The sequence below is a fragment of the Ixodes scapularis genome, unplaced genomic scaffold, assembly GCF_016920785.2.
Source record: "Ixodes scapularis isolate PalLabHiFi unplaced genomic scaffold, ASM1692078v2 ptg001458l_1__unscaffolded, whole genome shotgun sequence".
NCBI classification, from domain to species: Eukaryota; Metazoa; Arthropoda; class Arachnida; order Ixodida; family Ixodidae; genus Ixodes; species Ixodes scapularis.
The window spans coordinates 520,604-592,692 of NW_024610152.1; the positions used below are offsets into that span (position 1 = coordinate 520,604).

The 72,089-nt window shown below is 45.5% G+C and overlaps 1 non-coding gene and 3 pseudogenes across 1 annotated transcript; 3 read left to right on the forward strand and 1 right to left on the reverse strand.

Annotated features, from left to right (window-relative positions):
* Positions 1–8,126: 8,126 nt before the first annotated feature.
* Positions 8,127–11,627, reverse strand: LOC120848578. The gene is made up of 3 exons (XR_006077253.1): positions 11,005–11,627; positions 10,262–10,509; positions 8,127–8,690 (listed from the first exon to the last, which is right to left on the reverse strand). It is a non-coding gene; the product is annotated as an uncharacterized LOC120848578 (transcript).
* A 6,310-nt stretch (positions 11,628–17,937) lies between these two features.
* On the forward strand, positions 17,938–20,223 carry LOC120848580 (annotated as a pseudogene).
* An 11,786-nt stretch (positions 20,224–32,009) lies between these two features.
* On the forward strand, positions 32,010–32,564 carry LOC120848581 (annotated as a pseudogene).
* Positions 32,565–32,622: 58 nt separating this feature from the next.
* Positions 32,623–39,092, forward strand: LOC120848582 (annotated as a pseudogene).
* The last annotated feature ends 32,997 nt before the right edge of the window (positions 39,093–72,089 follow it).

Genomic DNA, 72,089 nt, shown 5'->3' on the forward strand with positions numbered 1-72,089 from the left:
TTAAAAAAGAGGACACGTGGTACAAAAGTCATATGTTCCTAAGCTAATAGAAGTTTAGGAAGATCAAGTAAGAAAATGAAGCCATGAAATAACATAGAACCAAGCAAACTCTTGTGCAGTGCTGTACGTACTGGGTGTTTCAAGAAAAGCGTTAAAAACTTCCTAAGAATAAGGTAATGGAAAACAAAGAAACTCTTTTCGAAAACCAAACATGAGTCCCAAGAGACGTTAGGAATCACGAAATATAAAAAAAATTCTCAAAGTAATTGAAATATGCAAATCAACTTTCTAATGAGCGGTTTTCAAGTCCATGTTGCAATTAAAATTTTTAAGGTTACCACCATGGAAGTCGAAGCAATTTACAGAAGGTAAAAAGAAGACACTGACTTGAAGCTATTCGCGGACAGACTTTGCACTGTAATTGGTATGATTTCTGAAATTTGATATCACTGTGTGCAACTGTCTTATCATACCTATTACAGCGCAGAATTTATCGGCACACGTCTCCAAGCCGGTTACTTCTTTATACTTTCCATAAATTGGTTTAGCCTTCAATGGTGACAGTTTTTTAAATTCGAATTGCAACATACCCCGAAACTGCAATTTTTTTATATATATTTGCAATTCCTAACATTTCCCGCGGCTCGGTTTTTGAAAAGAGTTAGTTTGTTTTTCAATTACTCTATTTTTAGGAATTTTTACATGTTACATGGTATACATGTTAATAGGTCTCGAGATCAAGCACCATGTTTGTGATCCTTCGCATACAGGAGAAAGGGTTGTAAGGGTGTAAAAAGTGAACTGTTAGTTCAATTAGCAGTGATGTGACAGGTCCGACTCAGTTCGGAGCAGCTCTTGGAGCAGCAAAAAGAGCTTTGGGAGCATAAACATACACTTCATTTTCATTCATTTAACTGCAAATATTACGTTAAGATTAACGTGTTGGCTTAACAGGCAATGTTTCTTTCCCTTGTCACTTACGTATAACCTTTTTTTAGCATCGATGGCACAGCAGGAGCGATTTCCTTAAACACAGAACTAACTACTTAGTTGCGTGTAGAAGCACCAGACACAGTAAAGGCAAGATAACTGATGAAGGACAGCACATACAGCCGTGAATGGTTATTTTAGGTACAAAATCACAATGAAATAATGTTAGAATATACTAAAACCTTTGCATTAATTGCATTATCATCAAGTGCAGGCCGTTCACCCTTGTTGGCATTAGACTGGTGGCAGCTCATAAAACCCGTTTACTCTACTGACGTCCAACCCCTGGTTAGCTCAGTTGGTACAGCGCTCCACTGAAAACGCAAGAGGTCCGTGGTTCGATACCAGGACCAGGTGGATTTTTCTGGTCGTGCACCAGTCACGTAGATGTGTTTGGAAATTTGCGTTTTTCATTTGTTCCTATTCCCTTAAGGATTATTTTCGTCATGTAATTCTTTTTTTCTTTTCAGCTCTAGAGGATGTAAGAAAACTACAATTCTGAAGGCAGATGAAAAACTAAGCATACAAAATAAACTTACAGAAGAGTTCATATAAATCTTCTTACAATACCGAGTATCCTTGCGAAATCTCAAATTGAAAAAAAAAGGTACTGCCAGGATATCACAGTCTATCATACGAGAGTGTATTCACTGGCGGCCATAGCAGTGTGCACCAGTGCTGAGCACGTGCTGATGGCGGGCATCAGCAGTGTTTTTGCAACGTGCATTACAAAACTATCAAGATTGCCAGTCGTATGTGAGCTCATTCTGAGCATGCGCTATAAACCGCATACTCAAATATGGCGTCCAGTGAATACAAGCCCAAGTTTTATTCCGAAATTCTGCCACATCTCGCTCTGGAGGAGCGCTTTACCCTTAGCATGCGGTGCACTGAGGCGAAGCAAGACATGCAAAATCGCAATAACTACTTTGTCGCTGTACTGCAGTACATCAGTGTGTAATGAGAAGCGCACTGAATGAATTAACCCGACAGAGCAGACCATGAAAATGAGAACTTTCGCAAAACTTCCGAGTACAGTGATGTGATTGGCCTAAGCCATTTTGGAGCAGCTTTTGGAGCAGCCAAAGCAGTGTTCCGGAGCAGGAAATGTGGCCTTTGGAGCAACCAAAACAGTGTTTTGGAGCAGCAAAAGTGGCTTTTGGGGCAGCCAAGCGCGAAACGAGACATGACGGGAAAACCATGCAAAACCGGATGGACGATTGATGCAGAGTACTTTGTGTCGGGCGGCCGCTTGCGCCACATAACACACGCATGCTCAATTACGGTACTCATTTTAGTTTCGGTTTTGAAAGGCGACCAAAACTGTTTTCTTTTGGCGCAGGCTTGGCACAGATTACCAATATTTGGCAAAATGTAGCAAGATGTAGCAGGGTTAGCCCCTTGGCGCAGCAATCACATCACTGCGAGTACATTAAATGTTTGACGCGAGATCAAATGGAGTAGTACATTATTTGAGAAAATTATGGAAAGCTCTGAAAACCTGCACAACCATATTGTAACGATTCGGCAGGGTAGCAAGCTGTGGGCTATTCACTTTCAGTATTATTAAAGTGAAATAAAGTTTTGGCCCAATGTTAGTGCAAATTCCTTACATTTTGGTAAAATATAGCAGGACGTAGCAGGTTTAAGCCCTTCGGCGCAGTTTGGCACAAATGGCATACAGTGATGTGATTGGCCAAAGCCATTTTGGAGCACATTTTGGAGCAGCCAGAACAGTGTTTTGGAGCAGCAAATGTGGCCTTTGAAGCAACCATAACAGTGTTTTGGAGCAGCAAAAGTGTTTTGTTGGAGCAGCCAAGACAGTGTTTCGGAGCAGCAAAAGCTTTTTGGAGCAGCCAAGACAGTGTTTCGGAGCAGCAAAAGTGGCTTTTAGAGCAGATATTGTTTAAAAAAAAAATTGTTTTAAGTGCTGTACAAACGAAGGGCACTTTGTGCTGTGTTTTGACGTGACGTGTTGTGATGGAACTCGCTGCTTTTTTTACTGCTGAGAGATCCCAGAAGTGTACAGTGCTGTAGGCATTGCCGAGGAATTCCGAAAAACCGCTTGCCACCGTTTTACTGGTTCCCAACGTGTCAGATTTTTGTCAAAAGTAAGCACACATAAACAATGGATTGCAAGCGTCCCGGCTGGTGCTTCTTTTGTGCAACCATGTTCGCATGCACGTAAGGGCAACTTCGGCAGGCTTGCAGTTGCGCGTGCTTCGTCGCGCAAGCGGAGATAACAGCTGTTCGATTGAAACCGAAACCATGCCACTCCGCTCCGTTGCCAAATGATTCCCAAAATTGTATGCAAATATAACTATCGAGAATACGAAAAAAAAAACAGTCCATCAGTGCGCTTGCCAGGCCAGCAAACAAGGTACAAGTAAAAAAAACACACACACACACACACACACATGCGCACACACATGCGCACACACATACACACACACACACACACACACACACACACACACAAAAGAACCTGAGCGCATCGATACAAGACAACGCGCCAGGATCAAGAAGTTGGAGCGCTTTGAGCAATGACTGAACCCGGGACAAACAAGCACGCTGTGCAGGTTCAGCGTGCACATATTACCTTCTTTGGTTAAGCTCACTTCTCTTCACCAACTTTCTTCCGAGGCAGATTTTTTCACATAACGGAGTCCCTCCAAAGAAAGCCCACCGAGAGAAACCCAGGTAATCAATACTTCTACACAGCTGTATTTGAGTTGAAGAGGGATTTGTATGATTTAAATAAGAACAGGAATGTTGATGAACATACGGTGGTACTTAGTTTAATTTTAGAAAGCGCCATATCTGCAGCTATGATGGCAACACCCGACGTCGCGGGACCACGGTGACTGGACCAAATACAGTTTTCCCACGCCCGTTCCTTTCAGGAGCCTAGTGCTTCAGCTCACAAAGTGACTCCCGCAGCGAAAAAATGTGGCTTCGTTTCACAGCATGACGGCATGGCTGGTACCCGGCACGATAGCGTCGGAGCGTCCGTCTATCGTCCCAAATATATATATATTTTTTTTTAAATATGCGAGACGAGACCCACGAGACGATGAGAGCGTGAAACGCAAGACGGCGGGAAAACCATGCAAGACTGGATGGACAATTGATGCAGGGTACTTTGTGTCGGGCGGCCGCTTCCGCCACATAACACAGGCATGTTCAATTTTGGTACTCAGTTTAGTTTCGGTTTTGAAAGGCGACCGGTCTTTTGGCGCAGGTTTGGCGCAGATTATCTATATTGTGGAAAAATGTAGCAGGATGTAGCAAGGTTAGCCCCTTGGCGCAGTTTGGCGCAATTGGCGCAGCAATCACATCACTGGGCATAGCAATCAGATCACTGATTTAGGTTGTGACTGACCCTTGGAATATACTCTGTGCAGTGACTCAGTCCCATCGCTCCTCTTGCACAAGGAGAAGAAATACATTGTGTTTCAAAGTTTCCCCCTGCAGCTGTTCCGGCGGTGCATCACATGACATGCAACATGCACACTTCAAACCTGGACCCAAGGCACAATGATCAAGGTGAAGGTTGTGTGCCCCGACAAGCATACCAGGACTTGGCTGAGCCAGCCACTAATCAAAAACAAGGCTGCTTGCAATGTCCTCCTGTTTGTACAGCTATTGTGGCCACTGGTTCCAACCCTTATAAGGTGCTAAGGCTCTGGAACTTATCAACATCCAGGCTATTGAAGAATGGACATACTTTCTTTACCAGACAGCGATCGTGCAGCCTGCAATTCAACAAGTGAGTGCCTCGGCTCACTTACTGTCTGCCAAGGGCCATATATCTCTAAATGTAACTTTGGAGCCGCATACTCCCATTGCTTTTATTAATGTGCAACGTTACCTCTATACTCCACCAGGCGATGGGTACCACCAACATAATAAATATTACAAGTTCATTTCCGTACTTTGCATTCGAGTTGGCGTGTGGTAGCACAACTGGTAGTGCAGAAACTTGTTGCACATTCACTTGCTGAACAAAGCACAAAAAAGGACAGACGGATAGCACCGACCGCTCAAAATGATATCCATATAGTATGTGGCACTGCATGTGAAAGATAAAGGTAATTTTGCTACAAGTGTAGCCGCCCACTTATAATTTTTTAACAACGAAAACTTTATCAGTTTGAACAAATATTAAACAAATGTTTCCTAAAAATATAATTAATATTTTTCTATTTGTTTTTTGCAGGTGTGGAATCGAGAGAAAAGGAGACTTCTTGAAGAGAGGCGGGGAAGGAAAGTGAACTTGGCTGGAGACGGGAGATTCAATCCACCAGGCTTCTCTGCTAAGTACATGACATACACATTCATAGAGATGGACACCACCAAGTCATCCACTTCATACAGGTCTGCATTGGAAAGGCAAGTATTCCATGCTTGCAAAGAGGCCTTTTCGTGCTTCTAGTAAAGCACGGTGCTTTTTGTGCTTTATCGAACTGTTTATCGGACCTTAAAAGAAATTAAAATAAAATATTTAGGGCAGGTTGATCATCTAGCCATTCAGTTTCCTGACTCATGTGAGGCTAATAACTCATATGCCATGCCACTTGCACCTGCATTTCAGTAAAATTGCTCATTAACTCATAATAAGTTGCTGCTTATTCATCTAGTAGCTCAGCATCAATTGTTTTCCACCTGCGTATGTTGTTCTTCACACTGTCTGGGTAGTCCCTGTCTCCATCGTTTTAATATCAGATGGCAATAAGTTTAGCTGTTCTACTTGCAATCATTTTATGCAAGGTAACCACTTTTTTTTTTTACCCTAATCCCATTTGCCATGGTTTGGCTTTGAGAATGTCTAAATAAGGCAATATGAAACATGCTATTTTTGTGCAACCATTCTTTTTACATTTACAGGCTCCTAAGGTCAAGACAAGCAATCTCATTGAGTTGTATGGCTCCATGGGATTGCTTGTCTTGACGTTGTCTTGAGAAGGGCATCACCCAAGGGTGATGCCCTCCTCAAGGGGGAGGGCATCACCATTGAAAACTTAGTGACCAATTGTCACGTCACCATCAAGGGCCACATGAAGACGAAGGAACCTGAGATCCATCACTATACTCCGATCCTTGGCACGTAGCAAAAGGTGCTCAACTTTAATCATTATTCTCTATGTCCTTCGCAGAATCAAACCAGTTTATCATGAAGTCGACATTGTCAGAGCTGTGTACTGACTAGTTCCTTTCTGCACAGGCGTAAGCAAAAAGATGTTGGCTGCAAGCAGGTATGCAGGGTGCGGTGCCTTGATACAATAGACACAACCTGCCTTCAACCAATACCTCCTAGAAACTCCAAGCGTGCACGCGCTTGGAGTTGACATGAGCGATGCCGTAGACTGCGTCAACTTGAAATGCACGAGGGAAACAAGGAGCTGAAGGCCAAAGCAGTCCGAGCACCGAGATTGCCGAGTCTGGGCGTGCACGCAAGAGGCTGTCGGAGTTGCGCCATTGCGTCACTAGTGACGTTGGCCGACATGGTCAAGCAACATCACTGGCCCTTTAAACATGGCAGTCCTCTTTGAACGGGCAGATCTGAGGGTTTCACGCTTAGATCCAATTGATCCACAAAACTAAAACACTTTGCAAAACATTAAAAAAATATAGGCAGCTAATGGGTTCTAGCGAAAGAGGTATCTCAGATATTTTTTTTGTGTGTCCTAACCTCTCAGTCACTTTCGTTACGTGCGTAACCATAACAAGGTAAGGTGGCACAAATTTGTGTGTGAATTTTACATGTCGGTAGACGCTTAGGAGCGCTCTTCTTTTTTAATGTCTCTATCTTCTGCTCTTGAGATGAGAATCTGCGTGTGTGGAATTTTCGTTTGCTAGAATGCTCTGCAACATTTATTTCCAGGTTTCAAGTCTCCCAGGCCACGGTTACCAGAACCTGATGCACCATCAGCTTGGCTTCTTGGTGCGCTGGCCAGAAAGAGAAGAGTTGCGCCAAACTATGCACGCATCATTCCGTGCAGCATTTGGACTAGGGGTTGCTGTGGTACTCGACTGTTTCGAGGTGTTTATAGACCGGCCATCGTCCTTGGTGTCTAGAGCGCTGACGTGGTCGCAATATAAACACCACAACACAGTCAAGTACTTGATAGGCATTGCTCCACAAGGAATCATAACATACATATCCACAGGTTGGGGTGGGCGTACCAGTGATAAGGAATTCACGGAAACGTGTGGGATTTTGGATAACCTGCTTCCTGGGGACTCTGTCCTTGCAGATCGGAGGTTTACCATCACCGGCAGTGTGGGCCTGGTCTGTGACCGGCTGGAGATCCCAGCATTCACGCGTGGCCGGGCACAGCTCTTCACTTACGAAGTTGCAAGGACAAGGACTCTTGCAAACGTCCGTATACATGTGGAGAGGGTTATTGGACTACTTAGAAACAAATACCGAATTCTAAGCACCACAATCCCCATTGAGCTTGTGACAGCGTCCCAGTCCTGGATAAGGTGGTGTTCGTGTGTGCTGCACTTACAAACCTATGCAGGTCTGTTGTTGCCACCAACTGAAACAACTTCAGACAGGCTTGAAGCAACACCGCATGGATACTGATTCTGATAAGTCACGAACTGAGGGCCAGTGCAGGTCACATATAGTAAGAGCACAGCCCAGTGTGCTCTTGCTGATTGAATATGCATTCCAACCCAATGCCGACACAATGTTTGTGTCTAATATGTGACCTACGGTGGCTCTCGGTTGTTGACGTGCAAGATTCAGCTCTACCAATGCCTCACTTGATCACTTTTCCTCGTCTTCCCGAAACTGCTCACTATGCCTTACTACACACCTCCTAGGAAAGTAAACAGGGAGCTAGTACTCTTTCAAATCCATTTTTAAGTAACTAATCCTAATGAGAGCCCTTCCCTGTCCCCTTGTTCTTTCTTTGGCAGTTTAAGTGGGGCCATAAGTATGCTTTTTTTTTCTTGCAGAAATTTGATTGTTTATCAGCTTTGTGTAAGAAACACAAGCTGTTACACATCCAACAAAAAGTCACTACTTCTTAATATACTCCTATTTGAATTAAATCTGTTGAAATACAGCAGCTGCAGTACTTTGTGAGAATGACAAGACTCTCCAGGGTTTATTCCTTGTCACAAAACATGCACTTAACCAGAACAGCTCTTACAAAACCAAGGTATTGTTTTTGAAACGCGCTTCAGTCCAGTGCATTTGAAGTGAAACAAGCGGCCTGTACAGTCTGTGCGCCCTTCCTCAGGGTGACCACAGTGGCAAACAGCATAGCCTCCCAGAGGGGTGCTGGCTGCAGCTTCGGTCCAGTACCTGAACCGCAGCTCCGGCAGCAGTGCTTGCAAGAAAAACGCCTAGCACTTTCCTGTCATTATGTCGCAAAAGTCCTCGCCGAGGTGCACCCTCTCCGTGTGCATGCCACCAGTGGTCCACAAAACGAAATCACAGAACTGCGTCTGGCAGACCATTAGCTGCATCTGCACTTGATAGAAGAAAGTGTGGGTTGTCTTCAGTTCTATTCTCCCAGATACGATTTGCAAGCAGCCGTCCTTCCGTGCCGTCACTTCTTGCAGGCACTTGCAGCTAAATGGGCATTTTATTTTCAGCAGCCCTTCCCCACAGCAGCTACACTTAGTCCATCAGGGGTTGCTGCAAGCTAGGGATGTTCTGGGGAGATATGGAGCCCAGATTTCTCGCACACGAAGTTCATGCAGTGATGTGATTGGCCTAAGCCGTTTTGGAGCACCCTTTGGAGCAGCCAAAACAGTGTTTTGGAGCAGCAAAAGTGTCTTTTGGAGCAGCTAAAACAGTGTTTCGGAGCAGCAAAAGTGACTTTTGGAGCAGATATTCTTAGAAAAATACAAATATCCGTTTGAAGTGCTGGACAAACGAAGGACACTCTGCTTGCCGCAATAAACAATTTATAGTCAAGTTAGACCAGTTAGACCACCTGGGAGTCTTTCAACATGGAACTGAAATGCTAATGACATGACACATTTTGCAATGCTTCAGTAAATGATATGTATATATGTACCCGCTATAAGTAAATAAGAACCAAAGTGCACATATGAAAATTTATTCGAAAATTACCATCTTAGTAGTAAATAGCGCAGCATTAGGTTGACTACTGATAAAATAAATGGAAGCAGTCTCCAACGGATGAAACACGTAACTACTGCAGTGCAATGCGAAATTGTCGCGCGAGCGGAGATGGCTGTTCGATAGAAACCATGCCACTCCGCTCCGTCGCCAAGTGGTTCCCAAAATTGTATACAAAATGTAACTGTCCAACATACGACAAGAAACAGTCCAGCGGCACGCGCTTGCCAGGCCGGCAGGCAAGCTACAAGCTAAACACACAGAAAAAAAAAAAAAACCTGAGCACATTGATGAAAGACATTGCGAGCCAGGGTTAAAAAGTTCTTGGAGCGCTTTGCGGAACGACTGAACTCGATACAAACAAGCGCGCTGTGCGGGTTCAGCGTGCAAACATTGCATTCTTTGCTTTAGCTCACTTTTCTTCACCAACTTTCTTTCGCGGCAGATTTTTCACGTACCAGGGTTCCTCTTTAAAGAAAGCCAACCGAGAGAAACCTAAGTAATCGATACTTTGACAAAGCACTCTTTGAGCTAGAGAATCTGTTGTAGTAGCGTATTAAACAAGAACAAGGATGTTGATGAACATGCGGCGGTCCTTAAATTTCATTTTAGAAAGCGCTATATCTGCAGCAACGTGGGGACGGCAACACCCGACGTCGCGCGACCACGGTGACGGAAAGGCAGGGACCAAATATAGTTTACCCATGGCCGTTGCTCTCAGGAGCGAGTGCTTCTGCTTATGAAGTAACTCCCGCCGCGCAAAAAAAGGTGGTTTCGTTTCCGAACATGACGGCGTGGCTGGTACCCCAGCACGTTAGCGTCGGAGTGTCCGTACAGGCCCGCGTCTATCGTTAAAAAAACAACAAAAAAAAAAGCGAGACAACGAGGGCGCGCAGCGATACATGGCGGGAAAATCCGTGCAAGACCGGATGAACAATTGATGCAGGGTACTTTGTGTCGGGCGGCCGCTTGCGCCACCTAGTTCACGCGTGCTCCATTACGGTGCTAAGTTTAGTTTCGGTTTAGAAAGGCCACCAAAATCGGTCCCTTGGCGCAGGCTTGGCGCAGATTACCCATATTTTGGCAAAATGTAGCAGGATGTAGCAGGGTCCTTGGCGCAGTTTGGCGCAATTGGCGCAGCAATCACATCACTGTTCATGTGACATTGGGGGCGTCTCTGGTGTAGCGTACTCTTGCGATTGGTTCCTTCTCCATTCCCCATCTTGTCGCAGGGGTAGAGAATTTGTGCTCGGTGGGATAGCACATTTTTTTACAAGACTCAGTGACTGCATGCTAATTGGTGTGAAGCAAGCTGACCTAGCGTTTAATGCAGTCACTCTCCCTGCCCGGAAGGCGAACCAGGTCGTTGAAACTGCCTGGTCTTTTGTGTCAGCCTCCACAGATCGCGATACCTGTAACATTGCACAAGACTGTTAGTACTGTGTTCATATTTGTTCTAGAACTGGAAATGGGAAGAATGTGTTTACCCCTTTCGTGCTTAAGGCGATATGCCAACTGTGACGCCCATCTATTTACAACTATCCATAAAACACCGATTTTCATTCCATTTCACCCTGTAGAACAAAACAAACCTGGCTCTTGCAGCACAAGGTAACTCGCTCGCCGCTACTATGAGCTCGCACCTGAAGCCTTTGCCAGTGCATTAAAATGTACAAGCAGGTCAAATGACACTACAAATATTTCTGCTAAAGTTTAGGATTATGTGACACAACACAAGGTTCTCGGCAGACAAGCAACAACTAAACTACCTCTTCTAGAAGCATGCTAATATTCAAGATTAACTTGTTGATAATCATGAAGGCTTGGCATATAATTAACTACATCACACAGATAGCTTGCATGCAGGATGTTGGTTTGAAGTTACGAATTGTGCTACACTTGTTCACCTCAGGATCAATGGAGAGCCTGCTTGCAATGTGGTCACACTCTGCCATCACAGCTTCCCAAGAGGAAGGCTTGTTGTCCTTGTAGAGGTCGCCAAGAAGCGCTGTTGGGTACTTTGCCACAGTCGGGATGTAGTCATGGGCGTATCCCTTAGTGATGGAGAGGATAGCCAATTGCGCACCTGATGCATGTAGTTGTTCGAAGAACTTGTCCACTTCCTCTTTAGTAGGTTTGGGGATATTCTTTCTCGACTTTCTAACTGTTTGCGCTTCACCGGCATCAAGGCGTTGCTTCTTTGCAGTTGCAGACGAAAAGTTAATCTCGGCAATTGGGCAGAAGGCCACATTCTTGACATAAACGGGCCGCCAGCTGTTGGCTACGTCAGTGCAGGCCGTGCCATCTCGCTGCTTTACAACAGCTTCTAGGTAGAACAGCACAGCTGCAATGTGCGAGCAGGACTCACCAAGTCCAGCCATGCATGTACAATGCGCCAGCTCCACTACTCCATCAGCCCGAACAAGGAGCCAGGGCTGGAGGGGATGCGAGTTGAGGCTCTGGGAGTAATTCACCTGTACGAAAATGCACAAAACACTTTTGAGCTAATTTTCATCTACATAGAACCTTGCAAGCATGTTATAAGCCGTCAACATTGCATGCAAGTAATTAGTACTGCATCGCTCCCAGCAATGATTCAGGTTGTTGTCGTCTCCTTCTCCCTTCATGTTTGGAAATTCTGGATAAACCCCTGGCTCCCGGCATTTACAGGCGATCGCAAGACTACGACCGATTTTCAAATGTAGCCGCTACAAAAGCTATCGACTACACAGTGTTCAAGTTCCGCTACGAACAAAGCGATGCAACGGCATTTAACCAGGTTTATTTAGGGAATGCAAACACGCCTTCGACACCTCAACTTTTTATGGGCAATTCTGCCGTGCGCTGAAGAAAACATGTCAATGAACGTGATATAGTTGGCAACAAACGTGCAAAATGATTGTAAAGCACAGGCATTCTGCCTCAAGCACTAGTGAGCAGCAGTCTTGGACAGCAATAACGCGCGTGTGACTGACGCATGCGGGCAGATTGCTGGGGACGCAATGGGCACCGATGTTCAAAAGCTGTGCGATGGGACTTGTGCTTCTGGCAACGCAACAAAAACCCAAGGCATTCACTCGCGGACACTTTCAACCCCAGGAGTCAATAACATAACGCGCAAACTCACCTTGCCGACAACGACGACCATTCCGTCTGGCAGCACCTTTAAGTTTGGGGGCGCGACCCAACCACTCGGGAGGTAATTATGAGCGCCCAGCGCTTTGTAGGCCTTCATCTGGTCACGCGAGATGAAGTTCGTGCTGTGCACCAAATAGTCCTTAATGTCCATCAACTTGACATTCGGGACGTCGGCAAGTACGAAGCCGAGTTCGTTCCCATCCAAGGCGAGCGGATCTGCTCTGCTGCAACGACGAACTTTGTCGATGTACCGGATCTTCGCAGCCCTGTCAAGGGCGTTCGCGTACGCGCTCAAGTGCAAAGACATCTATATCTAATATAAACGGGAACTAAAAAATACAAAGCTGCGTGGGACGCACGGAACGTAAGCCCTGCAGCGATCAACTTGCTGCCGCGCGACTTCACCCACGGATATGGCCGACAGCAGGACCGCACTGAATTGTGACGTCATCTAAATAGGCCTTATACTGTTGAATTCAGCAGCAAACATTCTGTTAAATAATGCATGCAAAAGGAAGAATGACTTACTTTCTGCAGCTTCTGCAGCTTCAAAGGCGAAGAAAAGAAAACTAACCGTTCTTTCCACAAGCTGAGTTGTCTCAACAGTGCTTGCTGTTCTCATGGGTGCAGCAGTGAGCGTCTGAATTTGTATTTAAGAAATCAGTTGAGCGCTCTCTTCCCGAGGTCGATGAATGCAGCTTGTCTTTTAAGAATTGTGCTTGCAGCTTGCCAATCCGATGCGTAATGTATTGTTTCAACTGTGACTCATCGTTCCGTCAGCTTGCATTCTGTTAATCTGCTGAATGTCTTTTGATTTCATGTCTTCGTAATTGCCATATGTGTAGCATGTTGACTGAGGTTTTTTTTTGTCTTGATGTTTTTTTTCTGTTCATATTGGGATAGCTTGCCCTGTGCTAGCTTGCAAGTAATAATATGAGCACTGTTTCATCGGTTTATCTTTTTGTATTCGAGTACTATGCTATTGGCTTGTTAGTTCTGTCTTGTGATATTTAATTTCTCATTTGGTGCCAACATGACTGTCATCTACATAGCTCCCGAATACTCATTTCACCAGTGGTTTTTGTCCTCTAGTGCTGCATTTGTTATCTGACAGTGCTTCCTTATGCTTCTTCAACATCATTTCTTAATAAACTTGCGATCAGAGTGCTCTTCCTTTTGCATACAATTGAATCTGTGCGTCCCAAGGCACATAGCTATATAACACAAATTTTTGAAGCTTGTGAAAAATGCTGGTTTTGCTCTTTATTTCTAAGCTAAATAAAATATTTGGTTGCCTCTACTAGTTATAAGTACCATGCTTTCTTTAGTTCTGGTATGATTACCTACAGGAAAGCTGCAATTGTGGAGATGGACACTGAGTTGACCTAAGTTCTGAAAGTTTCCAATGCTACTGCAGTATTGCATTTGATTTCTCCAGTTTTTCCGTGGCAGTTACTCGCGCCGTACTGTTTGGGTAGGCGTTGCTCGTTCCGATATTCTGGCTGTGAGCTCCAACGTATAATCTGGCGCAGAATTGAAACTATTCAGAGAAATCAGCTAACGCTTGTCCGACAGCAAAATAAAATCATTAAGCTAAAAAAAGGACACCGAAGGCATGTGGAAGAGCTTTCCGCGCTGTATGCCCTCGGAGCGCTCGCGACTGGCCTGTGGGACGACGGCGGGAGCATCCGCCTTCCGGACGTGACGTCACCGATGGCTCGCGCAGGCCTGAAGCTTCTACGAGGTGTTGCTCCAACCACATATACTGGTGCGTGGCCAACAGCAAAGGAGATGGCAAACTTCTGCGGATCTAGTAAAAACTACTAGATCTCAGTCACATGTACTGCGGTGCGGCCCCTTTTTGGGGGCCGATCAAGAAAGGTTTTTCTTCTGGTACTCATATGAATGGCGAGACGTTCGGAAAACTGTGGCGCACCGACCATTACCGAGCACAAGGAAATAGGTAACACTTCATAACAAGAAAGGCTCGGCTGACGACGTTACTCTATTAGTAACACCCAGTCTCTATAACCAAGTGTGGTTCTGCATGGACAAGGTGTCTTTCGCCACCCAAGGTTAGCCCTTGCCACCTAAGAAGGTAAAGAAGCGTGTGGAGGAGCACGTGCTTTGGCCGTGGCACGAACGACCTGCTATCCAAGCTGGAGGAGAAAGCACCACTCTATGCAGCTTAAGGTATGCCACAACTTACCACAGTGCTATGGCCCATTCACGAGTCTTGTCACTTTGCGAAAAGAAATATGTTGTCAATGTATAAGCTTGGGCCCAATTCAGTCCTATTTGAGTGACAAGCAACAACCTACATTGACCAATTTTTTAATCGCCCTGTGCTTGTGAAGTACTAAAAACAAGTGATTGCAACTCTGCCAAAGGTTTTTTAATGTGCTTGATGTTGATCAATGTCAGTTGCTGTTTATCGTTCAAGTGGGACCAAGTCATTAGAGGACAACTCTAACTAACAATCATCTCTATGGTTTACGTAAGTTGCATATCATGCCAAAAGCTGTTGCCTACATTCGAAGTTCATAATAGCTATGGTAGTTGTCATGCACAGTTCCATAGCCACCTATTTCAGCAATAACCAAACTTCTTCTTTTTTTTTTTTTAACTTTGTAGCGTGCAGGAGCAAGTTTTGAGGTATTGAGTGCCTAAAAAAAAGTGCATAAAAACGGCAGCCCTTTTAGAGTGGCTCCTCACACAATACTCTCCAGGCACCGACGTGAGGCGAGCTGGAGCGACAGCAACTCTTGCTGGGCAGTTCTGATTGTGAACTCCATTACGCAGTGGGCCCAGAAACTGGACGTGGCTAAGGAAACCATCTTTATAGACTCTACGTTTTCTTGCGACATGACCAAGTGCACCGTCACAGTGGTGCTCGTGGCAACGATGGCTACGATGGCTGGCGCCGTCCCCGTCGCAGCGCTCGTCCACAACGAGCAGAGCACTGAGGGGTACTTGACTTTCAAGTTCTTCTGTGAAACGTATACCCACTTTGCTTTGGGGCCCAATCGGTAACTAGGAGAGAAAGATAAACTACAGTAAAACCTCGTTATAACAAAATGGGATATAACAAACTAATGAATATAACAAAGCAATCATAATTCCCCTTGCTTGCTAATAGTGGGAAGAAATGGACAGTGGCTATAACAAACTAATGGTTATAACGAAATAATTACGACCGCTCCCTCAACTTTGTTATAACGAGGTTTTACTGTATAGCATCTTTATTTAGTACACGTTGAGCAAAAACTAAACGAGATGGCAGCTCCATGTTTCAAGCATCATTTTTGCTGTCACCGCCGAGCAGTGAACAAACTATCAGGAACCATGGCTCTGTGGCCTGAGTGCAAGCGGTGAAGCAGGTTGGGAACAGGAGAATGGAAGGGAATGTTGCTGTGCAGGAAAATGCTGGCAGCGCCAAAGTGAAAAATGTCAGTTCCAGCATATTTGTATTTTCGGCATAGATAACCGTTACCAGCCAGACATCTCGAGGAAGTGTAAAAGCATTCCCACGGGTAAAAACATATGGCATTTAATAAGTATGATTGTCCAGTTGTTAGCTTTGAGCCTCGTGGCCGGCCACATATTATCATTTCTCAGGCACCAAACATGGTCATGACAGACAACTCCAGTGCGGAGAAGGCTGTGGTGCAGAAGACGTGGCCTACAGCAAGGCAGCTTCTCTGCCATTTCCAAGTGGCACAGGCATAATGGCACTGGTTATTGGCAGCCCACAACCGCGTCGACAAGGACCAGAGGTGTCAATTGATGTCGCTCTTCCAGGAGGCAAGTTGTAATAGGGGAACTTGTACAGCATTCTAGGGTTGTGAGGCGTGCACTGCTGACGCGAGGGAGAAGGTGATATTGGGTCTAGCAACACATCTCAACATGGATTGTGCCAGCAGAGTGACATTTCATTTTAATGTTTCTGTGGGAGGCTAACAGGTGCTGGCCATGTCTCCATTAGAAGATTCTAAGGTGCAATGACCAACCGCAGGTGATGTATGCCGCAAGTGAAGAGAAGCTGGAAGCCGCAACGGCCCACCTGTAGAGTAAAGTGCACCAGGCCTTCGTGGCACAGGTGGTGGCCTTCCTTTGGAGACAAAAGGAGCGGGCATTGCTCTTCTGTGCCAACATCACCACGCGGGGGCACAACACCAACAACTTTGCTAACGCCATCATCCGTGTCCTGAATGACATGGTTCTCAACAGGACGGAAGCCTTCAACGGAGTGGCACTGGTGGACGCAGTGGCCGTGGTGTGGGAGCGGCACTTTGAAAGTCGCATCCTCTGCCATGCCCACAGCCATGTGGCCAGCCACCAGCTGACATATACAAGCGGCTGCTCAGGATGCCACAAGGTGCAGCTGACAGCGTCAAACCTGTGGGCGATGTCTATGCAGTGCCCAGTGCTGCCCACCATGGCATGGTGTATAAAGTGTCTGCAGGCTTCAAAGTGTGCAGCTGCCCAGTCGGAAATCAAGGGGCGCTTTGCAAGCACCAAGTCCTTGTCCAAGACACCTTTGGGGTTGTTTTCCAATGCCCCCCCTTTGAGCACGGGGGACTGTCACCTACTGGGCGAGTTGGCCTTGAGACAAGTGTCCCATGCTTGTTGCTGGCTTTGCCACGGAGGCCGATGTCAACAAGGCTCTGGCTGACTGGTTTAGGAATGCCCCTGCACGCGTGAGGCAATGGTGAGATTGATTGCTGTATTGTAATTGGAATATAAACCTTGCGAAAAACAGCAAAGTGCACCTTTTAAGAAGAGTACTCAGTCCTTTTATGTATTTCTCTTTTTAATTTTAGCCACCCTGCCAGCACAGAATACTGACTAAGGCAGTCACGTGAAGAGTCACCTGTTGGCTTTGGTAGTCTTCATCAATCAATGAAGCTATATGTTATTGCAGATTCTAGAGTTCAGCGCTAAAGCCACCATCCCCTACCCCTTCCTGACCAACCTGAAGAGTTTCTTCTTTCTTTGCTTCAATAAACCTATGAATGTCATGTTTCTTTTTAGCAGTACAAACAATGAATAAATGGCTTCAGATAAGATAGCTTTATCGGTTGGAAGTTTGGAAATATACCTTAATTAGTCTAGCTGCACTTTGTATTTAAGAACGCATATTCAAAGCTTGCATACCGATCTGGTATTGTCATAAGACTCCCTGCCTGCAAATTGATAAACTGTGTTGGCTGCCATAGTGGAATAAGTTTAGAATACTGGCCAACAATATCCAGTGTGACAGCCAATGTCCTCAATAGTTCGGTACAGCCATAGACAATTTTTTTCTTTTGGCATCATTGCTTGATGCAGTTGTGTCAATGTAACACTAAGCGGGTTTCGAGAAGATTAAGCGGGCTGGAGTTAAAGTCAATGTGGCAGTTCTGTCCGAATGTTTTATTTTTTTTACTGTTTCGCTGGAACTTTGTCTGTGCTGTACCAGCGTGAAATGGCATACCTGGCACCACAAAAGGGTCGTTAACTCATAAAGAGCACTAGGGTTTGTGAATGCAAACCAGTTTTCCAAGATGAACAAGTATTGGTCACCTGTCTTTCAGGGAGGCCGTTGCCTGTAACTACAAATTCCCTTTCTGGCAAGGTGTGATCTGCACACCAGAAATTAACTTCAGTTATAGTGCTTCGAGTACTTTTGATGATTCCATTGCCCTTGAACAATTTGCAAAATGGTCCTCCACAAGGTGTGGCGCTGCCAGCCCCACAAGCGGAAAAAGGTGTCCGACCGCTGCAATGCCGCATGCATGGCCAGGCTCGATGTCAAGATTAAGCAGCTCACCAAGAACACAAAGAAAAACGACGCCTACCTATGCAGGCATGTGCCCTTGGTTGTTGTAATTCGGATTGACTCCAGGCACACTCGCTGCACAGTCAGCCAATGCCCTTTGCCTCCTTCACGGCACAGGCACTACAAAGAAGGCCTTCCTGTGCTACGTCAGCGACGAGATGACTGTCAGCGAGGCTCGGAAGCTGCACGAGAGCAAGCTGTGCCTAGAGGACCGCGGTGCTTTGCTGCTAGCCAACGGTGCCCTGAATGCCACGGCCAGGACTGCACAGCACTGGCACAGCGTGTGGAGGAGCATGAGCTTAAGCGGTGGCGCCAATGACCTCCTATCTAGGTTGGAGGAGAAGGCACCACTTTATGCAGCTCAAGGTATGCCACAACTTACCATAGTGCTATGGCCCATTCATGAGTCTTGTCACTTTGCAAAAAGAAATATATTGTCAATGTATAAGCATGGGCCATGACATTAGGCATGCCCAGTTAAGTCTCATTTGAGTGACAAGCAATGATCTACTTTGACCAACTTCAAGCACATGCAGCATTCACAAAGGTATCTTTGGCAGACTTTGAATCTCCCTGTGCTCGTGAAGTAAAAACAAGTGATTGCAACTCTGCCAAAGATACTTTTATGGGCTTGAACTTGGTCGATGTCGGCTGCTGTTCGTCGTTCAAGCGGGACCAAGTCATTAGAGGAACACTCTAACACAAAATCATCGCTAGAATTTATGTAAATTGCATGTCATGCAAAAAGCTGTTGACTACATTCAAAGTACATAATAGCCATGGTAATTTTCATGCACAGTTCTGTAGTCACCTATTTCAGCAATAACCAAACTTCTTTTTTTTTTAATTTGAAGTTTGCAAGGGCAAATTTTGAGGTATTGAGTGCCTAAAAAAAAGATGCATAAAAAGAGCCACTCTTTTAGCATGGCTTTTCACAAAATACTTTCCAGACACTGGCATGAGGGGAGCTGGAGTGATAGCAGCACTGGCTGGGCAGTTCTGGTGATGACTCCCATCATGCAGTGGGCCCAGGCACTGGACTAGGCAAAGGACGTTGTCTTTATAGACTCCACGTCCTCCTGCGACATGACCAAGTGCCCCGTCACGGTGGTGCTCATAAAAACGATGGCTGGCGCAGTCCCTGTCGCAGTGCTCATCCACAACAAGCAGATTACCGACGAGTACTCAACTTTCAAGCTCCTTCGTGACACCCACCCACTTTGCTTTGGGGGTTAATTGGTAACTAGGAGACAAAGATAAACTATAGCATTCTTTATTTAACACACTTAGCAAGAGCTAAAGAACATGGCAGCTTCATGTTTCAAGCATCATTTTTGTTGTCGTCGCCGAGCAGTGAACTAACTGAAAAAAACCATGACTGTGGCATGAGTGCAAGCGGCGAAGCTTATGACAGGAACAGAATGGAATGTTGAAGTAAAGGAAAATGCTGGCGGCACCAAAGTCTAAAAGAATGTCGGTTCCCGTAAATTGGTATTTTGGGCATAAATAACCATTACCAGCCGGACATCTCGAGCAACTGTAAGAGAATTCCCATGGGTAGAAACGTGGCATTTAATAAGCATGATATTCCAGTTGTTAGCATTGTGTCTCATGGTTGGCCACATATTAATGTTTCTCAGGCACCGAACATGGTCATGAAAGACAACTCCAGTGCGGAGAAGGCTGTGGTGCAGGAGGCGTAGCCCACAGCGAGGCCATTTCCATGTGGCACAGGCGGAGCAGTGGTGGGTGATGGCAGCTTGCAACCACGTCGACAAGGACCAGAGGCATCTATCGCTCTTCCAAGAGGCAAGCTTTGTAATGGGGGCACTCGCACAACATTCTAGGGTTTTGAAGCGTGCATTGACACGTGGAAGAAGGTGATATCGTGTCTAGCAACGCACCTCAACATTGGTTGCACCAGCAGGGTGACATTTCCATTTTAATGTTTCTGTAGGAGGCTGGCAGGTGCTGGCTGGATCTCCTTTAGAAGATTCTCGGGTGCAATGACCAATTGCAGGGGATGCACACCAACAGTAAAGAGAAGCTGGAAGCCGCAACGGCCCACCTGTAGCGTAAACTACTCCAGGCCTTCGTGGAAGGAGTCGGTGTTGCTCTTCTGTGCCAACATCACCACGTAGGGGCACAACACCAACAACTTTGCTAAGGCCACCATCCGTGTCCTGAACCACATGGTTCTCAACAGGACGGAGGCCTTCAGTGCGATGGCACTGGTGGATGCAGTGACCGCAGTGTGGGAGCGGTACTTCGAAAGCCGCATCCTCCACCATGCCCACAGCCGCGTCGCCAGCCACCAGCTGGCATACAAGTAGCTGCTCAGCAGGATGCCATAAAGTGCATCTGAGAGCGTCAAACCTGTGGGCGACGTTTACGCAGTGCCCACTGCCACCTACTAGGGCGTGGTGTATGAAGTGTCTGCAGGCTTTGGAGCGTGCAGCTGCGCAGTCGGAAAGCAAGGGGAGTTATGCAAGCACCAAGCCTTTGTGCACAGGACCTTGGGGGGCTGTTTCCCAATGCCCCACCCCCCTCCTTTGAATACTGGGGACCATCACCGACTGGGTAAGTTGGCTTTGGGAGACAAGTGTTCGGTGCAAGAGTTCTTCATGCCTTTCTGTGACGGTCAGCAGTCGCCAGAAGAGCCCGACGTGACCAGTTACACCGCCCAAGCCTAAGAAGGCCAGCAGAGTGTCGAAGCCAGCAACATGCCAGAAGCCCCCCAGCGCTCCACTTCAGCTCTAGTGTCACCGGCTGTGCAAGGATTGGACCAAGGTCAGCTTGCCCGAGTATGTGTGCCATTTCATGTTGGTGCTCACTTGTGTTCGTTGTTTCAATTATCGACATCTGAATACACAGGCAGAGACTGAAAAAAACTTTCTGCTGGTCGCTGGCAGTAAGCTTCTGGAACACAAACACTTCTTAGAGGTCATACTAGGTGGTGCACAAGTGCAGCGCCTAGAATTTTAGGTGGTGCATATTTCCTGGCTGGCAACAGCCACGCATTCATGCTTGCTGTGCCAAATAAAAACTGATGATTGATGCGTAATTGTTTCGTCTCTACAGGCTTTTGGCTCAGTCTATTATGTGAATATAACTGAGCAGATATGTGAAGCTGAGAGAACCCGCTTTCACCGTTTTAGCATGGATATATGTGCCGAGATGCTCCAGGTATTACCACGGGCAATCTTAATGTCCAGCATATGGGTATTGCTGGCCTGGTGTGTTGCTCAGTAGTCTACAAGTGGCAGGACTCATTTCCTATGTGGCAGCAATATCTGACCAGAATCGCAGTTGTGTGACTTCACTGCAACAATAAGCAAGTGTGCTTGCAAATCGCACATGTTTGAACTGGAAAAAAAAGGGAACAAAAGAGTTTTTGTGGTGGTTTGTAGCCTCAAAGACTGAACCTTCACCACAACATGGGTGTTGACGACAATGCCGTGGGTTTACCGCAAGTTCAAACTATAGCTTGTTTCACATTCCGAGGGAGCGAAGCTGGAGCTATGAGCACAAGCATGTTACCATAAACAAAGCTTGCACTGCACAAGTGTGCATGCTTTGCAGGGGTGCCAGAAGTTCGGAGTTCGCCCTTCCTTGTAGCTCCTGCTATTCTCGCACTTAAAGTGAGACGGAGTATGGACAGGATGTAACTGGCTCACTTGCTAGCCTAAATGCCTTCTGTGTAAGCACGAAAACAAGCGTACCGGCGTCTGGAGTCAAGCTTGCGGCACCTACATGCCATGAACGAGGACAGCACAACATACCTCGAGATCCTGCAGGGCCTGGGGGCGAGCTGGACCATGTGCCCAGTGGCAACGACGCCACCGGCCTCATGTTGAGCTTCAAGACTGCGGCAGGATAAAGGTGCCGGGGACGCCAGATCCGGGTGCAGCCTGCGAACCTTGTTTGACGTAGGCCAGGGCTGACGAGGGGCTTGAAAAGGGTGCGAGCCAGAAGCATACAAAGTGACCAGCCTCTCAAGAGGCCAAGAAAGAAGTCCCACCCCCTAGAGAGGAATGTGCAGGACAATGTCCCTAGTGGGAGACTAAACTAAAGGCCTCGACAGCCGGCGGCATTCTTGGGACCCATGTCAGGTAAGTTTCACTCAGTTGCAGACCCAGGCCTGGAAACACCGCTGTGTTAGCGTCAATTGAGCTCACAGATGAACGGCAGTCTACAACCACGAGCACTTTCTTTGGCTGCAGGGTTGCAGTGCGTCATTATTGGACGAGCGATCGGCTCATATGACTTGGTCGAGGCACAGAACCCTTCGAGGGCGCTGCTGGGGGGATCGGCGGCCGAGTGTGTTAATGCACCACAGCTCGGAGCACGTAATGCAGCAAGCTTCCCAGGCCTTCCAGGTTCAATCGTCATACCTGCTCGCTTCAATCTGGATGGGCCTCGTACTGGCATGTAACTTTAAAGGAAAAAACTGTTTTTAAACAACCTAATTGGGAGAAATCACAAAATAAATTTACCGCAAAAAAAAAAAAAAAATTTTAGTGTTATTTTTGGTTACAGGACATAATTTAGTCAGAGTCACAACCCCTTCACATTCGAAACTCCTGTTCTTTCGCCCCGCGCGGAGAAGTACACCCCGCCCCTCGCTCTTAGACTGACTTGGCTGCGGAGTTGAACAGCATACGCGTTTCAACTTCCGGTGCGTCTTGTCGAAAATACGCAGCGGAGGACAGCTGCCAGCAATAAAGACAGTGCACCGCTTAAGGTTCCCGAGTCTTCGGACACCCAGTGGTAACTGGACTCTAGTTGTTCTTCCTTAGGCAAGACAAAGAACTGTGTCGCTGCTACCTTCTTGCACGAGACGCCACACGCTTTGATGAATTGGCCACTGAATGGCTCTGGTGTTACCCAACTGCCTCAATTTGTCAAGAGTGGAGGAAAAAAGTTAGTGTACTGCTGCGATTGACTCTTGCGGTATTAGATGCAACCAGGTGCCACTGTGGCCGCTGCCAGCTAATGCCGACAACCCACGAGTGCATCTGCTGCCGGAGGTCGCCTCCAGGGCTGGTAACCGCTGCATCTCCGATCACGCCAACTTTTTCGGTGGCATCCTAAACCCAGTCGTGCTCCAGATCGCCTACCGGATGAGGGCGATGGAGCTAAAAGACATGGAGCTGGTGTGAAACTTGTTTTATTGAAAAAAATAAAATCAGCGGCTTCACTTAATGAGAGCAATCAGCTGATTCTTGCTTATCCTCTGGAAACTAAGACTGCTTGGACTATTATATTGATTAGGCCAGTGAGAACATTGCTCAAAGAAAGAGTGTGGCAAGTTTAATTGAGACAAGTGATTTTTAAATATTGAGTTATAAACTAAAATGAAATTGCATGCTTCAATCAATAGGAATTTTGCTTTTTTGGGGGGGTCAGCTGTGCTGACCCCCTGGCTGTGCGAGGTGCTCATTTTGGGCACACAGGTACTGGGCCACCACCGTAACTTGACAAGAAACTTGTTATACCAAACAAAGGTGGCATAGGGATAAAAGTTCGACACCCTGGCACATACGTGCTATGTTACGTGCCTCAAGAAAGTGATTACTTATAAGCATTTACAATTGTATAATTTTGAAACAGGTAGTAGATGTAACGGTACGTTTTTAGTGTCAAATATACAGTTGAATTGATCCTTTGCTTTAAAGCAAGCTAGATTTCTTATAATGAATGCTTGGGCGAGTTGGCTATTCATTCTTTTAATTTACAGCGCACACAAGAACGATCCACACAAGATACACGAAAGTACACAAAAAAATGTACCTCTCTCGGCGCAGACTTGGTGCAGCATTTTGTCTTCTTTCTCTATGTTGTTTACACATTCACCAGATTTTGTTCTTCTTTGTTGCTGTTGCACAAAGAACGCAAGGAACGAGTAACTGTCAAGCTGTGCTGCAATGAAGATGGCCCGGACATGATCAAGCCTGGATGATCGGGAAATGGCAAAACCCGACATGCCTAAAAAACCTTGCTCGGCTTCCTTGTGCACTTCGAAGTGTTTCTGTGATACCTCTACAGGCAACTGGGGAGCAAAGACCGAAAGGGACTTCCCTTTTTGGATAACTGTTCAGCTGATCCGAAAGACATATCATTTCTGTGCAACCTCATAGTAGTCTTCCTGCCGGCGAACACGACGAGTCACCTGCAGCCTCTAGATGCCGGCATCATCAAGAATGTGAAGCACCTCTACAGGAAGTGCATCGTACGACACTTCCTGGCTCACATGTCCTAAGGAGAAAAGCAGAGCAACCTCATGTTGCTTGATTCTATGCATTACCTGAACACATCGTGGGAGAGTGTGACCAGCGAAACCATTGAGAGCTGTTTCAGGAAGTGCGGCTTTCACCGTTCGCCAGAAGTGGAGGAGCCCCAAGCACTGTGTGAGCGGTGACCCCGACCCTTGCATGAGTGACGACGACACGGGTGAGGAGCTCCGGTCTGCCGGCATGGAGCTGGTGTTCAGCGATTTCGTTGTACACGACGACGTCCCAACGTGTGAGCCCCAAACCGTTGCTGACATCGTGGCAAAGTTGCAACAGTGACAAGTTTTGGGAGATGAGCACGACGATGATGAGGATGAGCCAGAAACGCTTCCAGGAGCCACTTTTGCTCAGGCGATTGCTGCACTGGATGTGCTGCAGAGCTACTTTGACGCAAAAGACAACCCTGCAGCTGAGGGAGGCCTGCAGACGCTGCAGAAGGAACTCTTCCTGCCAAAAAGTCAAGGTGCGCACCAGCAAAAGCTGACGGATGTTTCCGAGAAGTGAGGGACCAGTATTAAGAGTTGTTCAACTGCACTTGCGACTTTTGTTTTCCTCTACTGCCTAGAAATGTCACGTCTCGATCATACGTTTCTCCGAGTCATGTTTTTTTTCTCACGTTTCTTGCAAAACGTATCAACGAGGTTCTACCTCGGTTGTCTCTTGCATGACAGTCATGGCAGGAGCATCAAAACACAAAACACCTGCCAAAATGGTGAAAATAGGTATGTTACCATTAGAACAATAAAGAAAGGGTTGTTTCACTAAAATATATGTGATAAGTAGGAGGCGATAATACAGTTGAACCTCAATTTAACGAAACCAGATTTTACAAGTTTCCCGATTTAACGAACAAATTCGGATTCCCCGCGCAGCCTATCCCGAAGATTGTCTTTCTCGACCTTACGAAGTTCCAGATTTAACGAAATAATTAGGGGGTCCCGTTGACTTCGCTAAATCGAGGTTCAACTGTAGATGCCTTGCACTGACATAACATGGTACAAGAAAAGGGTGGCCCTGGCACGCGCAGCCAGCCTTCAACAGTAATAATGTCATAATATTGCCGCGCGCAAGGTCACAGACTTGTAGAAGGTTCTCGTTTATTCTTGCTGCGGACATAACTTCTATCGTTTATCCCTCCTTTTGTTGTTCTAGAAAGTGCGTGTTCATTCTTGCCCCAAGCGCGCTACGCTCAAACCTTCTCCATCTAATTTTCGAAATAGTGACACACTCTAGATAAGAAGCCGCCCGCGACATTGTCGAGTCAGTTTTCGCCCCAGCGTTCGACTCTGCTCTTTCGCCGACTTCGACGCCCACGACGCTCTACTGTTATCTTTTGTTTCCTTTTTATTTTTAGGCACAAGTTGGGCCCCATTAAACGTTTCAGTTTCGCCAGTTATTCTTTGTTTCCTCGCCCGTTCATTCGCAACAACATTTGTGGTCGCATTATATTCGTGCAAATACGGTATATACGAAGTTGCAGTCTTTAGGGCTCAGCAGAATTTGGACTGTTGCATAACCGTTGCAATATGTTGATTAAGTAACTGCCATAATTAACTTTTTAATTAATAGTGTAATGGGCCATGTTGCAATTGCAGTATTAAAGGGAGCCATTATTAAAGGCAAATCCAATTTAGGCAATTCGCAAAAAGATGACGAGGTTTAAAGGGCAACTCCGGTCCATACTTTCGATTTTGGGATTATGAGTTTTTAGTGCAGTCAGCGTCCCTGAATTGCAAGGTGTAATTTTTTTCTCGTTATTGTGCGTAGTTTTAAAGATATGATGCCTCAAAGTTTTGTTTGGGGCGCGGCCAACAAAATCGAAATTAGCTGCTCGAGGCCCCGGCAACACTGGAAATCAGCCGCAATGTGAACGTGACGTCAGGATCGTTCTCGTTCAACGAGTATGCAGGCCGAGCGGCACTTAACTCTGTTGCGCTAGCCGTCTAAAGATAACAGGTAAGCTGATTTTATTTTAATTCTGTATACATGGTAGTTATCCAGTATATGTAGTAAGAGTTAGTGCGTATACCCAAAAGCTAGTGACTGAAAAACCCGTGAACTCGTTCGGTGCCGTACTCGGTGGCCGCCGCCGTGCGTACGCTATGCCGTATTCGTCGCTAGTGACTGGAAAACGAGTGAACTCGTTTGGTGCCGTGCTCGGCGGCTGTCGCCGTGCGTATGGTCTTCCGTACTCGTCGCTAGGCCTAAATTGTCATCGGGGCTCCGTGGATGGAGCGGCGTTGCTCTACGCCGCGCTGCCAGTGACGTACAGTACTGGGGGCCCTCTCGCTTTTTTGCTGCAGGTCAGTCCCAGACACGAAGGTTTGAGGCTCTCCGGCGTGGGCCGCGGCGCCCAAACACACGTGTGCTGGGCTGTACACGTCTGTTTTTTCATTCTTTTTTTCCTCGGGCGCGTAAAAGCCGAAGTCCAAAGTCCACTCGTCGAACAGCGTTCACCCACACCTTCTCCAATTTCCGGTCCATTGGAAACTCGTGAAAAAGCACCTCCAAGTTGCGCAGCGGGTTGTGTGAGCAGCCCACAGCGCTACAAATTGTACTCGGCATCTTTCGAGGAACAGCTGGGCAGTCTTGGGCGCACCGAGTTGCTCGCTAAAACGAGTTATGAAGTCCTCACAAGCAAATAAACAAAAGGCTATACCGATGCTACACGGGCTACAAATAAAAGCAACGGCTAAACACGCCAATCACAAGCCGAAGTAGCGGTGGTAGCGCCTCAAAGAAGCGCACTCCGCGCAACGCCCGGACCGGAGGGAAAAAAAAAGAGAACGATACTGACGTCACGGCCCAATGTTGCTTTAGCGATCGGCAACCCGCTGGCCGCCCGCTAAGGAACAGCGGCTCGCGGCGGGTCGCATTTTTATTATCGGCATTAGTTGAGAATGCGGCGTCCCCACGACATAATACTTTGGCTGGGGTAGTATTTTGTGTCACTACAGTGATACCAGTAATTTATTTAATTTTGAGTTTTGGCTGGAGTTGCCCTTTAAGATATTCATCTAAAATATTTGAGATATTCAACTTTTGCCTTTCGTTGCCAGACTCAAAATCAATGCACTGAAAAGTGTGCAGGAAGTTGAGCCAGCGTCATGCATTTGATAATCTTTGACGGTGCCCACCACATGACTGCATGTAATTAAGAAAGCATGGCTTTTTCATGTCACTCAAACTGTACAATCCTGTATCCAGAAAATAGTCACTAGGCTAATAATGAAGCTCAAGCCTCCATAGATGCCTGCTATCTTCAGATGTTCTTTATTTTTGTTCCCCTTATTTTATTCAGTGAAAAAATTGTTTGGCCCTTTTGAGACCGTCTTGTTTCGTAAATATAATTCCAAAAAGATTTAGGATTTCCTGTGTTTGATGAGATTGTCTCTTCTATTTTTGCAGCTGGCTTATTTCGATATGTGAAGAAGAGGAAGACCGCTGTCCCCAATGACCAATCGATTGACAAAGCCTGCTGTCATCTTTCAAACTTCCTAAGCGAGAAGAATTGCCCTTTAAGGCCCAAAAGTGTTCACAGATGCCCCCGGTGCCTCCTGTGCCCTTGGGGCCTCCTAATGAAAATTAACCCTTTAAAAGCTGTTTTTTTTTTTACAACCGGTGTTTTTTTGGGGAGGTTTTCTTCTTTTGATTTTATGAATCTTTTGATTCTTTGAAAACATGCCATCGCAATATCCCGAGAGATAGCCCACCTAAAATCGAAAGCAAATCAGTCAAAATAAGCAGTGGGCTTACTTTTGGTGTGCAATCAAGAAAAGTAAAAAAAATGCTAGTTTTAAATTCTGTAGCCTGTGAAACTTATAATCGCAGGGACTGGCGATAAACCAAAGACGAATGTCCTTTACATTCGACAATGTCCACTAATCTCCCACCGTGGTTAAGTAACACCATTTCTGCTGAGCTCACCATTGGACAGGGTCCTGCAATGACTAATAAGCTCCCTTTCGGTGTTTTTGAAAAAAATAACAGATCATGCCAAAAATAGGGGGCGAGTTATCTTTCGGGGGTGGGGTATCTCTCGGGATATTACGGTAGCTAGCTGGTTTTCGCAGCAAAAAAAACATGACGACAGCAGTATCTTTTTTTTTATTTACAAAAGAAAATTGGCAGCGCCGAAACTTCAGCATTATTCGCGCCTCCAGCTCGACGCTCGCCCTCCTGCGGCGGAAATGGGAAGCGCTCTAGTGAGGGTCCCCCGATTCTCCTGCTCAGCTGGCATGGCGAAACTGCTCACGATCATGGCTCGGGAAATGTCATTTCCAAAAGCAAACAACACCCTTCACTTTCCCAACGTAGTGGAACGCCTCCTTGTTTTACGGTGGACTAAGTAAGTGGTCTTGCATTATTAATACCAACGTTGCAAAAATTATTTCAAAAGACAAAAGTTTGGCAATTATTTATGTAAATAAGTGATCATAGATGCCAAATGCACCAATATTAGACCCTTTCCGAAATTCAGTCTGGCCACTTCAATAGTTATCATCACCGTCATCTTGACGGTGCTCAAAAGTGCAGCTGGCCACATTGTACGAAGGAGACGCCGAAAACGCCGTTATAAGCATGTACGGCATCGCGAGTACGAGCTCTGCTGCTGCTGGCAGTCTAACAGTCTCGTGGACCAGACGTTTGTCGCCCATTTCAGACTTGTTAACGAATGAAAAAATTGACGAGTATTATGCCGCACGCAAGGCGAGTGACAGAAACCGACGGCGTAGTTACAAGTTTTTAACGAAAAGCTACCTGGAGCCAAGCTCGCTGGAAACAGCAACGTTGCCTCGGGGGTAAGTTCAACATTTGCATATTTTTCGACAGTATCTGGCGGGATCTCATCCATTTCGATTGTCGCAGCGGTCGCGAGCGTGCACCGCTGAACCGCGAGCGCAGCGGCCCAGCGGGTCGTAGGTTTAAGTGGGCTCACCTTGTTTCCAGAGGCATCCTTGAGTCCTTTTTGCTTACACAGCGGCACACAGCAATGAAAAGGCATTGCAGAAGCAGCGTGTGGCGAAGTATCAGCCGCGCAACACCTTCTGTAGCCGCAGTGGTGGCAGTGGTGTCGGTGGTGTAGCGCACGTTGAGCAAGCGCCGATGCGACCATACATGCTTATGGCGGACGCACGCCGCGCCGCGCCCACCTGCAAAGCTTTGCCACCGTTCTGGTAGATGGCGCTGAATTTGTAAATGGGTCCATTTGTATAGAAATGAGTGGATTATTAAAATTCAATGACGTTCTTCCGAGCATACACAGTGTGTTCCAAGGACACTGTTTGGGGATAAAATCATCTTTCTTTTGGTTTGTGCCTGTGAATTATTCGCCTTGAGATCAAACCGTGTCGCCACCATGCAGCCGAAATTGGAAACATGCAAAAGCAGGGATACCGCCGTGCGTCGTCTGCTGTAGGCGCACGTTCAGAAGCATGGATCTCAACGATGCAAGCCCGTTTCCAGCTGAGCTGAGCCCTCCTCATTAAACGCTAGCTGTTTTGTTGCCGTTTCTTCCTACTAAAGGTTGTGTCGGAAACTTCCATATTCGTAGTGTTGTGGTTTGTCTGCTGGTCCCACATACTTTTTTTATATCTCCCACAAACCATAACATTCATAAAATATTGAATGTTGATTGAGCTATGGTTTGTTAAAAAATTAACACAACTGATCGCTGCACTTTAATAGACTAATCAATTGATAAATCCGTTAGTTGATTTTTCACCGGTCATATTGCATGAAAGACATTAAAACCAACATTTTTTTACTAGTTTTTAAAGCAGGCATTTTTTTACTTGTTCCTAACTTTTTCCAGCACAAGATTGCGACTAAACAGCGAAAATATATATTGCACGTAAAGCATCACTTGAATAATCTGAAGGTTAATCGAGGAGCTGCCCAGTCCCTATATGTCTTAGGTAAGGGTGGAGGGTGATCGGAAAGTCTCGTGAGAGTCACTAGCCTTCATCAGTAAAAGAGTGTCGCAGCGGCCGATGCCGTCTGTGTCGTGGTGTGGGTTGTTTGTTGGAGTTGCAGTCTACTATGTTTCAACAGAAGATTATTTAGCCAGAAGTTTAATATTAGCCTTTTGACGGGTGAACCCACACTATTGAGAAAGCATCTAATAGCATGCACACTACTGCGTTGCTCGGTTAGACCCATTTGTTCCACTTGTGGCAGATATATGGGAATAATTTGTTTTTCTTGTTTCAGTTGTCTTGCCAACGAACAGCTTCTGGATCGTAACTAGAAGAGGCACTGTCTCCTCATCGCAACGTAGTAAAATTGATCCAACTCCGAAAAACTTACCCAAACCAAGGCACAGTAAAAAGAAACACTGGCAGCAGCGTGACTCAATAGCATGGTTATTTTCCGATATTGCACTAACTAATCTTCATGCTAAATATGTATATTACATACTGCAAAAGCTAAAAGTTACAAAAATAGATAGCGACTTCAGAGTCCACAGTACTCGTATTATGTTATCCAGGTTGGAGTTAATATTTTTTGTTGAATTCCCCACTGGTGAACAGATATATCTAATTTAAAAGAAACAAAAATTTTACATCCAAGCTCTCCAATGATGAAGTCAACGAAGTCACCGGAGGGGACACAACTAACGTGGTGTGTACTAAATGTACATTTTTGTTCTGTTTAGTTCTCTTCTTTTGTCTTATCTAAAATAAAATTTTAGGTAGCCGGTACAGATGGAGAGCATGGCCCTTTTAGGAGCCCGACTGGGAATGAGGATGATGTCGGAACTGACGAGAAACCGCCTACCATTGAACCACTCACCAAAACAAAAAGAAGCCTGTTGTGACTTGTTCCACTAGACCGTTCTACCTGGTGGACACACGGTGTACCTACTAGCCGCTTGGTGGTTCAACTCCGGACGAGCCACTGCAATACTTTATGCGGTACTTCACGGATATAGACTTTGAAGACCTTACAAGGTTTAAAAAATCTATGTCCTTCAAAAGACGGGAGTTTAACTCTCTTGCTCAGTTGATGAACTCAAGATGTTCTTCAACATTCTCATGTACATGGGAGTTTTGAAATTTCCAAGGGTGCAGATGTGTTGGCAGGTTGGTACCCGCATCCCAGCTATCACGGACTTAATGTCTGTCAGCAGATTTTTTAAGATTCATAGTGCTCTGCACATCCCACACCAGAATGCAACAAGAGATCCGTCAGGCGCAGACAAGTTCTGGAAGTTGAGGCCTATTCTGAAGGCAGTTAGAACACGGTGCCAGGAGCTGGAGGTACTTGAGCACACTAGTACTGATGAGCAGATGCTGCCTTTCACAGGGAGGGGTGCTGCCAAACAAGTAATTAAAAGCACGCCAAACCCTGTTGGCATTAAGATCTTCATTCGATGCAGCAGTGATGGCTTGGCACATGACTTTGAAATCTACCAGGAAAAGGGCACCGGCATCGACCCTTAGCAGTCTCATCTTGGACTCGGCAGGTCTGTTGTGAGTGATGAGACTTGTTAATAACTTTCCACATCACAAGAACCTCAATGTTTTTTTTGAAAATTATTTCACCTCAGTTCCACTTCTGAGGGAGATAAAGGAGATAGTCATCCTAGCCACAGGAACTATCAGATCAAGCAGGATGAGTGGCTATAAGCTGAAGGAAGAAAAAGAGATGAGGAAAGATGAAGGGGGGGGCAGTAGGCACCAAGGTGACTGGAGATGGGGATGTGGTGCTGATCCGATGGAAGGACAACAACCTGGTGAATGTAGTGTCTACGCAAGTTGGTGTGGACCCAGACACGTAGGAAGGTGGAGTGCCTCCACAAAGATCACATTGAGATTAAGCGCCCCCGAACAATTTTGGAGTACATTAAGTACATGGGTGGTCTGGAGAAGCTGGTCTTCATCATGTCCCTTTATCCTATTCATGCCAAGACGAAGAAATGGCCTGCGAGAGTAATCTCACATTTTGCCTCTTTTGCTGCTGCAAACTCCTGGCTGCAGTATCTGAAGGATGTGACCACGAAAGGCCTTCCACGAGCATCAAGGACAAGCTGGAATTCCAGACGGACATTGCTCTCAGCATGGTACTCTCCAACAAGCCAATTGAAAAGAAGAGAGGATGGCCAAGCTCCAAAAATGCGCAGAAGGCATCCAAGCCAGCCCCCAATGCTGAGCCTCTCTTGACGAACTCTGTGCGATTTAATGGCAAAGAACACTGGCCACAACATGTCTAAAATGAGGCGGTGGTGCGGCCATTGGAAAAGATGATTGGTGACGAGCCGGAGTATGACTATGCAGGTACAGTGTCGAGGCACATTATTCCGCACTTTCAGCTCTCCACTTGCAGGTTGTGTGCACCTCCCAGGACAGTGGACCGACAACCAGACTGATGGTGGTGCCTTACGTCCATGCCCTTTCTCATCAGGTTAAGCGAGTGGCTTACAAGTATAACGTGCCAGTGGTGTTTTCAGCACCCCAGAAGTTGTCACGATTGTGCTCTGCTGTGAACCGAGGGAGTACCAGTGATTTCCATTGTGATGTTAACCACCGCACACCTTTTGTCCAATGCGCACTAGGGGTTGTGTACCAGATCCCCTTCACATGTGGTAGGGTACACATTGGACAAACCATGTGGTAAGGTATACATTGGACAAACAGGGAGGTGCATGAACGTGAGGGCAAGAGAGCATTCCCTTGCTCTCCATTCCCCCCCGCTGGCCACTTAGCGGCACAGCACAGTAGGTGTGGCTGCGTGCCTTTGTTCAATGACTTGACGATCCTGGTGCGTAACAAAAATAAGACCAACAGAGAGATTGAAGAGGTCTTTTTTATTTTATCAAAAAGGAAAGGGAAATGTGTTAGTGCACCGTCGGTGCACTTGGGGGATGACAAAGTCCATTTTATCAAGAACAGTGGCAAGCACGTGTGAAAGAGATACGACGTAGTAGAAGTCTTGTCTATCGGGTTGTATTTTTGTGTCTTGTTTGATTCTTTCCTCCCTGCATCCAGTGTTTATTTTCTGGTTCGCTTAAAAGACAAACTTTCAGTTAATAGTCAGCGCAGTGTCCGTGCACTTATTTTACTTGTCCTTTTATAATTATTTTGTGCTGGTCCACTTTTGCAGTGGAAACACGAATTCCATTCTGTTGTTTCGTGGTAATGTTGCACAAATGAACTCTGTACATATTTTGTGCCATGAAAGCACAAACATTGTTTTGCTAGCATATCTAAAAGAAAGCCACGGCAAAGCTATAGCTCTCCGGTGGGAGTGGAAAAGGTGTTCAGCGTCTAGTGCAGTTTTAAACCCCAGCTTTGACCCTGCTATTTTGCTTCTCTCTGTCTCTGAAGCACATGCTTGGTCGTTCCCCCACCCCATGTGCACATCACCTTACCATGTGTGTGAGCGCCTTCGCTCATCACCTTTCAGATAACAACAAGGGTTCCATTTCCTACACGTCGCGTTCAACCGGCAAGGGCATGAGTTTCAGCAAACTCGTACGACGCTCTTCTTTACAGGAGTGCGTTACCAGAAACAGCTAGGGCTAAGCCGTCTCAGAAGCTCCGATGCAGAGTGTAGTGAGGACACCTGGTGACAGATGGCGCCATATGTGCTGTACTGTGGTACTACCGGAGACGGAGTTTCCTCCTGTGGTTGATAAACAATTAAAGTCACTGTTTTTGGCGAGCTGTCACCCGGGGTGGATGTGTCTTTCCTGCCTGGCGACCATGTGGTCGCACTCGGACCCCTACGGTCACAACACAGAGCACTGGCCTTCACATTCCCAATTGGCGGGTTCATATTAGGAATGTCGCGAACCACCCCAGGTTCGATTTCGAAAGCTTTCGATATTTGCGAAGCGAACTGAGGTTCGATTTCGAAAAATTTTCGACATTTTCGTACCGACTGAGGTTCGAATTAAAAACATTCGCAACTTTCGATCACAGTAGAGTTTCGAATTCGAAAAGTTCGAAGCTTTCACGGTTTCTAAAATTTCGGATTCGAATATTTCGAATATGTTTTTACTTCAGGTTCGATAAATTCGAATATTTCGAAATTCTTTGGAAATAAAATTCGAAAACTTCGAACGCATCGAATTTTTATAGACATGAAGTTCGAACAATTCGAAGATTTCGAATTTCTTTCTGCAAAAAGTTAGAAAAGTTCGAAGGTTTCGATTCTCTTTTATCGCTAAATTCGAAAAAAAACAAAAAAAACTTCAAAGATTTTGAATTTCTTTCTAGTTCAAGTTTTCAAAGTTCGAAGTCCGGTTTTCAAGTTCCTCCACAGTTTGTTTCAAATAACGTTTTCACGACTCACTGGTTTTCACAAAATCAAGTTTAGAAAAGTTAGGGTGTGATATCTAGATTCTGCGAAGTTGGTCAGGCAATTAAAGGAGACGACGAGTGTCCCGGATGTGCTGGAATATTTGGCAATGCAGAGTGACGTGTGACCATAGATCAGTAATTGTGACTGCCAGCCCGGGGGGGGGGTCTTTAACCTGCATCACGCAGTAATGATCACACGAACACACTGTTTTACGAGACTCATCCAGTTCGAAACTGCCAGGGGCGACCAGTAGGTTGAGGCTCAGAAAAACCTTGTAGCGACCTGGCAAACTACCTCGCCACCCCTTGCACGCTGGTAGTAATCCGATCTAACGCCGCCCGAATGACGCTGGCATTTAGTAAGTTAAGTTTGTAATTGTCCTGGAGGTTTATTTTCTGGGACGGAGGAATCGCCTCGTAAAAAACCGACACAACTCGAGGTCGAGGAGCGTTCTACCATACGAGTGGCGTCGGAAAAGGAAAAACGGGGGGAAAGAGGGTAGCGGAAGGGGGGGGGGGTTAGTTTCCTTCCCCCTTATAGATATTCGGACTGTTAAAGAAAACAATACGGGGAAAGAGGACGTGGTCGAGCTAATTTTAATCTGAAATTATTTATGCATATGTATAGCTACTGTTGCTCTTCACTGCATAAAAGATTGCGTAGGTGGTCATTGTTAGAAACTCGTTGTCAGAAGGCACTACTTGTCACATGCTTAGTGGTTCGGAAGTTCAAAGCTGTCTTTTCAACCTAAATACCTGTGCCAATAGTAAAAAAAAAAAAAAAGAATAAATGCGGGGATAAAAAGCTGGAGAAAAAAAAAACTATCAAGAATTTGCCGGAAGTGTTGTATTCTTGCATATTCAGAGGTTCAGAACTTCGAAACAAGTTTCTTTTACCAAAATGTGTACAGGCTAAAAGAAACACGTCCCAGGAACGTGAAGCGAAAAAAAAAAATGTTTTCTTTTAATGACGTGCTGAACTTGAACACTATTAGAAATCTTCTCCCATGAGTTAATTATGTGAAAAAACAATAAATATATTATTTTGTATTCTGCAGATGGCAATGATATCTACTGTCCGTGGTGTTAATTTAAATGGCATACCTCAAACAACTTAGACGAAAATAAATATCAAGTTCGGGGCATAATTGCATGTAGATACATGTTTGGACATTTCTTCGAAACTCACGTTGAATAACAATAATCACATCTTAAGACGGCACTTACCTAGGCTATACATAGGTCATTCTTTAAAAAAGTATAACATCTCTACCATAAATAGCTTCGGCTACAGCGCGCTTCAAATCTGGCACAAACGATAATCGTCAAAAACCCGTCGTCCTTCCTCGCCCCTTCGAGAATTTATTTCTTTAAAACTAAGCATGCCAGAACATTGAAACAAACGGCATTGTCTTTCGTAAGGAACGCAGCACCGCGTGTAAAAGTTCGAGAAAAAAAAATTACGAATGTACCTCACTACTTGAATTCAAATGAAACCGTCCACCGGTCTTTCGAAGTTCGACGAACGTCGAACTTTCTTTTCAGGATTCGAAAGTTCGAAACTTTCCGAATTCTCTTGATAAATAAGTTCGAAAGTTCGAAATTCATCGATTTTTTTGGTCAGTTAAGTTCGGAAGTTTGACAAGCATCGAACTTTGCAGCGCAATAAATTCGAAAGTTCGAAAAATATCGAATTTTCTAGCGTAATAAGTTTGACGGTTCGAAAAGCGTCAAACTTCTAAGCTTAACAAGTTCCAAAATTCGACTTCCGTCGAATTTTACGATGTAGACAATTCGAAAAATCGAAATCTTTCGAACCTTTCGAACCGCTTGATTCGATTATCGAAACTTCGATTCGAAAAAAGTTCGCGGCATCCCTAGTTCATATTCTGGCCCAGGTGCCCGCCATCTGACGGCAAGTCACTGCAGAGGAGGCTCTGCCTAACCGAGATTTCGGTAGCACATCAAAAGATCTCCAGGGCCCCCGTTTCCTCGTCAGTCTGTTAACTTTAAGTGAACATAAAAGAAATGTAAAGAATAATGCACAAAACTCGAAAATCGCAACATATTGATGAATGTAACAACTGTACGGCGCTCTGGTCGGAGACGTAAATAGTACACAAAGAGAGGAACGATGTAAAGAGAGTAGTAAAGGAGACTGTGGATAAAGTCTCTAGGCAACTGCATAAGTCAGGCACAAGTCCTGTGTACACACAGCTAAGTGTAGTTTCGAAGCACAAGTGCAAAGGCTACAGGATTCTGGATACACCAATTCATTATTGTTTGATGTAGCAGAATATCTGACAACTCCCAAGGGAAGAGGAAAACAAAATTGCGAGAAGAAAACGCGGCCGGCAGTGATACCCTACTTCCACAACTTCAAATGGATAGCCTCAAAGTATGAAGTACCAGTGGTACTATCAGCTCCAAACAAACTCAAAAAATTGTGTCCTAAGACTAATTCGCAAAATAAAAATAACAACAACTGCACCGTCAAGCATACGCACAAGTACGTCAACTGCAACATCAACGTAGTGTACGAAATTCCATTCACATGTGGGAAAGTCTACGTCGGACAATCTGGGCGCTGTGTGAACGTGAGGCTTCGAGAGCATCACCTTTCTCTGAAATCATCACCATCAGGACATCTCGCCATGCATGTCCGGGACTGCCACTGCACACCCATATTCCAAGAGACTAGGATCCTCAAGCATTACCATTAAAAAAGATCCAGAGAACTCTATGAAGCGAAAACCATTTTGTCTCTGGGGGGAGCTTGCATAAGCGCACCATCAATAGCGCTGTCCGAGAAAGAGATGAGATACCCCGACCTTTTTTCTTAACGCAGGTCGCTTTAATGTTTTCTAACCTTATCTTTGACCTGCTGATTTTGTTTATACTTCTGAATTTTTATTACATTCTTTTTTCGCTAGTGTCAAAGGGTGAAGTCAGATTTAGTTTAAATGTTTTAATGCATCTATAAACTATAACAATAATTTTTCTTCTTTACCTTCACATGCCTAATTCTTCTTTTATGTCTTCTCCGGGGAATGCATTAAACTTCCAGTTGGAGTAAGTGCTCTGTCTGTCCCCTCTTCTTTTCCTTGGTGTTTGTGCTTTTGAATTTTTATATTTTACTACAGTTTGGAAGAAATTCGAAAATCTTTCTAAAAATGTAATAATCTTTTTTTTTTTTTTTTTTCTTTTGTGTTTTGAGTTGTTTGAAGTCGACCATGCTTGTGATTTTACAAAAACTGTAAAACGTTTTGTTTCGTTTGGTTTTTCTAAGTGTGTTGGCCCAACTACCGTGCCAAATTTTTTTTTTTTTTTTGTATGTGGAAAGGGCGTGTTATGATTCAAAAGTATGAACTGTGCTTAGAATAAGAAAGGAAGATATGCCTTTATTCAAGTTTGAAGGTGGATGGATGTTGCCTTATCGCGTCGACCTGTAAAGGTTGTCAACGTTCTTGCATTGTGTTGCCTGTAAAAGTTGTTCACATTCTTGCATTGTGTGATGGAGACTGTGGCGCTTGAACTGTATAGACTTCATCCTTTCGTGTTAATGGAGATGACCTTGACATTGAGGCTATATAAGGAGGTGAACTAAATAAACGAGTTAGCTGAGTTTGAGACGTCGTCCTGTCTATTTTCTGTCCCTTCTACGGTTTGATGTTTCTTCTCTACCCCAGTCTCAGGTTAATTCAACATGGTTAATATTCACCAGCCCGCCTGCACCCTTACGATTTTTTTCTCGGCTCTATAAGTGTGTCAGGTTTTTGTTTAAGCATTTAAGACATTAATGACTAGTTACTGTGTTGATAAATAGCGATCTGTAGACACCTTTTTTATAGGTTTATTGCGTTAGCTGTGGTGCAGATGCTCCTGCGAGGGCTGCAATGCAGAATGTCCTGCAATTAAACAGGTACTACGGCTGCTCATAATGCTTTCACCCCGGAGTTTGCATTAATGAAAAAGTAATACAATTCCAATGTGACACCTTCAATGTACTAATAGTCTTATTAACTCTCATTCTAGCAGGACGCATTAAGTACCCGGTCAGTGCAGGGATGATGGAAGACCGGACAGAGCTGGGAATGGTGGCAGACATGACGGCAGCGGCAGCAACACAGCACATGGTTCGTAGTGTGAAAGGACCCTCGCCACTTCTCAACATGCCAGGGTTCAACATCTAGTGGAGTTTTAACCCCGATTATATGCATTGCGCATTGCTTGGCATCGCTCCTCAGTTTGTTAAGCTGTGGTTCTGGGGCATCGGCGAGGAATACTACATCAGAGACCTGACACGTCAGTTGATCGTGAGTGAATAACTATGTGCCTTGAAACCTCTGCAATGCTTTAACCAACCGCAACGAGCCCTCAAGCTAAGAAAATACTGGAAGGCAGCTGCGTGGCAGTGTTTGATTTTTGATTACTGAGTGCCGTGCTTGAAGGACGTGCTGCCAGAGCTGTACTACCAGCACTTTGAACTCTTTGTTTTGGCACAGTATCTGTTGTGCAAGACACATGTACCCAGACTAATTTGTGTATTGCCGTTACTCGTGGCGACGCCACGTTGTTTTGCAGCACCCCATGTATTCGCATATGTCGCTGTTACTGTTTTATACTCTTGTGTTATGTACCCCCCCTTATGTAATGCCCTCAACGAGGGCCTTTAAGGGAACTTGAATAAATAAATAAATAAATGTGACAGTGGAGGATGTGGATGCCAGCACGTCGAAGTTGATAGAGTTTACCGTCATGACAGAGTGTTTGTATGGCAAAGCCCAGATGAGTTCGAACGTGCACACACTTCTACACCTCCCCAAGGCAGTTATCGTTCATGGCCCCCTGTGGGCATTGTCATGCTTTGCATATGAATCTAACATGGGCCATCTCCTGAGGTTGGTGTCATTCGAGCTAAGGAGTAAGGCCTCGGACAAGGTTAAAGGGTACCTCTTTATGAAGAAACAAGAAAAGCGAAGCGATCTGCAGCTTCTCGGAAAGCCAAGGCAGGTGCCAGAGCACGTTTGTGAACTTGCAAGGCAGCTGGTCGTGCAGAGAGTTGAACATGTTGTGTATGACATTGTGCACATTGCTGGCCATACTGCGCACAGTACTCGGTACCGGCTTCCATTGAAATGTGACTCAACAGCACTCAAGGTGGGAAGCAATAATGTAAGAGCAGAGCAGAAACTGTCTGCAATTGATGCTGATGGTAGCCACAACATGCGCATCTTGTCATATGTGTACGATGTAATCAACTTCGGAGAGCTGAGTCACCTCAAACTCGCCCAGAAGCAATGCACGAAGACCTCGCACAAGCTTTGTTGGTCTGCCCATCCATGTATGTACTTAGACATGGGAGGTAACATTATTTTCCCCGACTTGGAAAGCAGCTATAAAGCTGTCATTTTGCATGCATTTTTGTAATATTGGTGGGTAAACCACAACCAAACTTTATTGACTGTAAAAGTACCGTAAAGAAATAAAACGTGAGTCACCAAAAACAAAGATGGCGCCCATAGGGAGGCCACTGCTTTTAGATCAGCTATTATTAAATGTCATTGACTGTGTTTGTTTTCCCCAGGTCGCTTGCAGGTTTTCTTGAGTTTCATAAGGATTTTTGGAGGTTCACGTGAAATTATATTGCTTGTCATTATTTTCTCTTGTTAAATGTGCTAATCTTGGCATTGCATTTATCTTTTGTGACAGAACAAGGTGTTCAGTGTGTGTTTATTCCCCTCCTTCCTTTACCCCCCCCCTCCTGTACAGTACGTATGGCACTGTATATGCTGGCCCGCTTGTCGCTTTTCTAATTTATTCATACTGTGAAAAAGGCATTGGCTGAAACAATACCCAGTGTAAAACATCATTTCAGATGTTTTCAACTTTGTGCCACCAGTTTTCTTTTCTTCCCCTACCCTGTGAAGACCGAAAGATGCATGGATATAGTGATGGCTTGCCGCGGCTACAGTGTTCATTTACCCCTCAAGGCCAACTGGCATAAAACACTAAACCCTTCTCAAAAGCAGCAGCGTCGCCCAAGGGATTACCTGGAAAGACTTGGAATTCTATCTGCTCTGTGCAGTTGCTTTGGGACCACCAGAAAAAGAGACTCGAGGGCATAGTATCGCGTCTGGCAACCTTTAGAATTTTATAAGACTTAGTCAGTCCTAATTCGGAGTCTGAATTAAATTCATGAGAAGATCACATTATATGGCAAACTAACGTATGAAAAATCAACCCATAAAAAATTAATTTAAGACTTAAGAAATAATTTTTTTCTTTCTGTTTTTATGTTGTTAAAGTCCGACCTGCAGAATCGTCTTCTACCGGGGGAAAAAAACGGTTCCCAGTTTCCTTCTCTCCATTCCCACTCACCCACTTTTCCCCTCCTCTCCACACAGGAGCAGATCTCTGAACTACTCCCGGTAGAGAGGAGGAGGGTCTCTCTCTTTCTTAAATGGAACGGAAGAATTGAGGGAGAGTTTCCTTCTTTCTGCTTGTTGGTCGGCCTTTAAAGGGCAACTCCGGTCCATACTTTCAATTTTGGGATTATGACTGTTTTTAGTGCAGTCAGCGTCCCTGAATTGCAAGGTGCAATTTTTTTCTCGTTATTGTGCGTAGTTTTAAAGATATCGACTCCTCAAAGTTTTGTTTGGGGTGCGGCCCGCAAAATTGAAACTAGCCTCTTGAGGCCCCGGCAACACTGGAAATCAGCCGCTATGTGAATGTGACATCAGGATCGTTCTTGTTCAACGAGTACGCAGGCCGAGCGGCACCTACCTCGGTTGCGCTACCCGTCTAAAAATAGGAAGTAAGCTGATTTTGTTTTAATTCTGTATACGTGGTAGTTATCCAGCATATGTAGAAAGAGCTAGTGCGTATACCCAAAAGCTAGCGAATGGAAAAGCCGTGAACTCGTACGATGCTGTACTCGGCGGCCGCCGCCGTGCGTGCGCCATGCTGTACTCGTCGCTTGTATACCCAAAAAGCTAGCAACTGGAAAACGAGTGAACTCGTTCGGTGCCGTACTCGGCGGCTATCGCCTTGCGTGCGGTTTTCCGTACTCGTCGCTAGGCTTACTCCGTGGATGGAGCGGCGTTGCTCTACGTCGCGCTGCCAGTGACGTACAGTACTGGGGGCCCTCTCGCTTTCGCGCTGCAGGTCAGTCCCAGACACAAAGCTTTGAGGCTCTCCGGCGTGGGCCGCGGTGCTTGAACACACGTGTGCTGGGCTGTACACGTCTGTTTTTGTGTTCTTTTTTCCTCGGGCACGTAAAAGCCGAAGTCCGAAGTCCACTCGTCGAACAGCGTTCACCCACACCTTTTCCGATTTCCGGTGCATTGGAAACTTGTGAAAAAGCTCCTCCGGGTCGCGCAGCAGGTTGTTTGCGCAGCCCACAGCGCTACAAGTTGTACACTTGGCATCTTTCGAGGAACAGCTGGGCAGTCTTGGGCGCGCCGAGTTGCTCGCTAAAACGACTCTTGGAGTCCTCACAAGCAAATAAACAAAAGGCTATACCGAAGCAACACGGGCTACAGATAAAAGCAACGGCTAACCACGCCAATTATAAGCCAAAGTAGCGGTGGTAGCGGCTCAAAGAAGCGCACCCCGTGCAACGCCCAAACCAGAGGAAAAAAAGAGAACGATACTGACGTCAAGGCCCAACGTTGCTTTAGTGATCGGCAACCTGCTGACCGCCCGCTAAGGAGCAGCAAGTCGCATTTTTATTATCGACATTAGTTGAGAATCCGGCGTCCCCCGGACGTAATATTTTGGCTGGGGTTGTATTTTGTGTCACTACAGCAATACCAGTGATTTATATCATTTTGAGTTTTGGCCGGAGTTGCCCTTTAAAGAAGGAAAGAGTGACGAGGAAGTCAAGCAATGTGCTTTCTTTCGTTTTAGCTATCTCACAATATTTTTCCCACTCTCCCTCTTCCTTTTTTGTAGAGAGGGGACGGACATGTTGAAACGTGTCATATTACTCCACACCTCTAGTAGGAACAGCAACATTGCCATTCTCATGATCGTTCCTGCTCCCCCTTCGCTGCTCTCCTCATGCCATTCACTCGTCGTCATGTTACTACCTTAGCCTGAACAGCCTGGAAAAAAGCCGTTAAAGATGCCAACAACGCAATGAACGCATCCTTCACGCAGAGCTTGATAAGAAGTACCAACGTGGACGTTTCGGACCCATTTTTAACTAGATATGTTGCAAACGATGCAAGTATGAAGCCCGTCAACATCAATCACTTTATAGAGTTCAATAATAAGATAACCAAAGCCTTCAATGATCATAGAGATAATAAGATAACCAAAGCCTTCAATAATTGTAGAGATAATAAGATAACCAAAGCCTTCAATGATCGTAGAGATAATAAGATTACCAAAGCCTTCAATAATTGTAGAGATAATAAGATAACCAAAGCCTTCAATGATTGTAGAAAGGCAACTCCGGCCAAAGGTCGGGAGTTGCAAAAAAACCAGACCTTTGGGGGATCGGGCTTTTTGCCCGATCCCCCAAAGGTCATCCTGGTGATATCCCACACTGCCTGGTGATTGTTACAAAAATGCAGAGGGGAAGCTAACAAGCTTAGATGTGCGAGGGAAGGAATAATACTTTTGGTTTCTAGGTGGCACAAGCTATACACTGTCCGTTATAAAGGGTACAGCCATTAGTCTCCATCCATCCATCCATTATTTTTTTTATTGATCTAGCACACATACATAATTATTGATGTCAATAAAAAGATGTGCTGCCTCAGCAAAGAAGAGAGAAAACAATGAAACAGGCTTACTGCGCCATTTGTTCTTGGCTGGCTCAGGTTGTCATTTGGGGCCACCTTTGGTCATGCTACAGAGTGGCAACAAGAAGCTACGAGTTCTGTGGGACTCCCCCCCCCCCCCCGCTCTTACATTCCCACAAACGCTCGGGCAGCTGCTTATTGTATGAAAACGGTACAAGAGCTTTTTCTTCGAACATTTGGAAGTGTCGGGCACAGGTGACTTCACTTTGCAGAGACACAAAGCTATTTCTCTGCACCCGCTTTGCGCGGAAGGACGCGAGTTCTTAACGCCCCCGCTCCTCCAACTGCCCCTGTACCTGTACCAGTAGCAAAATCTGGAGAGCAGAGCAAGGGGACGCCCTTGGCAAAGTCACCACCAGCGGTGCTGCGTTTCAATTCACGCTGGCTTCATGGCCTCCAGGACTGAAGACTAAAGTACCGTTGGATGTATCTAGCGTGAACAGCCTATGATTTGCCAGAACAGCCCATGCTAGTTTTTTCCTGTGAATAAGTATGGCGGTAATTCAGAGACCTTCAAGTTCAACTGGTATACCAGCCTCTGTGGTTGAGTACAGCGAGTCTTCAAACCCTACATTTTTTTTTCGTATCCCATTAGGTGTTTTTTACTAGTAACAAACAGAAGGGTAGAGATGCTGTTTCTGGCAGAGGGCTATCGAATCTGGAAGAAAGCTATTCGGAAGGAAGGCGGACTACGGCTTCACTACCAATAGCACAGCACAGGAGATGTCACAAGCATCATCAACTTTTTTTAAGCGGACGAAAAAAAAAACGACACAGATAATTCAGTCGGCGTGTGCCTCATCCCTGCTTATTCAGCAAAGGTAAGGGAGAACCATCAGTGCATCTCTGTGATCGCTGACATGCTCAGGTTTTCCGCGGTGCAGGGGACTGCCTGACAAGCAGATGATGAGCGATGCGTTACTGACATCGTGCTTCCGGTACTTCCCATCATAACAGACAAATTCACCTTCATTGCACTCAGGGCCACAAGCATGAACGTATTATTTAGTAATGCGGAATGTAAATAAATATGTGTGAAAACCTTGCATGTGAAATGTTACAAGAAGCAGAGATGTAGATACAGTCTAAAATAATGAAATAAACTGAGGTGATGATAACCGCTAAAAATGCCCTAAACGGCGTGGTGCCTGCGGTCGATATTGCCAAGAGCGACTAGCCTCCCGAGGCCATCGTCCCTGAATTTTGTTGTTGTTGTTGAATTCTTTTTCTTGTAGCCTTAATTGTCATGGTCAGACTCAAAAAACCCCATGCCCCCCCCCCCCCCCCCCCCCCCCTCACCATTAAAAAAAAAAGATTGGTGCACCTCTTTATTGCATCTTCCTCTTGCCGTCTATGAAAGTCTGGTGCCGTTTCTGCCACTATCTGTGGTATCAGTCCCCATTCACAAAAAGAGAGTGAGTGTGCAGGTGAGCTGGAGATAGTTATTCACAATGTTTAAAAACAGAGACTGTGGTGAGGGAAAGAAAAGGAAACTTTGAAGTTGAAGAAAAGAACACAGGAGAAGTCTGTTTTCAACTTCAAAGTTTCCTATTTTTTCCTTCAGTCTCCCTTTCATGTAATTCCCTGAAAACTTCTGTATTTTTTTTTTTTTATTTTAGTGAGTCTGGTCGCATGTGCTCTTGCCTAGAATAGAGTTTAATTGGCAGGAACAGTCCTGGTATCTTCTCCACTCCGTATCAAATGAGGCCACTAAGCTGGACATGTGAAGTAATAAGGTATGTTTCAACAACCTGGTACCTTCTCCATGGAGGCTGTGACTGCTAAGTCACTCCCGCATAGGTCGTTCAGGCACTCCATGGTAGAAGATATGCAGGCCTATTGGCGACGTGAGCGAACGAAGGCGTCGCTGTGGTCGGCCCACCACTATTGGCCGAATGCTGACTATGACGTCATCAAAGGAACTTCAATTATGACGGTGTTGGCAGTGTTGCTTTGAGAGCGCTATGATTTCAGGCTTCCACCATGCCCATTACAAACACCATCGAACCTGTTGTTCACAAGGTAATGACGTCACGAAAGGTAACCGACCGAGGGCGCCACCGAAACATCTCGCCGCTAATACACTAGAGATTTAAGAAGGTAAAGAGCAAAGCAAGCTCAACGAGGTGAAAACTTGGAAATAAAAAAAAATTAAAAACAGGCATGCGCATCGCTGGTATGGCCAAAGTGTGGCACATGCCGTAGATAGCCATTACACATTTTCGTCACGTAACCGAAAAACTTGCCTGCCACACGTTGAGTGGCCAGCAAAGCACCATTATTTCCAGTGTCTCGTAGTGAACAGCAAAATGCGTGTGCTTTCACTAGTCTGCTCAGATGCAGCCTGCAGAGGCCAGTCAGAGCAGCAGTGCTTCAAGGCCAACGTTGCACAGAACGTCGCGCTGTCGCGATGGCGAGTCAATCAAAGTACAGTGCAAAGGATATTCATACCAAAGGGAAAATTCTTTTATATGACCTCATACGACTTTGAGCCCTTAGCAAAGCAAAGAAAGGACTTGCGGGTGGACACGAGGTGCCGGCTTAAAGCGGTACGGAAACCAAATGCGAAATATTCAAATTTCGTTCAGAAATGAGTCAAGCATGACAGATAACAATTGTGAATCATAATTGCATGTTTGTGTTTTGAAAGACTGGCTATATTTTTCGTTTTATAGGGTGCACTAGAGCAAGCGCTCGAAGAGAAGCAAACGGAGAGCGCAATGTGTCATGAAAAATCTGGCTAAAAAGAAAAAAACAAAAAAGATTCCCCGCATTTGTGACGTAGCAAGGCTGGCTTGGTTATGAGCTTTGCTGTTGGTGGCGTTGTGGTGCATCAACGCGTTGCAACTGAGCTGCTTGAAGTACCCGCAGAGTGACGAGTGTTTAACGTGCGAGATCAGTCATGTGCGTCGTGTTTGTGTGGCCCACTTCAATGGCGCTTCAGGAAGATTTCCTTGGGAACATAAACTTGAACAACACAAGTGAGGATGAGGACCACCGACACCGCACTCTCTGTATTCATTTCAGAAAAAGGATTCAGCCTGCGGCCCTACCAAAACAACCCCTTGGCTTTGTCTTCCCCTAAAACCGAGGAAGAAGGGCCAGACCAGCGACCTCCAGCCTGGAGTGTCAGTGCCAAAAATTGGTAAGCTGTCCATTTAATTCTCAGCCAACCCCAAATACTACTTCTTTCCTTCGTATATAATGGTGCGCGGTTAGGGGGCGTGACATACATTGTGGCAGCAAGACGCTGTTATGATACAAGGTTTTTCTTTGGCGTGGAAGCCAAAGCTATAGGCTCTGGTGCTCTCGGCCACTTTGAGTGCCGATCAGAGATGTGCATGCACATACAGGCGCCCGTGAGCTTGCGCACGTTTCGCTGCAATCTTTGTGGTGTTGATCAAGTTTGTAAAACAAACTTCTATCACATCGAGACGTTGAGTGTTACTGAAATAAAAGCTAATGAGCAGGCTAGCGCAACATCGTCTCAAATTTGGGACAGTGTTGTGTTTGTCCCCATTTGTTTCCACGTCTCTAGATTTTATTCAATATAGCCGTCTAGTGTTTCGTGTGAATTTGGTGCTTATTTATTTTTGATGTGCATACATGCCACCAGCATTCTCTAAGCAAAATTTATCCCAATAGGTGCTCCTGCAGCGACAGCTGCAGGCCAATGCCGATGGACGACGAGTCTGTTTGCTGCTTCGAGATTAAAGAAATGGGCAGCTCTGCAGTGACCAGGGGGTACACTGCGCCACGAAACATTCGTTGTTCGAGCTATACTGCATGAACACGGATGCTCTTAACCTCACCTACAACAAGCTATCATGCTTCTGCCCCCGAGACGCAGGAAACAGGACTGCAGAAGAGTATTATGTTTTTCCTGTTTTCTTAGTCGTTTTCGAACAAAAAGATTTTTACTTCATACGACAGTTTGCATAAACACAGCTTATTAGTTCATGCAACACAGTTTGCACAAACACAGTATTTGTATCTGTGCCGTGCATTTTACAATATGAATAGTCGTGTCCAAAATCAAATCTCTGTCACTTCTAACCTTGATAGCTGCCACTGTTGAGCAAGAAAAGAAAAAAGGCAGTGTGCATTCGCACCAACTGTGCCTCACTTTTTGTATGTCAACATAATGTATTGTATTAGTTGTGAACTCGTTCCCCGGAATATTATGAGACAACACCCTTAATTTCACAGCTCCATCAAAAAACTTCATTTCTCAATTTCCTGTGATGACAATCTCATCTGTAACCATCCACAACATAATGCAATGTCAATAACACAGTGAAATGGCTACAAAACTAAAATACACTGGTGAAAGAAAACAATCCATCGTACAAACTGACAAGATTGGCTTGTTCAAGCCTATATTATTCAATACCATAGATTTCCTTCTTTTTAACAAGTTATCAAGGGAAGTCAGGTTCCTCAAGCTACACAATAATGATGTAAACTTTGAGAGGTGAGATGTAATCTCCGAGAGGATTGCTTACAATGCACAAACAAGGTGTGCAGGTGCGAGATCTTACAAGCTCCGAAGCAAATAGTAGGTAACGAGCATGTTGGTTAAACATCTTGGTTTTGCGTCTGTGGATTTTCCCTTTAGTCTGTTTATACAGCACTGCTGCATGCAATCTCATTTTATTACAGAAAGTACTGGTACAGCACCTACCACCAGATCACGTGGTGGGCGCACAAAGTACTGGGCTGTGGCAACAGGGTGATGCTGCCCAGATGCGTGGTAACGAGAATTCAACAAGAATTCAAGTCCATTGAGGGAACTATGTAGGGTTCCTGCCATAAATAAAAATATTGGCCCCTAAAATCTTGTACAGCACATTACCACTCAACCCTTGCAAAAAAAAAAAAAAAAAAAAGGAATCAAGAAAAGATAGTAAATGTCACCAATCTTTAAAACACACACATGAGCTTATCACGACCTAGAGTCAAGATAATGTAACTACATCCACCTTTAGCTGATAACTACTACTGTACTAAACGGCTTAATTTTCGCGAATCCCCTACAACTTGCGAAAAATTGGTCTTGCAAACAATTCCGGTAAAACGTAGACGCATTATAAGCTACATTGAGATCCTGCCACATCGCGAAAATTAGCACCCGCAAACATTTCCGAAACTTAAGCTTCGACCAATATTGCAAAATACTGAGCCCACAAAAAATAAATTGTTTACAGTATATATTCCTTTCAATACATTTTGCCACTCCAGCAATAGGTCAAAGGAGTGTTAAACAACTATCTGTACGGTTCCACACAATTCTCTTGCAATTGCACCACACCTTAGCAGCAAGAACTTCAGTCGATATGTCCAATATTCCAAAGAAAGCAGAATTTGGAGGTTAGCAGTTCAAGATAAGCTATGAGGGGCCATTATCGATATACAATTTCATTTTTTTCACGGTCACTGATAAGCAGAAAGAAGCTCTTCAGGCACAGGTGCGACAAACTTCCAAAAAGTGATTCGGGCAGGCATAAAAAAGCTCCTGCTGTGCTGATGCAAGTGCAGTTGACTGCAGGGGAAATATGTCAAGAAGGCCGACATAGTCATTGACCCTTAGGTGGCCAGTGTCTGTAGTAAAAAGATCAATTGTAAATCAATATGGTCTGCCCCTCGCAAAACTGTGACCACGGATACGGCAATAAGTGCTTCATGCAATACAAGTAAGCAAAGTGCAACAGTGGTACTATCGCGACACACTAAAATGCGGCCGGAGCCCATGGTTTTTTGTCAGATGCTGAGCTACCTGTGCTAGATGGGGGTTGTGAGAGTGCGGAGCCTGGTTCGAAGTGTTAGACACTCGTTCAGTACGTACCAAACTTGGATGTTGCTCTACTAGGTGACGCAGCACAGGTCAAAAACCACTCACTCCGTTCTTTGCATTTCGATGTATCGCGATAGTGCATGATACCCAAGAATCTATCCATCTTTGTTCAAATCGTTGAAAAGGTTGCAACCTGCTGAAAGGACAGGAGAGGTAGGAAAAGGCTGCAGTTATTTGCCAAGCCATGTTCAAATCTTTCTATTTCTGTTTTTCAACAGTTGGTATGTAGTCACCTTGGAAAAAGTTTTCTTAAGGGGGCCCTCCAACAGTATTCGAGCGTCTACTTTTTTTCGCGGTTTCTGCACGCTAGTGGTCCCAAAAACCCAGGGGACAACGAAAGGGTTTGAAAGTATTTGCATATCATATTTTAAGTTGACAACTCGGAAACACCTCGTTCGACGGTGGCGCCGCAAGGTGCTGAATGCGCGCGCATAGCAGCCCTCGCTTTCACTATACGTCACATTCACTGGGTTTCATGATTGACGAGAACTGTCCCAGGTATTTTGAGGCGAAATAAAGTATATAACTTAGTTATTCATCATTATTTCTTTAACAAGTCATTGTTATAGAACTAATAAAGTTGCCAATTAAAATTGAAGTTCAAAAAGGGCGAAAACAACGCTTTGTCATTCATGCGTGCCTCCCAGCGGCGGCTGCGACTTACCGTCGCGAGCAGACGACAAGTGATTCAAGCAGACAACGCACATCGTACTCTCACTTGTACGCTCCCGGTCCCGGGCAACTAAAAGCAATAAGAGGAGCCAGCGGAACCTTTATTTGCTTTTAGTGCTGTAACAAACTTTCCACTGTTCGAGCGAAGCGCGGCAACAGGACGGTGCAAACGATTAACCGTGATGAGCCTGTGGTAAAACGGACTTTAGGCTACTTTAGGTTTGTTGGCTCCATGTAAGAGTCTCTTGCGCGGTTGCAGCCATACCCCCTGGGATGCGAGTGTTTCCTTTCATCGTCTACCTGGAAAGGATTCAGTCCGTAGTCGCTGGCTGGAAGCCTTTCGACTGCGCGCTAACTCGAAGCTACTACATCAGCTCAATCGTGTGTGTTTCGAGCACTTCTGCGCACAGTTCTTCACGTCGTGGGAGGTTTCGAAGACACTGGGTATCGAGAGAAAGAAAAAACACCTCGACGAGGGCACAGTTTCGACCCTTCACCTAGATCCCTCACCAGCACCAGCGTGCAAAAAGCGCAGACTGGTGAGAAATTTATTATGTAGTATATATATAATATATTTTTTGCTGTTGTTGTTGGAAGTAGTTGTGACCTACGTGGTGGCTCCTACCGCGCGCGTGAACAGTAAAACTGCGTAATGCGAAATTGTGGCAAATCTCGTCCGCTGGTTTCCACAAACATCAAATTCACATCTGCCAGAAACCTTCCTATGCACAGAAGTTACCAAACTCAAAAAACAACCGGGCGCCCAGCAAGGGGACCGACCGTAGAGCCTTTCGAAGCGTCCAAGTTTCAAACAGTCGCTCGAGAAGGGGGAAAAACAACCGCTGATGGGAAAAAAGAGAGCTCGGATTGTGACGTCAACAATGCAACAATTCAAAATTTATTAAAAACACATTTGCAAACCTTTTTTTTTTCTATTTCGTTTCTCGGTTTTTGGTAGTGCGATCATAAAAATAGAGAAGTATGCATTATGCGCCAGCTCAAATACACAAATTGCTTGACATCCTCAGAAAGTATTGTTCAATTAAATTAATCATAAAACGCGAAAGATAAAAAAATTCGGCAGTTTTCGAATTGTCTTTTTTTGACACCTATCTAATTAAACAGCTTGTATCTTTTCTGCATGCCCACATTATATTGCAACTGTAATTCAAATTGTCAATTTTCTTTCTCAGGATGATTCAGAGACATTGTCCGAGTGTGAGAAGCACCATAATGCAGACTACCTCTGGGAAGACGCTATTGTAAGTCCAGAGCTGGAGCGCCTACCAGTAAATCGAAGTATGTGATGAGGGTGCCACCACACCATGCCAGGCACAACATGAAAAGTGAAACTTTGCAGGTGATGTCAAAAGAGGATCTGGCGGCCGGTATGACCGAGGTCGTGCCTGCTGAACAGGAAGCACCTGAAACTCAAGGCTGCTCTGTGAGTGTCTTGGCTGTGGGTGGGTGGTTTGGAATGAGAATGCAGGGATAAGTAATCAACGGAAGTGATTGCAAATGGACGTGCAAGCGGACAAGGGCTGCTTAGAAAGTAACGCCTCAACAGTGTTGTCTCGAAAAAGTTATTCAAAATAAATGACATATATAAGGTTTACTACATATTTCTCTACGCATAACATTTATTTAAATATTCTCCTCACTATTCTACTACTTGACGATGAGGGAGCAAGGGTCTGCCACCACGCCCAGGGGCCACTACCGATTGCCCAAAAAGGACACAGTCCGAAGCGCACAACAGCGCACGAGGAATAGGCGTGAGAGCCTGTAAAAGGAGGACAAACCCACAGAACAAGGGGAGACGGATTGAGGGCGCGGAAACGTGTAGGTCGAATGCACGGCATTGTTATACTTTAAATACTAACAAACCATTCCTGTTACTCTAATAAATGTAGTTTCTTGTTATGGAAACCCCGGGTTTGTGTTGTTCCTCCCGGATGGAAGGAACAACACAAACGTTGCGGTGTTTCTGGGGTTGTCGCTGTGGTGGGGTTGCCTTGCATGCAGCAAGGCAACCCCACCACAACGTCAGTAAAAAACAAGCGCATCCCAGCCTTCTCTGAAATAAAATATTTCCTGCACTGAGCTCAGCTGTGACACCCCAGGGAACCGATTTTGGGCGCATGTTCAGATATTCTTGATGATTAATATTCGTCATTGCACTTCCTTTGCTGAAAAAGATATGGAGACAAATGTCTACTTGTGATGCACTCGTACGCCTAAAAATTGTCATCGCAGTCCTGCAACAAGTCTGAGCAGGGTATATGGTAGGACCGTGGTTTGCTGCGTGCAGTACTCTCCGAGGCCCTAATTCTCTGAATGCATCAAAAAGTGTTCCTATACATTGCACTACATCCATCCACAGCATATAGGAAGTTGTGCATTTTTCCCCATCCCTAGGGATTTTATTAGAGCACATTGTTTGTTTTGCTTGTAAGGTGCCATGTTCAAGGACTAGTACAGCAGAGCCCTTGGTGCGACGACAGTGAAATTAAACACATGTACGCAGGAAGTAGCAATGTTGCTACCTTTCATTTTTAAAGCATGAAATGCATTTTATACATAGTACTCCCGTCAGAAAATCTTCAGCTTAACCGAAGTAAAAACCAAATGGAAACTTATACAAGACTGACTCGATACTGAGTGCACATCAGTGAACAAATTGAGTTCATCTGATCGCCCCAGCTTGATACTCAGACAGATAGGTGTTTACGTTGACAGCGTAATAACTGGGTATACTGCACTTGAAAAGTTAACATACTTTTCGATTGTGTGTGGAAGGATAATCACTCTGATTATACTCCGTTTTACTAATACAGTGCTGTTAAAACTAGCAGCGCGAGAATGTGGCTTTTTCTGGTGGCTCAACAGCACGAGACCAAAAATTAATGAAATGCCAGACACCCATGCTTTTGTGCTACTAAGTCTGACAGTGGTGTGTATTAATTGTAATACAGATTATGGTGCTTTTTATTTCCAGAGTCCCATTTAGCACGTGCTGTTCAGTGTTGCAAGCACACCTCCCTGCTCAAGCCTCTAACCTTGGTACTGCTGCAGTGGCATCTTGTTCCCCCCATTTTCTTTGTATTTTCCCCGTGAATGCACTGTTGGCACTGGGTACGACAAAGGGTGGCATTACTCTATGCAATGTGCACATGAAGGTAATCTATGTGTGCATAGTTCTGGCATCCTGGAAGTAGGTCTTCGTCATAATGAATATTACACTAAAACATAAAATCCAGTTTACATAAATAATCTTGAAAGCGGGCTCAGTATGCCGCCATAACTGCCTACGCTAAAGCAGACGAAATGATGCCAAATCGTGCAGCGTCAGGGCGACTGCGAAAGTTTAAAGCGGTGGCCAGAGGTGGATGTCTAGTCAAAGCAGCCCAAATTGCGGCCGCATGAGCCACAGCTAAAATTGAAAAAAGTATAAGGGTGGTGGCCAAGGAGAACAAGAAAACCGAGCACACCGAGAATAGAGCACAGCTGCCACCCAGTTTTTTGTGAGAATTCATAAGTCATCCATTTGTGTGGTTTGTGAAACGACGGTTCACAATGTGGCCACAGCTTGTTAATTTCTAAAGCATTTAATGCTTCATGCCACCTTCAGGGAGCGAGAAAGAACTTTTAGTTTTCTGTCACTATCTTCATTTTAGGACGAGAAAAAAAAAAAGTGTGGGGTCATAACTTTCGAGCAACCCTCGTAGTATAAAAATGGGTGCGGAAGGGAGCTGACGACGAAGTGCAGAGAAAAGAGAGAGGGACAACAGACAAGAGTGGACAGGCAGCCAGGGTAGATGGACTCTCATAGAGTGCGGCTCTACAGCGACCGAGCAGAGGAGGCGATGAGGTTCCAAGGAACACTCGACCGGCAGCGAAGGGAAAGGCGGCTGCAACAGGGGGACAGGTGATCGTGATAGGCAGCTCCAATGTGACCAGATGCAAAGAGGGGATAAGGAGCAAGGAGGAGGACGACGACGAGAGGGTGAAAGTGGTGACCCGCCCGGGAAAGAGAATGAAGGAAGTAATGGAAAGTGCAGCGGCCATAGTGCAAGAAAATAAGGCGGCACAGAGCCTAGTCATGGTGCACGCGGGGCTAAATGATGTACTGAACAGGGGAGGAGGGGATCTGGGCGCGCACGTTAGGGAGGGAGTCCGACAACTCAAAAGAGAATGTGCACATCGTGCTGTGCACCATCCCGGAGATCAGGGGGGAAGACCGAACAGACCGAAAGGGAGGTAAGGGAAGCCAATAATGTGATTGAGGCACTAAGATTTCAGCACAGATACAAAGTCATGGACATCAACAAGGAAGTCCACCAAAGAAGTCCGGTCCCCACTTTCCAAAAAGACGGAATCCATTATGGCGAGCTCACAGGAAGACGGGTGGGACGAAGAATGGGCCGCAGGGCAAGGGCTTTTTTGCGAGCCTGCGAAGTGGGGACAGGGAGGGCGGGAGGAAGCCTCGCAGTAATAGAAAGAAGAAGAGAAAGAAACAGCTTAATATTGGTTTTATAAACATGCAGGAAGGTAAAGAGAGACTAAAATGGGAAGAGATTGAGAAGCAGTTGGTGGCGAAAAACTTTCAGGTGCATGGATTGGCAGAGACCCACCCTAGGGATAAAATTATTTTTGGCTGGGATGCAACAGGAGTAGCGAAGAACGAAAGGGAGGAGGGATAGGAGTTTTGATTAAACGGCAAGACTGGGAGAGGGTGAACGAGGGATGCAGGAAACACCTATGGTTGAAAGCACAGATTACGGGCTTGAACACACTACTGGGATTTGTCTACTTGACAACTGGAAGGGATTCAAAAGAAGAAAATGCACAGCACTTGTCATGCATAGCGAGGGATGGCAGAGAAATTGGTTTAAATAGGAAAATAATTATCATGGGAGATATGAATGCCCATTTATAAGATTTTGATAGGTACACAGACAACAGGGAGAATGTTACAAAAGTTCTGTGATGCTCTAGATCTAGTACTAGTTAATGGAAGTAAAATGCGATGGAAAAATCACGTGGGAGAGAAGCGCCTCTCAGTCAACAATAGACTACTGCCTCATGTCCCCAAAGCTGTATAACAGGCTAGGGAGTATGGAAATAGACGAAGAAGGTATAAAAAGCTTAGGGAGTGACCACAGAAGAATAAAAATCAAGTTTGGTTCATCAGTAACGCAACTAAAATTCCAGGAACGGGAAGGTAAATTTTCTCTAAACGAAGGTCGGTTACAAGAAGTATCCAGAAATATTGAGAACATAGTATCCAACCAACCAGAAAGAGAGTGGACATATGAGGATTTAGTGGGCATATTTAAGTCTGAGTTGGAAAAGTACCGAGATAAGCGAAGAGGAAAGAGAGGGAAAAAACACAAACCTAAAATCTGGTGGGATGAAGAGGTTAAATACTGACCTACGAAACCATATTCCGCAAGGTAGGAAAATGCCCTTCATGCCCCTCCTCTTTTTTTGTGCCGGCTTTTCCTATAAAGATAATCCTCAAAAAGCGCAAAATGAGTGGCTGGCTTCGAGCACGACAACGACCTTGAGATTTCCAAGTGTCTTCCCCTTGTTGACACAGGCACGCTCAATCTGCGAGACCGAGGAAGCCAGCGCGACCGAACACTTTTTTCCATGAGCTGCAGGCCCGAGGCCGCTCGGTCAATGGAGACCGATGGACCGTGGTATCCTGGGGTCGTTCCAGCAGCTGCCCTCTGGCAGAGCCCTCTGACATTGTGCGGCTGCTGGAACCAATCCCGTGCCTGCACAAGAATTGGCTTGGGCAATAACGGGGTCAGGTCGTCGATAATACATTTCTTTCCAAAACATATAAATCAAGTGGCTTTCCCTAATCTCTTCATTACTGTTCAAAACATATATCTCCTCTCATAGGTTGCTCATGCCATTTTGCACTATTTTGAGTATTTATTCGTCCTTACCTCTGCTTGATGACTGTTTTACAACTTGATAAAGGCCTTCAAATATTGGCGCGGGCTTACGCGATCAACGCTGTACCGGATTTATCTAATATTTGACAAGATTGGCATCAGGAGGGTGGAAGAAGCAAACTGAAATTCTGGCTTATAATGGAGACAGTGCAGTTGTAAGACAGGTCTTTGCTTCACCCGCATCCACAACACCCCATCGTTTGCACTATCACAACTTCTCAGTAACCTAGCTGTATAGACCAAAAGCAGCTCAGACGTTACACAGCTGAGGTGGCGCTGCCGACAGCACTGTGCATGCGCAGACGCTTTACTTCATGCAAGTTTGGTTTCTGCGCACGTTAGAGAATCCTCTTCGATTTGGCGATATATATATACATATATATATATATATATATATATACATATATAAAGAGTGATGAATGTTGACAAATGCTTCCATTGATATATGGGCAAAAGTAACGTGCGCAGACACAGCAGCCGTAGGATGATAAAAATAAAATTCTAATTTAATGGCGAAAAAAGTTACGCAAGAAAAAAGGGTGAAGTGCCAAAAAAAAGTTGTATTAGTTTACGGGAATAATGAAGACTAGGCACAAGAACACTGATTACGCGGGAAAGAAACTTCTAAACAGGACGGAGTAAAAGTCAAAGTTAACACACGAGAACTTACAAAAATAAATTGTTAAATGAAAAATAAAATAAAGAATTAAAAATAAAAAATGCATAAAAATAAGAAAAGGGCCTGACGTCCGTCGACGTTTCGGCAGCGGCACTGCCTTCTTCAGGACGGAAGCCCATATGGCGTGGTAGGTTAGTTTTATAAAATATCTAGGGAGAGGGTTAGTTAACGCGAAAGTTCGAAGGGGTTTGTAGGGTAAGGGAAGCACCGGGGGGACGAGTCCAAATTTGTCGCGATGAGGGAGGCGGTTCTGGGTTTTGTTCACAGGTGCACTGGTAGTATGAAGGAGCTTGTAGGGAAGGGGAACACAGAGGGCAAAGTCCAATCTTGGCGCGATGAGGCATGACGATTGTAGGTTCTGTTCGCCGGTGCATTGGTAGCAGAAGGAGCTTGCCGGGAGTTTGGACTTTGCCCTCTGTGTTCCCCTTCCCTACAAACTCCTTCATACTACCAGTGCACCTGTGAACAAAACCCAGAACCGCCTCCCTCATCGCGACAAATTTGGACTCGTCCCCCCCGTGCTTCCCTTACCCTACAAACCCCTTCGAACTTTCGCGTTAACTAACCCTCTCTCTAGATATTTTATAAAACTAACCTACCACGCCATATGGGCTTCCGTCCTGAAGAAGGCAGTGCCACTGCCGAAACGTCGACGGACGTCAGGCCCTTTTCTTATTTTTATTAATTTTTTATTTTTAATTCTTTATTTTATTTTTCATTTAACAATTTATTTTTGTAAGTTCTTGTGTGTTAACTTTGACTTTTACTCCGTCCTGTTTAGAAGTTTCTTTCCCGCGTAATTAGCGTTCTTGTACCTAGTCTTTATTATTCCCGTAAACTAATACAACTTTTTTTCGGCACTTCACCCTTTTTTCTTGCGTGACATTTTTCGCCATTAAATTAGAATTTTATTTTTATCATCCTACGGCTGCTGTGTCTGCGCACATTACTTTTGCCCATATATCAACGGAAGCATTTGTCAACATTCGTCACTCTTTATATACTAACGATGCTTCCTGTCCAGCGAAGACATCAGTGACCTACCAGGATGTACCCGCACTACTCGCCGATTGTCGCCGTCCTCGGCGACTGACAAGTGAAGTATCTCCATACTAGGTTTGACCCCTCCTGCCACCAATTCCCGACCATGTTTGTCTCTAACAGCAGCGGTTACATCCCGGACTTCCACCAAGAAGTCGACCTACTGCCACCAAGCATTTGAATCGTCATTCTGCACGTCGCCACTAATGACCTAGCTTCTCAGGATCCTCAGCCCGTCCGTCAACACTACCTCGACCTGCTGCACCACATCCAAACAAAACCAGGCATCCAACTCGTCGTCTGCAGCCACGTCCTGCCCCAGATCATTAACCGCCACCTCCATTTTCCTAACAGGCATTTCACGGATGCCTTCAACCACCGAGCCGAAATCTTTAACCAGCAGCTGACGGACATCTGCATGTCCACACCCAGCCCGTTTTTTTACACGCACAACCTGCAGGCGTGCGGACTCCCCTGGGTCCTGGCTGCGGATGGCCTACATCCCAGCTTCGCAAGAGTGCACATCATGAGCCGGAACCTCAGGGCACTGATCCCATGCCTCCTGCGGCGGACCCCGAGCCCTCAAGGAGTTTCGGCGCCGGATGTGCACTGGCTAACGCTCGGGGAGGCTACGCTGATGCAGCACACGGAGGCCCGGCGCGGCCAGCCACGTTGCACCCAGCCACGCCGAATCCGGCCCCACAGCAACCAGCGGCCGAACTGGCTGCCATCCGGTGAACCCTTTTCATACTCTCCGCCCGCTAAACCTAACCTAAATGCTCCTAATCAGCATTTCTTTCGCCTCCGCAGAATAATTGGAAAACGCATTAGTTATGAAAACCATCTCATGTCATTATCGCGATACTCCCAGAACGAGAGTTACCCTAGGGGCCTTAGAATATCCGCTCTTCCAAACTTTCCGCTCGATCCTGCACGTGCATTGCAATGGAGCGCGTCGCTCTCGAGGACTTCCAATGATTTAGTCAAAATCCTAATTGCCCAATGTAAATCTAATATAACCTCCTTATGCCAAGAGGAGGAGGAACTGTCCAAAACCATGCCACTTTCGGAAAAGCACAAGCATGAGCTAGCTAGCTTCATCACCAAAAAGTCCCATTCATTACATGTAAAAGTATCCAAAAGGTTTTCCCGCGACCATATCGATCTAGAATCACCCGATCGAGACACCCTGCAAGAGCCTTGTCAAGCCCATGGAGAGGGAGGGATAACCGATATTCGACCGCGGTCACCAGACACAGAGCCCCCTACCCTAAGCCATAGTGAACCTGCCGGTATGCATCATGCATCCGGCATCATTGATAACACTGTGGTAAATTTACCATCAGTTGAGCTCTCTCACTCGAATATAGATCTATTAAGAAAGGGACTTTCCTTCTGTCCAGACAATAACCATGTAAATGAATATCAAATCCACCTCGACCTACATAATTTCGCTCGAAATCTCCGCCTTCAGCACTTTCACGAAAATGTCTCCTCTCCCCCTATCCATCCCTTTAGACAATCCAGCGACTTTACACCATTCGCCAGCAAAGATCCGAATCTAGACCTATACGCAAGGGGAATTCAAAAAGATGTTTTGATGCATTGTAGACGCAGAGACTCGAATGGTAAAAAAAGTAACCTAAAACCCGACGAGCAAAAAAGTCTGGAGAACCTTCAACAAAGGAACGACATTGTGATCAAGCCGGCGGACAAGGGAGGGGCCACAGTCGTAATGGATACCGCCATGTATAAAACAGAAGCCCTGCGTCAACTCAGTGACCAAAACTTTTATACCGCCCTAACTTCTCATCCGACTGCTAACTATGCAGCTACCATCGCCCGGGTCCTAAGGCACTTGCATAAAGAGAGCAAAATAGACGACCACCTCTTAAGCTTTCTCACTCCCACCGACTGCAAACCAGGACGCTTTTATCTCCTGCCCAAAATTCACAAACCAGGAAACCCAGGCCGACCTATTGTCTCGTCGAATAGCACTTTGACTGAAAACTTATCAAATTTTGTAGATTACCTCATTAAAGATCTCCCCGAAACTTTTAACTCATACATCAAAGACACGACACACTTTTTAAATCTCATTTCTGATGTCGACTTTCCCCCAAACGCGCTATTGGTAACCTTAAATGTATCCTCACTCTACACCAACATACCACATGCCGATGGCATTCAGGCCACCGCTTCCGCCTACAACCGCAAAAAAGACAAGCTTGTCAACTCCGAGACTCTCTCAAAACTTTTGGATTTAATACTAAACTTTAATCATTTCGAATTTGACGGCAACCATTATCTTCAAACTAATGGCACAGCAATGGGTACAAAAATGGCACCAAACTACGCGAACATATTCATGGGAGTTTTGGAGGACAGTTTCTTGGGACAATGCGCGCTAACTCCTCTCTTGTACAAACGATATATTGACGACATATTTATAATTTGGCAGCACGGCCTTAGCGATCTACTTTGTTTCATTAAAAATTTTAACCAGTTTCATCCTACTACAAAATTCACAAGCTCTTATTCCCTCACAAGTATCAACTTCTTGGACGTCTCTGTGAAACTCTTAGATGGTGTATTAAGCACCACACTGTTCCGAAAACGAACCGATTCACAGCAATATCTCGTTCAAAAGCTCGCACACCCGACATTCCAAAACAGCCATCCCTTATAGTCAAGCCCTCCGATGCCGCCGAATCTGCTCAAACAATGACGATCTAGACAGAAATTTAGAACAACTCAGGGAGGCGTTCCGGGGACGTGAATACCCAACGGCCTTAGTTGATAACGCGATAGACAAGGCACGTGCAAAAGATCGTAATCTAATACTCTCTCCGGGCACCACGCGAAATGCCCCCCAAAATCCTGTGAACCTCACACTTACCTACAGTAATAACCTCCCAGCCATCTGCTCAACCTTAAGGAAACATCAGTACTTGATAGAGCAATCGACTAAACTTAAAGAAATATTCCCCGACGCGCCCAGAGCGGTTTTTAGACGACCTCGAAACATTCGTGACAATCTCGTGCATGCAAAACTAAATAAACAAAGTCATTCAAAACCAACGGGATGTAAACCATGTGGAAAATCTCCTTGCAAGATATGCCGTCAAATGCTTTCCACTAACATTGTATCTAGCACAAATTTGCACTTCCGTCAAACGATTAGCAGCGATGTTGACTGTGATTCAGCCAATGTAATATACCTTATTGAATGTAACAAATGTAAAGAGCAGTACATTGGACAAACTAAATCCACGTTTCGTCAAAGATACAAGGCCATGAGTCCGACGTTAGGTGCAAACCTGACATTCCAGTATCCAAACATTTCAGCCAGGATGGACATGTAATAACGAAGGCAAAATTAGTCATCATACAGAGTGGCTTCAAGAGTCAAACAGAGAAATTCGCGAGTCGTTCCTAATTCATAAATTCCAGTGCAAAATTAACAAAGATTTGGGCACTCTGTCAACAATACACAGCTTAAACAACCATCTGCCGCGACATCCCCGCCCTACTTAATTCTTTTTTTCTCTCCTTTTTTTGTTCTTGGGTCTGGACGTACCAGCCCTCGGGGACAAGGAGGAAGAGGGCCCCACACGACCCGGTCACACAAGGACGCCATGACTTACTCACTGCACCGTAATTACCCAGGAATGCAGCTTCCGAACAAAATTCACAACCTTAATCCCTCACCGCGACAAAAGTGGACTCATACCCCCTAGCGCTTCCCTCTCCCGGCAGGCTCCTTCTGCTACCAATGCACCGGCGAACAGAACCTACAATCGTCATGCCTCATCGCGCCAAGATTGGACTTTGCCCTCTGTGTTCCCCTTCCCTACAAGCTCCTTCATACTACCAGTGCACCTGTGAACAAAACCCAGAACCGCCTCCCTCATCGCGACAAATTTGGACTCGTCCCCCCCGTGCTTCCCTTACCCTACAAACCCCTTCGAACTTTCGCGTTAACTAACCCTCTCCTTAGATATTTTATAAAACTAACCTACCACGCCATATGGGCTCCCGTCCTGAAGAAGGCAGTGCCACTGCCGAAACGTCGACGGACGTCAGGCCCTTTTCTTATTTTTATTCATTTTTTTATTTTTAAATCTTTATTTTATTTTTCAGTTAACAATTTATTTTTGTAAGTTCTTGTGTGTTAACTTTGACTTTTACTCCGTCCTGTTTAGAAGTTTCTTTCCCGTGTAATTAGCATTATTTTGCCTAGTCTTCATTATTCCCATAAACTAATACAACTTTTTTTCGGCCCTTCACCCTTTTTTCTCGCGTGATTTTTTTTGCCATTAAATTAGAATTTTATTTTTATCATCCTACGGCTGCCGTGTCTGCGCACATTACTGTTGCCTATATACATATATATATATATATATGTACACTCTCTCACTAGGTAAGTCGTCAATCGAAATAGTCAGCCAGCATAAAACTTTATCTGTATTTTTTTTCCAGAGAATATGACGTGGGATTTGTCATGTAAATTATTTAACAGCTAAACTTTCTTGGATTGTTGCTATTGTTTCTTGTTGTCGCAATGTTTTACCACTTAACAATAAACTTAAAATTTATTACGAATTATTTCAATCCCACTTGAGTTATTGTCACCTTGTATGGGCTACTACAACAAAAACAAACCTTAAAAGCATACTATTACTGCAAAAGGAAATAATACGATATATTGCTGATGTTTCCAACACAGACCACACAGAACCTTTATTTTTAAAATATAAAATAATTCCGGTTGAACGCATGTATGAGTATCGTTTGCTTTGTTCCATTTCGTTTCTCCTCCACACTATTCTTCGATTTCTTATTCACTATTTCTGAGATTGTAAGGCATAGCAGTGATGTCAACATATGCCGCAGAGAAGCATGGGTCCTCCCTTGTTCCCACACAAACTACAACTTACAAACTTTACATTACAACGTACCACTTGTTTTAAATAAATGCCTCAGAAACAACATAAACATATACATGATTAGCAAACGAGACTTGCGCTTTTATATCTTCGTTGTTCCCTAACTTAGTGTTATAATGTTTACAAAGTTCATATTTGTTTTTTTTCTCGATTTTTTTGTTTTATCAAATGTTACGCTAGGGGAGTGTTGCGCACTACCAAGCTGCTACCATGTAATAAGGGTCCCAGACCCAGTCAAGCTGTATCAACAGCTTTTTGTCTAGGACTCCTTCCAGTGTTTCTGGAAATAAAGCTTTGATTTGATTTGATATATATATATACCCTGTATATAGGGTTGTTCGCTTCCGGGTTTTATATATTTTTTTTTAAATTGGGGGGTAAAAATCGGGTCCTACCTTTCAAGCTGATAATCGGGGAGAAATCGGGTTTTTTATGGAAACATTTCGAAATTCAGGTTTTTTCGGATTAAATTTACAAATGTACTCAGTAAAAGGTACCATTTTTTTATTTTTTTTTATTATTGAAGGGTATTACAAGCTACCTAACGCTAACACATTAAAATTAGGGATCTGTTTCAAGCTGGTAATCGTATGGACATCAGGGTTTTCTAGCTGCGATTGCCGTCTGTTGCTTCAAGGGAAGCATCGCCCACGGAATCCTCCTCTCCCTCAGATGTCAACAAAAACCCCGACCGTTCGAGGGACGGTTGTCTTCGAGCAGATATTTCGCTATGCAATAAACCTGTTAAGTTTTCCCGATCTGTTTACGTGACTGACTGGCTCGGACGTTGTTCGTGAGAAAGGTGGGACGCCAGCGAGATGGCCATGCTACCACAGAGACCTTGCTGGGCGTCAACACCTAACAGCGGTCGAAGGGTGATTGATAGCGCATTTCTCTAGCTGCGTGTAGCAAGGCCAAAGCTACACGGCGTGCCGAGGCGGTTCCACCTGCACAGCGGGGGGACGGAAATGTCCTTCTGAGACCCCAACGCCTATTGTCGCTTTTCCTCAGCCGGCCTCTGTAGAATGTCACGGTGAGTTCGGCGGTTGGTTGAGAGCAGAGTAGCGTCCACAGTGCTGCGCGCAGTTTGCAAATTTAACTATAGGTCACTGTTGTCCCGAGGTAGGGTAGATAGCGTGTGTGCAACGCAAACTCTGCGCAAAGTAAAAAGAAATAGGTTGTGGTTTTAAGAATTCGGGGAGGAATCGGGTTTAACCTGATTTTTCTGAAACATGTTCAGGGTGCAAAAATCGGGTAAAATCGGGTTTTACCCGAAAACGAACAACCCTGTATATACAGGGTGTTTCACAAAAGGTGGACAAATTCGATATTGTGAAACTATGCGTCGCAACAAAAAAAGGTTTGTGTAGTTTTGGTCTTGGGCCAGGGGCCTATTTAGGAAAATGATTAAAGTCCGGGATAATTAGATTGTTAATTATTTTTGCGTAATTAACTTTTTTAATGTTGTGTTTAAGGGCATGGCTTCAATTAGAAAATTGCCCAGCATCATTGAAAAACACTAAACCAACAAATTGCAGAACGATAGAAGGCACACGAAGCATTTTATGGATTTCTGAAAAACCGCACAAAATCGACGAGTTTTTAATTTTAGGTTTCGGTTTCCAATCGGAGCGCATCTCGGCCCCGACGGCACCGCGCCCCGTAGAAAGATAGTGCAACCAACCTCTGCAACGCTGTTATCGCGTGACGCAGCAGAGGTTGATTACACAGCACTTTAGTTTGCGCTTGTAACTTTTGTCAATTGTACGCTATCGTCCAGGTCACCCCTGCCCGCCCGGACACAAAGTCAACCTACGCCCCCCTCTCAAGAAGCTACAGCCGTCATCCCACCGTCCTTGAAGCTTGGCCCCAACCGTCAAGCTTCTTCATCCGGATACCAACTGCCCTACGCTTCCCTCTAACGAAAGATCCAACCGTCACCCCGCCGAAATTTGGACCCGACTGTAGCATTGTATAAACGTTTGCCCATCTGGAACTCTTCCTACGCTTCTTTGGAAACTCCAACCGTCATCCCGCTGTTTTTGAAACTTGGACTCGACCGTAGCATTGTATAAATACCACCCACATTCATCTGTAAAAGTTCTTCCTGACGAAGGCCGGACTCTGGCCGAAACGTCGAAGAATAAATCGTCCGTTGTTGCTGTTTTCACCAAGGTTTTTTTTCTTCCCAATTATATACCCACGCCTTCGGCCTCCCGCCACCATGCCCGTTGTATATATATGTAAGCAAGCACAAGCAACTCTGCATATCAACTTGCATGGAGTAGCAACTGTTAAGAACTCGTATGTAATTATTCTAGGAATTTTGGCAAAGACCCACACCGTACGAGACAAAGTGATGTATCTAATGGGAAATCTTGACAGCTATGACAGCCAGCGAATGCATCATAGAATCTCATAGGCCAAGTAAAAAGCCACCGTGCGCCGAAAATTCTGGACAACCTTGAGCAATGCCCAGGGGAGCAACCACAATATAATGTACCGATAACATTCCAGGCACACAGGTGAACTTGTCCATCAGGGAGTCGAAGGAAACCCAGACGGACCCATGGGAGCGTCAGCTGCTCTTCCGTGTGCAAGTGCCTACAACTGTTTTTCTGCGTAGGGATCCTGCTCCAGCTGCAATGAAGCAAGTGTCTCTGTCAGCAGGAGTGGAGACGGCAGCATGCGAGAACTTCGCCACAGAGCAGGTTGCCCCATCACACGGGCCGACAAGCCAGCCATTTCTGGAGGCCGGCATCTCTTTTGAAAAACCAGGCATGTGCTCGAGCCCCGTTCCAGAAGAACCTGCTGACACTATGTACGAGGCCTTTTGGGATGAGAGCTTCTTGAGGTAATACATTACTGACTGCTATAGGGATGAGAGCTTCTTGAGGTAATACATTACTGACTGCTATAGGGATGAGAGCTTCTTGAGGTAATACATTACTGACTGCTATTTAGACAACAATAATGTGCCTTCACTTAAGCCCATCTGTGTGCAGTTGTTTTTGTGCTTGCTGGCTCACCTCTCTTTAACTGCACTGCATCTTATTGATGTAGCCTCACTTTGAAGCTTCATTTAGTTGTGTAAACACTCTACTGCCTTTTTCTGAAGGGCATGTAAACCCCCACTTCCAGCATACTTACTTGCAGATTCCACTTTTGCAGAAGTCAAAGGAAGGACGCTAATTGCGAATGTGATATATTTCTGAACAAAGATACGTTTGAAGAGCAATAGGCAAAAAAAGCCTTAGAATACTGAGATGCCACATTGCTGCCTGAATATATGCTGTGCCAAAAGTAGAAAAGAAATGCATGAGTATAGATAAGGTTGCCTGTTAGCCCATCTAGTCTGAATACCCTCGAGAATATACTTTCCGCAATAATTCAACCTTAACGGCCTCCCTGCACAAGGAGCCTTAGTACATCGTGTTTGAGAGCTGTCTATTGCAGTTGCTCTGCCCATGTGTAATGTGTGAAGCGCCATGCAAAGTTAATATTGTCCCAGACGGCACACTGGTGAGGGCCACGGCTGTGTGCCAAAGTGAACACAGCAGGACTTAGCTCAGCCAGCCTCTCATCAACGACATGCCAGCCTGCAACCTGTTCCTCTCCAGTGCCATGCTGTTCACCAGCTCCTGCTCTGCAAAGGTGTTTAGGCTCCCAAGACTCATCAATATTCAAGCCTTCTCGGAAAGCACATACTTCAATCATCAGACAGCATTCCTGCAGCCTGTAATAGGCCCCTTTCAAAAAATCTGGCAACAGCGAAAATCCGCTGAACGAGTCCAACAACATTGGGCGGCCGGCGCCATTGGGAAGGACTCCGTTGCGGCCGGCATAGTTGTTTTGACTGTAGCGTTCTTGTTTCGTCGATCCCGTCGCCTCTGTATGGCTGCAAGTAGCGTTTTCCCGATCACGGGTTGGGTAAACGACCTTTCCCAGCTCCCAGCCGTTAAAGATGATGAGGTATATCGCTTCTTCAAGAGCCGATCGGACTCGGAACGACAATTCGACCGAAGTTACAACTTCATCGTTGAGGGGTTCGTGGTCGCCGCATCTATAAAGGCCAACTACGCAAGAAAAAGGTAATTACTAAGATCTTTGTAGTTACGACATCAAACATGTGTTAGTATGCATCAGAAAATGATAGGAACCGATTATAATTTACGGGCTGTAGTTAGAAGTCGCCAGTACTCTCCGGATGTGCGACGAAACAGGCGCAGGGGTCCCGTTTCGCTGTCGCTCGGGCAGTCGCGCGATGAAGCACACCGCATAAAAGGCTAAAAGCGGCGAGCGACCAAGGCGATGAGCATCGTTTTCTAGAAATCCCAAATTAAGCGATGCGACAAGCGACGGTGAAACATTTTCATCGCTCGTAGCCGACTTTCGTCGCTTGTGCCGTCGCTCGACTCATCGCTCGTCAAATCGCGTTTTTTACTTGGAATTAAGACTTAAAATTTTAATGCGCAAATTAACCAGTAAAGGACGTATTCGACGCAAGTTCCTACTTGATACGTCGAGTCCCTTTTTCTTGAGGGGGATTTTAGAGTTGAAATGTAGAGCAGCAAATTTTGCAGTGAAGCAGAAGTTGCAAGCGCGCGCGTTGCTTTGCCTAAAGCACGCGCTGCACAGATGTCTGCGCTACAGGCAGGTTAAAGCGTCAGGTCGTATGGCTTCATGCGTACCTAACATATAATTTACATGCAAAGTTTGAAGCACCGCGAGCTCCTGCAAACCTGAAGCTAGGCGCTCGCGAAGCTGTCACGTCCACAAGCGATACCACGAGCAACATTATATTTGTATTTGACGCTTTGATTTCTTCAAACTAGCTGAAACTTGAAAACTCTACCTCCAAACGCAACAAAGTGAGATTAAAAACACCCGACTCAAACACCCAAGGAGCGTAGTGCGGGAACGGTTCGTGTTCCGTTTTTGCACTTCAACAGGGAAACGTTTGCGCGGCTACGCCGCCGTCAACCGATAACGAGTACATTTACGAATACGTACTTTAATCCCAGACTTGTCCAGATACCCACTCTGCTTACAGAGGGGTATGCAGCAGTACGTTGGCATCGTGGGCAGGAATTGACTAGCGTCTATGGCCAATGCAGCGTATGCAGCAGCGTGCACTATCCTGCAGCATGGCGGCTGCCACTAGTTGCTGTTGCGTACGACAGGTGGCGCTTTTTTCTCGGATGGGTCTATTGGACGAGTGAGGTTCAATGCATAATCACTATCTTTCTCATGCCCTTGAATATTTTTCGGGTAGCACATTCTCACTGCCATCATTACAGTCCACTCAGTAATGGGTACAGCACTTATTGAGAAATTTATTAAAAATAATAAATAGAGAGAGCTGAGCAACATGGAGGGAAACTCATCAGCCTAGCCTAAAATAGAACAAATGTTTCCCAAACCCTTTTTGAGGTGTGGAACCGAGAGCAGCAGAGCCTTCTTAAAGCGAGAGATGGGAAGACCGTTAGTTTGGCTGGGGACGGGAGGTACAACCCTCCAAGGTACTTGGCCGAAATCATGGCATACACCTTCATGGAGATGGAGACCACCAAGGTCTCCATCTCTATGTCCAAGTGCAGCTTGGAGGGGCAAGTTTTGCATGCTTCTTCCTAGAGGGTTAGGATATTGATGTTTGTTGTTGCAAGAGTAGACTTTGCTTTGCGTGGAGCACTGGCCAGAGGGATATAAAGAGTGTCTCCTTGCTCCGAGCTATAGGAAATAGTTAAAGGTTAGCGATATGCCACCATTTCACTTATGCTTGGACGTTGACATCACTCGTGCTGCATGTGCCAATACTTATACAAAGTGCCCTGTAAAAGCCTGAGCTTTCTTATTATAGTGTTATATGTTTCCTCATGAACAGTCTGCATGGAAATTTAGGATGGACTGTTTCATACATACATAGAGACCATACATTTTGCTTTAGATAAGTTCAGCAGTCAGTTCTCAAGTCTTTAAATAACACACAACTGCTTATTTTTCTTACAGTCCCCTGAGGTGAAGTCCAGCAACTCAATGGAGCTGCATGGATGTGCAAAGGAGCTCACTTTCTTCAAGAAGCAGGATGTCACGGTCAAGGCCCTCGTAACCGACTATCACCTTGGGATCAAGGGCCACATGAGGACCAAAGAACCCCAGAAGCACCATTACTTTGGTGCTTGGCACATTGCAAAAGGTGCCCAACCCTATCATTAGCCTAGTTTGTTTTAGCGTCATATTACAGTCCTCATGTTAGTCTGTCAACAGGTCCAAAGTAAGCCACAATATGTGATTGAAGATAGAGTGAGTAGGAAGGCAAGCTGGATGATGTTACGCATTTTTGAAAAACCAAAGACGACAGACAAAAAAGGGACAACACGCGAGACGTCTCAAACGCAGCTACTAAACTTTATTGGCACAGTCGTTTATATACCATCTCTCCCACACGTCTCCTGGAACTGTACACACCACTGGGACTTTTAGCCAGGGTACATCTCATCTTGACCTCATTTCTAACCACTGCACTCAGTTCCTACACAGCATTGAAAACAAAGCCCCACTGTGACAACCCCCAAGGTCGGACTCGACGCACAGTAACTTCACACAAACTCCAAGGCCTAACTCGCATCTCGTACAAAAGCCCCACACTAAAACGAACAAACCGACACAGGAAAAAAAAATGTGCCTGTGTCGGTTTATTAGTTTCAGTGTGGGACACCATGCCGCTGCGGTGGCAATGCTATTGGCAGGGCGAACACGCAAATGCTGCACTTCATGCGTATCTAGTTTCTGCACGTTTGCCCACACCTCGTGTGGGCAAACGTGCAGCTCGGCATTCCGACATCCCCATACGTTCTTGTCTCTTCCCCTCCCTTAGTTTCTTGCCGTATCGGTATGGTGGCACTGCAGATATTGATCGCGTGACCCAACGTAAAAGCTGTAACAGACGGAAGAACTTCAAACCACCTGTATTGTTTATAAAAAGGACCTTATATATCCTCTGCTTCTACGAGATACATGGCAAGTGAGGAGTCGTGCATCAAAGAAACGCGGGCAGTGTGGCATTGTCCATATCCGGAGCTGTAATTGCACATAATCACAACAGCCACTTTGTCGAGTCTCACGGCGCCAGGAGCGAGATCTTGTCTGCTTATAACTCTAGTTTTGGTTACTTCACTGGGGTGCCACTCTCATCCTTGAAGGAACACGACCCCGTCAGCTAACCAAGCCGTCAGTTGCCTACACTGCAATAATGCCGTTTCAAAAGCTCCTTTGACTACATCAACACAGCTCGCATATGAACGCATTCCATTCCCGCTCCATTCTGGGCAGGCTTATGGGAAGGAAACTGCGATGAGGGTTCTTTCTGGATAGAGTGCTCATTCTAAACTCGTGAAAGGGGGAGTGATAAGATCACTAATTGGCAATGCACTGAAGAAATCTTGTTTTCATTGTGTTGAGAACACTTTTGGCATTCAAATCAAGCGCCTACTGTCGGTGGGGTATAGTTCGGAGTTTATTGTGTCAAATGTACGTAGACAGCTTGTACGCGCATCGTGGACTGCTGAGAAAGTTCCAGGCGGAACCTTTGAGGTGAATCCTTATTTTCATGGTATTTCGCCCACAAAGCACAGCTTTGGGGGCAAAATTTAACGTGAGTGTGGTTTTTAAAACGGACTTTTGTTTGGACAAGCTCACCCCGTTTACCTTCAGACGTGAGGGATGTTGCGGGAAAAAAAACAGAGATCCCTCTGCCACCTGTGTCGCAGAGGTGGTCTTTAAGATCCCTTTAGACAGCGGGATGTGTTAAAAGAAGACGCGAGTCCTAGAATGCTCAAAAATCGCAAAAAAATTGCTTTTTAGAAGAACACTTTTTCGGGATGTTTAGACTTTCAAGAACCTCTTCACGACATATGAATGCTAAATTCAATCGGAAAATATTTAAATATCTGTATATTTATGACGACGCGGTAGACGCGAAATGCCCACAAAACTGCAAAACATGATCCTATTTCGCGGGCTCGCCATTTGCAAACCATACGTCTGGCGGCCGCCATCTTGGTTTTGTTTTCAAGCTGTTTTCTTTCTTCGCATTTTGCGACATTCCAAAAAGGCGTCGCTGGAACAGAACCGCCGTTTTCGCGGGTTTTCCGGCGGACGTTTCCGAGCCCCTGATTGGCCAAAGCGCGCGCTCCTCCAGATGCGCGTCTCCCATTGGTCTTCCGACCTCCCGGCGCTCCTTCCTCCTCTCCGAATTCCTCGCTTCGCGTGGTGGCCGCCGATCTGCGTCCGCTTTGTAGTCTGCTTCCTCGATTCCGTTGCGCAGCTCGTGCTCTTTCGACTCATTTTTCCATCGCTTTTTAAGACTTTAGTACTAGTATTTTAATAGTTTGTGCATTTATTGTGAGTTATTCTTCGCTATTTAGTATTTTCTTTGTCAGATCGTGTTGTAAAGGCGCACGTAAGAAATTTCGTAACGTGTTACGAAACGCAGTAGGCGCGGCGACTTTCCGTTTGTTGTCGGGATGCCTGGAGATCTTCGCCTGAAGACAACTACGCGTCAGGCGTATGGCAAGAAACGAAAGCGTCCTTGGAATGCACGTCAGAAGGCGTCGAAGAAAGACACGCTGCCAGGATCGCCCGTTGAACCCGAAAAGGAGGATTCTGCTGGAACGAGCTTCGCGTCTCACCCCGGTGCACCCGACGTCAACGCATCGTCGGTCCACGTCTCCGGTGCTAGCAAAGACCGCATCGACACAGTGTACTACTCCGTGGAGGAGTCTGCCGAGTGTGCAGCAAATGCGGCGAATGTGAAGGAGCCTCTGGCGTCGCAGTCTGCAATGGAACGGAAGTTCAAGCTGCTGGATGTCCACCTGGTGAGCGACGGCGACGACAGCGGCACGGACTTCATGATCGTGGACATGAGCGTGATCAACTCGTTCTTGGGGCTCATGCCCTGCCCTGAGTGCAGCGCGAAAACCGTGACCGTGTCCAAGGCCCCGGGGAAGGAGTATGGACTTTGTGCTAAGCTTGTCCTCGCGTGCTCTACATGCGACCTGCGCGAAGAGCAGTTTTTTTCTCCCAGGGTGGCTGGTGACGCCAAGATAACGCCGTTCGAAGTCAACGTTCGTGCAATGAAGGCAATTCAGAGCATTGGCAAAGGAGCAACAGCCCTGTCTGACTTCTTTGCTAAAATGAACATTTCTCACTGCGGCCTGCACCATAAGACCTACCAAGGCCACATGAACATGATGGTACAAGCCTGCAATGCCACTGCTACAGAATGTGAGGCTGCAAGTGTGGTCAGGATCAAGGAACTGTACAAGGACATGGACAGCCCACCGGGGAACATCGATGTCATTTTTGACGGTACTTGGCTGACTCGAGGACACAACTCGCACGTCTCTGTTGGCTGCATCATCGAGATGTACACGGGGCTCGTCATCGACCACATGG